This window comes from Nelumbo nucifera, chromosome 8 (genome assembly GCF_055504915.1).
Source record: "Nelumbo nucifera cultivar China Antique chromosome 8, China Antique-T2T, whole genome shotgun sequence".
Lineage (NCBI taxonomy): Eukaryota > Viridiplantae > Streptophyta > Magnoliopsida > Proteales > Nelumbonaceae > Nelumbo > Nelumbo nucifera.
Window position 1 is genome coordinate 14,950,615 of NC_142656.1, and position 72,089 is coordinate 15,022,703.

At 36.9% G+C, this 72,089-nt stretch overlaps 5 protein-coding genes across 14 annotated transcripts in view; 3 read left to right on the top strand and 2 right to left on the bottom strand.

The window, feature by feature from the left end:
- The first annotated feature begins 7,602 nt into the window (after positions 1-7,602).
- LOC104592449 (uncharacterized) lies at positions 7,603-9,198 on the top strand. Its single transcript, XM_010251824.3, has 3 exons — positions 7,603-8,340; positions 8,438-8,610; positions 8,735-9,198. Exons 1-3 carry the CDS (start codon positions 7,726-7,728, stop codon positions 8,853-8,855), a joined length of 909 nt encoding a protein of 302 aa, XP_010250126.1. The 5' UTR covers positions 7,603-7,725; the 3' UTR covers positions 8,856-9,198.
- A 6,857-nt stretch (positions 9,199-16,055) lies between these two features.
- LOC104592447 (protein WVD2-like 5) lies at positions 16,056-22,824 on the bottom strand. The gene is made up of 9 exons (XM_010251823.3): positions 22,481-22,824; positions 20,749-21,195; positions 20,341-20,661; positions 20,141-20,199; positions 19,889-19,966; positions 19,681-19,780; positions 19,495-19,566; positions 19,297-19,407; positions 16,056-16,794 (listed from the first exon to the last, which is right to left on the bottom strand). The coding sequence occupies exons 2-9, from the start codon at positions 21,148-21,150 to the stop codon at positions 16,393-16,395; spliced, it is 1,545 nt and encodes a 514-aa protein (XP_010250125.2). The 5' UTR covers positions 21,151-21,195; positions 22,481-22,824; the 3' UTR covers positions 16,056-16,392.
- A 15,579-nt stretch (positions 22,825-38,403) lies between these two features.
- Positions 38,404-41,934, top strand: LOC104592450 (F-box family protein). 7 transcript variants are annotated; one of them, XR_016079144.1, is made up of 4 exons: positions 38,404-39,485; positions 40,316-40,423; positions 40,607-41,617; positions 41,720-41,934. XR_016079144.1 is itself a non-coding variant. In XM_088892555.1 (2 exons), the coding sequence occupies exons 1-2, from the start codon at positions 38,702-38,704 to the stop codon at positions 40,326-40,328; spliced, it is 729 nt and encodes a 242-aa protein (XP_088748681.1). In that variant the 5' UTR covers positions 38,408-38,701; the 3' UTR covers positions 40,329-41,934. The 7 variants fall into 7 exon arrangements, 1 of the variants encoding a protein (XP_088748681.1); XR_016079145.1 differs by having other exon boundaries at positions 41,533-41,617; XR_016079140.1 differs by having other exon boundaries at positions 38,408-39,417; positions 40,316-40,770; positions 41,533-41,617.
- A 2,116-nt stretch (positions 41,935-44,050) lies between these two features.
- APX6 (ascorbate peroxidase 6) lies at positions 44,051-51,256 on the bottom strand. Of its 4 annotated transcripts, none has more exons than XM_010251831.3 (11): positions 50,785-51,253; positions 50,441-50,552; positions 49,950-50,065; positions 49,262-49,332; positions 48,541-48,583; positions 48,322-48,418; positions 47,986-48,069; positions 46,298-46,419; positions 45,615-45,681; positions 45,146-45,270; positions 44,051-44,725 (listed from the first exon to the last, which is right to left on the bottom strand). In XM_010251831.3, exons 1-10 carry the CDS (start codon positions 50,972-50,974, stop codon positions 45,168-45,170), a joined length of 1,005 nt encoding a protein of 334 aa, XP_010250133.1. In that variant the 5' UTR covers positions 50,975-51,253; the 3' UTR covers positions 44,051-44,725; positions 45,146-45,167. The 4 variants fall into 4 exon arrangements, with proteins under 4 accessions (XP_010250133.1, XP_010250134.1, XP_010250132.1 ...); XM_010251832.3 differs by having other exon boundaries at positions 44,051-44,381; positions 50,785-51,252; XM_010251830.3 differs by having other exon boundaries at positions 44,051-44,728; positions 50,785-51,252.
- A 19,656-nt stretch (positions 51,257-70,912) lies between these two features.
- The window catches only part of LOC104592452 (equilibrative nucleotide transporter 8-like), a 3,119-nt gene continuing 1,942 nt past the window's right edge, over positions 70,913-72,089 (top strand). Inside the window, exon 1 of the mRNA XM_010251834.3 lies at positions 70,913-71,589. Within this exon, the coding sequence (XP_010250136.1) occupies positions 71,091-71,589 (499 nt within the window). The 5' untranslated portion in view covers positions 70,913-71,090. The remainder of the gene's footprint in view (positions 71,590-72,089) is intronic.

The window sequence follows — 72,089 nt, forward strand, 5'->3', positions numbered from 1 at the left end:
CTCGACTCGCGAGCCTCACGACCCGAATTTTTTATAATAATATTATATATAAAATGCTCGATTACTAAACGAACTTGTAAATTGGGCTTGAGACTGAGCTTCGAGCCGAGCTTGGCTCGTGGCCACCCCTACATATGACATCTTTAACATGATCAATTAAAACTTTGATGTAGCTTGCCATAAAAATTTCAAAATGCACTTTAAATAGGTCTTCTCTTCTCTTCTATTGATTAAACCATTAGAAAAGGGGGGACACATATTAGCTCCAGGCCTCCACCTCTTGATTTTTATATAAACTTCCAAAATTTTAAATCCTAAGCCCTAAAATCTAAACCCCTATTTTTTTTAATCCTAATCTTAAACCTTAAATTTCAATTGAAAAATGCATTTGGTTGGATACAATTCTCCGACCAGGTAAGAACGAATAATTCTTCGATAAGGGGCAAACTGTGTTGATGGTTTAAACGTTTAATACCAAAATTTCAAAACTGCCAAAAATTACACTACCAAAACTGCTCTTTTTAAATTGAATCAATAAAACTTAGGTGACCAAAGAAAAAAAAAAATCAAGAAAGAAAGCACTACAACAAACAGGGGCAGCACACCTCCAATATTAGTTCTCTACGAATACAAAAAAAAAAAAAAACATTTGACCATATACAATCGGTTATAGGAAAACTCTAGTCAAAGGTGCAAACATGATTAGAAAGCAATTAAAAATGTCAAGTTTAAATTCAAATTGTGAATAATAGTGCTTTTAAAATACAAAGAGGGGGGGGGGGGGGATAATAATGCTCTTGAGTTTTGAGTTTCCCTTTGAACCTATGAATAAGTAAGTTTGGACAGGAGTTGGTGAGTATGTATAAAGTATTATGGGATGAAAACCATTCTCAATTGAATTCGATGACATTAAGTGTTATCAGTAAAAATTGAAATCTAAAAATACCTCCAAGATTTAAAGTATTTTTATGGAGAATATGTCATAGTCTTGTGTGTCTTAAACAACATCTGTTTGAAAAATGTTTGATTCAGGATAATCTTTATGTTTTCTGTCAAGAAGGTGAGGTGTCCATTATTCATTTGTTCTGTTATTGTCCTTTTGCAAGAGATATTTTGTTTGCTCGTCTTTGGAATTTAAATATTTCATTCTCTAATTTTGAATTTCCTTATATTTGTTTTAAATTCTGGTGTAGATAAATCTAAAATCTTGAAAATTTTGTCTTGATTGGTTGTTTTTATTATTATTATTATTATTATTATTATTATTATTATTATTATTATTATTATTATTATTATTATTATTATCTGGAAAGCAAGAAATAATCATGTTTTCAACAATAATTGCAGTCTATTCTATAATTGGGTTTTGAAATGTATTAACAATGTAATTCAGTTTCGAGAGGGGAGCTTGGATTTTGTTATACCACTATACAAGTAGATTGGATTAGTCAAGGGTGTATGGTGCTTCTTTGTGATGGGATGTTACTAATTAGGATGGTTGTGGCTCTTATGGTATATTTGCTTTTTCTATTTCTAGACAATTCTGTTTCTTTGCAAGAGCTAAAAAGCCTGATTATTGGCAAAAGAGCAAGGTTGGATGAGATCATATTTGCGCTTCACATGCACACATCTCAGCATCCACCGGAAACATCTCCTGAAATTGTTAGTGTGAGATGTTCTGTTGATGTTTCTAATATATGGTTGAGATATGCAGGGGATCATTTATGCCTGGCTCGGCCCGGAAATTTTGGGCTTGGGCCTGGGTTTTGTGTTCAGGCCCAGCCCCAGGCTCAATCAGGCCTGCAAATTTTAGGGCTGGGCTAGGCTGGGCTTAATACTTTAAGTCCAGCTCAGGCCCGGCCCGGCCCACATATATTTAAACTTACACATTTTGTGTATAATGTATACATATGTATAAAATATGTAAAATAAGTTATTTTACATTATATTATATAATATATATATAAATATTATAGCGTGATATGTATAATTTATATTATATGTAATATTTTATATTATATAATATATAAAATAAGTTTATATGTACATCATGTCATTTAATATACAATATTATAGATATGTAATGTTTTATATATATGGAAGACATTAGCCTAGAATTAGGCCCGACCCGGCCCGGGCCCATGTAGACCTGGGCTAAGGCTTATGTTTCAAACCCGAAACCCCAAGTTGGCCTGAGCCCAAGCCTAAACTGTAGCCCTTATCATAAGTGCAAAGCACGGCCCATGATCACCCCTTATCATATGCTGTAGGGCGCAGATGTGAATTCGTTTTGGACTTGCTGAACAGGGAAAGTTGTGCAATCCCTTGGTTTTTGGAAAACTGAGTTGATTTTATTTCACTCTTTAAATTCCTTTCTTATTGTTGAATTTGTTTATAAACCTCGTGCCTTCGTCAAGACTACTCATTTTTTAGCTCAGTGGGCCAAAACCTCTGGAGACTTTGCTTTCATTGATCCCAATTTCCTTGTGTTGTAATTAGACCTGTTCATGGGCCGGGTAGCCCGACGGCCCGGCCCGCACCCCGGCCGGGCTTGGTCATATAATTAGGCCCGCGGGCCTGACCTCGGGCTTAACACAGTAAGCCCGACTGTGTTTCAGGCTAGGCTCGGGATTTGTCAAAAAAGCCTGGCCCGAGCCCGGCCCGACCCGACTCAGTATTATATATTTTATAAAATATATAATATGTATTTTATACATTATATAAAATATATAAATAATATAATATTTATTAAAATATATATTTATAATTTAATATATATATATATATTATTCTTTTCTTTATAATTTCAATCTCTCTCTCTTTATTCAGCTACTTCAACATTAATAATAATAATAATATAGGCTAAATTTCGGGCCCGGGCCCAGGCTCGGGCTTCGGGCTTTTTATGAGGGCCGGGCTCGGGCTCGGGCCTTAAAAAAATTTGTTAATACACAGTAAAAGCCCGGCCCAAGCCCGGCCCGGCCCGGCCCATGAACAGGTCTAGTTGTAATCACTTCTTTTGTTTAACGATTTGGTCTTTTTTTGTCCACAAAAAAAAAGAAAAAGAAAAAAACAAAGGTCTTGGGTTACGAAAAATAGTCATAAATTGTTTGTTAATTAATAACCATATTATCTATGTATTTGTTAGGCTCAGTTTGGAAAGAGTACAAATACAAATATATCTAAAATGCTAAACCTTGAATTTTGTATTATTTATTTTATATATATTTACACTGTACAGATTTGTATTCGTACTCCTTCCAAACTGAACCTTAATTAATAACCATATTATCCATGTATAGTAGCTAGTTACATGCATGCTACTAGTTGGTGCCTTGTGAAATTCTGCCCAACTGATTTTACAACCCGACCAAACCGGTTAGTTGGTGCCCAACTGATTTTACAATTGATTTTTCAATTGATTTTTCAATTCAGTTCAATGGCAAGGTGCTGCTTTTGTGGTTAAACCAGTTGACTAAATCCTATAAATAGGGGTGGCTACGAGTAAAGTTTTTCATGAGTTATTTGAGTTCGGTTTGGTTTCAATCGAGTTTTGAGTCAAGTTTGAGTCCGATTTACATGTTTGTTTATTAATTGAATCGAGTTCGAATAGCTACATCACAATAATAATAATGATAATAAGAATAATAATAATAATAATGATAATGATAACAACAACAACAACAACAACAACAATAATAATAATAATAATAATAATAATAATAATAATAATAATAATAATAATAATAATAATAATAAAGTATTAAAAAATAATATATATAATATTTTATTTTTATATATGATAATAACTACTTATTATAACTCTTAATTTTTTAAATACCAAATAAAAAATATTTTTATATATAATTTTTTTTAATTTTTATAAAACATTTTTTTTTTCAAATTGAGCTCGAGTTCAAGCCTTGTACTACCTTGGTGAGCCGAGCTCGAATAGCTAGCTATTCAGCTATTTGGCTCAGCTCGGCTCGAATCCACCCCTACCTATAAATAATTGGATAGTAACAAATGGTGTGTTTCATGACTAGTTTATGAGTGGGACCTGATGCGGCGTCACTCCATCTGCTAGCCAAGAGGTGTGTGGCTTGTGAAAACCAAATCAGATCAGATGATCAGACTGGTTGACTTGGGAATCAGTTAGGCAATTGGTTCTGTTTCATCCTAAAATCTTTTTTGGGCCAAAAATTGTTTGACTTGGTCAGCTCAGTGATCCATTGATCTGAGTGGTTGAACCGTTGACCCATCAACCCAAACAATAGTTTTGGCTGTTTTTTATTTTAATTACTTTTTTTTTAATCAGAACGGGCCATCCGTTTGAACAGGATGATTGGACCATCTGATTCAGGAACTGATGGTCAAAATGGTTCAGTATCTGGTCTGGTTTTAAAGCCTTGGCCCTTAGCAAGGGTAGGTTGGAGAAATCACTGGTCATGGAAAAGAATGGAAAAAAAAGAAACCCTAATTCAGGAAGGTTCAACCATTGTCTGAGACGAACAGCAAAATTAAAGGACTCATGGCTGTATCAGGCTGGATACGTGTTCATCCATGTTGTTGTGATCTCACATTGTGGGGTGGTGGGAAAGAGAAAAAGGACATGAACGAGGGATTTGTAGCTTTGTAATGTCAAAGTAAGTATTTGTTTTTGTTGTTGTTGTTGGCATGTATTTCACAAATGAGAATTGACACAGGGCGTAGTCGCTTTATGCACTATTGTTGTAGGGCCTTGATGGGCCAATTCCTCCATGCAAGGCCATAAAGAAGCCCACGTAAGGGGAGAAGGTCAAATCTAATTTTCTTGTGGCTTTTGATATTCATGGGCTGGTCAGCTTCATAGGGATGGAGATGCGTTGGATACTTCTTCAGTTCAATCCTATTGCTTTTTCATCGCTTGAATTTGTTGTCCTACAAGCTACACCTACCAAAGCCAAATTCCTATATTGCTGGTGCATTCCTCAAATCACATTCCTATGGTAGTATTTTTTTCTTATCAGAAATTGGGCATTGATGAGAGGTAATAACTGATTAAAGTCGAAAGCTGTGTTTGGCTTTTCTGAGAATTAGCTAGTAAGGAAAGGACAAAATTATAATCGTGGGAAAGTGCTTAAGAATTTCTACACAAATTTTCCTTTCACACTTATTTCCTTATAAGAAGCCAAACACAGCATAGAGATATCAACTAAGTTGGATGTGATACAAAATGGAACGTTATGAACTTTCCTAGATAATTATTATAAGTAAAAATAAAAACTCAGTGAATTAAAGTAAAATCATAAGCAAAAGAGAATTATAGTTTGCATTCTTCTCATTTACAGTCTCATGCATTTATACTAATACAAATGAAATTGCATTGCAACAAGCTTTATAACAAATATGTAATTGTTAGAAATAATTTAAGCACCGATTATGTATATAGTTACATAGCTCACTGTATGCATCTAATTAGGCATATGACAAGCATGCTTCCAAGACTGACTTGCCATAATTAAATGTGGGTGAGAAGGATGAATCCACAAAATGGAGAAATTAAAATCAACTTCCTTCTTACCCACACTTGATTTTTATCTTTTTTCCCCATCTTCTTCACTTGCTCCTCTTATCATTTTGAAGTGCAATTCTTGCTATTTCAATTATGATAGGAGGGAGGGATGTTTGATGAATAGTTTGTTTATTTATTTCTATATTCTATTTTTAGATTTTCTATAAGATCATTGTCAAATTTTCCATTAGATGATCCTTGTCATTTTAGTGACTCTTATCCACCATTCTTTCTACAGATCTATCCTCTTCCATTGGCTTAATTTGGGATTAGCGGGTCAAGACTTAGGCATATTTGAGTTGCAAGATCACATATTACAGAAAAAACAATTAGCCATTAACCTATAATTGATTAAATTAGAGAGAGAGAGAGAGAGAGAATCTGATTATTTTGTGGACAGAGCATAACTGGCCGGGCCCCCACTGAATGAATGCTGTCTTCAAACCCACATCGATCATAAAATTCACCAATATTTGGTGGTTTTATTTTATAGAAAATTTCTGATTAATACCCTATATTTGGGTTTAATGTTATTTTGATTTCTAAATTTTAAAATACGATGATTCAGTATTCAAACTTTTAAAATATGATAATATCCAATACTTATTGTTAACTAACTGTTAATCAATTGTTAATTAAATAACACCGACCCTGATAATATCCAATTTCTATATGTGGCACGTGAACCGGGGCAAATTGCATTTTAACTCTGTGTCGTGTCGTCGTGGAATGATTGATGAATTGAGAAACCCATCAAATTTAAGCTTTTGTCCATTTTAAGGGAAAATAACAACTCAATTATGCTTTTTAATGTGTCTTTGTGTGAGTGAGCCTGATGAAATATGTGAGGTCGGCCTGAGAGCGTATCTGAACTTTGTTTATAAGGTTAGAATGTAAATGTAAAGGGAGAAATACGGACAGGCACAGTGCAGATTTGTATAAACAGTTTTGTCGCCTGCTCACGTGCAGATCTAATAAATTGTAGAGAGCCCCGTAACGCAATTGGACACGTACTCACGTAGTTGGCTATGTTATAACGACGCGCCTTCATCACACACAGACATTCATCATAATGGCATTAACGTCTCCCAAGTCCCAACTAAGCTGCCACGTCTTCAGTTTCTATTAAAACAAAAAAAAAACGTGATTAAATCATAAGTGGGCCTTAGAAAAGATTCTCTCCACATAGAAAATTGGGCTGGATTCAGCTCAGTTTTTATAGGACTTGTTTGGTAAGTATTTTTGAAAATATTTTTTAGTAGTTTTGACGGTCAAAAGACTTATTGATCTTTTGCATGAAAATTTGAGCAGCGTGAAGTTAATTAGTTTGATAAATATACGTCTTTGCGTATCTTCTCGTGTGATAATAAAATACAAAAATTTTATATATAATTTTTCGAAATCAGCCCAAAATAAAATTTTCATGTCTTTTCAATACTTCATCTTTTGACAATTTGAACTTTCACAATCAAACAAAAATAAATTGAAAATCGATCTATCCAATTCATAAACAGCTGAAAAATCACACGAAAAAACACGCCAAACGAGCCCGTGGTCTTCAAGACAACCTCCTTTGAATTGGGGTTGCCCTGACCCAAGCCGGTTTCTCTTTTGAGGGGTTGAGGCCCCTTGAAGGAGATAGACTTAAGACAGAGACAGCGAATGCGTAGCGGTAGTATCGTAAAATTCACAAAACATGAGGGTAGTTATGGAATTTAGCACAAAAACCGCGGAAAAAAATCTCATTTGTCGTTTCCTAATTCCTCTCAGAACCGCCATTATTTATAATTAATCAGATACAGCAGCGATTTCATCTCCACGTGGCCGGAACGAATACACTGAGTACTGACCGTCGATGCTTCACTACCAGACAAACAATATGGCCGAAATGGGCCCACGTTACATGATACAGTTCTCCACGTGGATTCACCTGAAAGGACGATGGCCTCCATTCAGACGCCAAATCCCAGATATTTCCTCCGTCCACCTCGTGATTCCAATCAACGGCCAAGATTTGAATCTCCTCTCTCTATAAAAGGGGCCTTTTCTCATCTCTTCTCTCCGATGAGTGATGACTGCTTTCTCTTAGCTCGATCCATCATCTCTAGCCCTCTCGTCAGGGTTTCCGTTTTCCAATAATTCTTTTCACCATCTCTTGAAAAGAACTGCAAATGCTTCTTCGAAGCTCATCAACACCGATCTTGAATTCATGGCTTCCACATTCCAAGGATTCGTCACCGGAACCCGATTTTTGTCTTCATATCCCGAGGACTCGATCTATTTCGGTAACGGCTTCGTCGGCTTCGGTGTCTCCTGGCGACGAATCAATGAACAAGATGCCGAGAACTCTGTCGGAGACCGATCTCCGGGAGCTTGCAGTGTTGAAAAAGAAGCCATTCGGAGGGAACCTTAATGGGCTAACTTCGATTTCGGTGGAAGAAGAGGATGAACAGGAGATGGGATTCAACCCGAGTGCTTCGTCTTTGGAGCGGATGCTTTCCACCTCTGGGTTGGGGGAAGCGATGGATGAGGAGTGCGCCATTGAGGCGAACGGTTATGGTTTGGCAACTCTTGTGGGTGGTGGAGTTGGAAGTGATGGTGGCCTGAAATGTGGTGGTGGTGGTGGTGGTGGTGGAGGGTGGAATGGCGGACACGGTGATGGGGGTTCTGGGTTTTCGGATTCGAATCATGGGAATGATCACATTGATGCTTACTATCAGAAGATGATCGAAGCCAATCCCGGGAACTCTCTTCTTCTTGGGAATTATGCAAAGTTCTTGAAAGAGGTAATTAATGGCATCTGCAATTTCTATATAGTTGCCAATTTTTCTCTCTTTTGTAAAGAAAAATTATTTTGACGTTTTTTCTTTTAATTGGACACAGGTTCGAGGTGATCTCGCCAAAGCCGAAGAGTACTGTGGGAGAGCAATTCTGGCAAACCCATCAGACCAAAATGTTCTGTCGCTCTATGCAGAATTGATGTGGGAGGCCAACAGAGACGCTAATCGCGCTGAGAGATACTTCGATCAAGCTGTTAAAGCAGCCCCTGACGACTGGTAAGAATAGCCAACCTATTTCAAGCTTACCCAGTTGAATTCGTCCAAAATCAAGGTTTTTTTTTTTTTCTGATATTGATTGAATTGGGTTTTCATTCATCTCGAACTCGGTTTCTGTGTGCAGTTATGTTCTAGCTTCTTATGCTCGGTTTCTATGGGACGCCGACGAAGTAGAGGAAGAGGAAGAAAGTGAGGGAGATGCAGTAGGGAACAACAGAAGTACAGTAACACCAAATTTCTCTTAAGTTCCTCCTCGTCCACCCTTGACTGTTGATTCTAATTAAGACTTAAAGAGAACTCGTTATATTAGTATCTGCTCTCTTTCTCTCTGTCTCTCTACACCTTGTATAAAAAAGAATCTGGAGCAGTAGGTGAGAGATGTTAGGTTAGGCCGCCAAAAATGATCTGACTATACTTTTTCTTTGTTTTCATTTGATGATTTGATCCCTCTTTCTTTTTCTTTGTTTCTAGAGAACGACATAGTTGAGGAGATATTGATTATTGGTGGGTTCATCATTCATTTTTGTATGTGAGGATGTGAATATAAAGAAATGAATAAGTTAAAGTGGTTAATCTTTCATGGCTTAATTTCATCTGTCAAGCATAAAGTGGTTACATCATGGGGTAAGATTGTTTATTAATCAAAACAAACCCCTGGGAATTATCCTTTAATCTCGTTTGCCCGATTGAAGTGTTGAGAGAACAAACTGGTGAAGGTGAAATATTGAAGATGATCCTATTATATTGAGGAGGTAAGGTAATACCCTTCCTCTATTGCTGATGACACTCATCAGTAGTAACTTAGGACATGGCAAGAGCTTGTATGGTAGGTAATATGATGCATACAAACAAGTTATAGCCCGATCTTCCCTTTGCCCTGTCGTCTTCTTCATGAAACCAAGAGGCTCCCTTGTGAAGGTCTCTGAGAAAGAAACCTTAGGCTCAAGTACAAAGACAAATATGTACCGTAGAGGTTATTCTTGCATGTACATATTTGTATCTGTACTCCTTCCAAACTGAGCCTTGGTTTACCACCTCCTTTGGGTTTGGGTGATTTGGGGGCACATCCCATGTGAAGAAAAACAAAAAGAACCCACAGCTGAGCAGGAAGAACATCTTTATCTATTGGGAAATTCCCGATTAGTATTTTCCCCAACTTTAAAAATGTGTCAATTCCCTGAACTTTAAAAATGTGTAAATTCAGTGTTTATTGTTAATCAGCACTTAACTAGCCAAGTTATAAGTGGCATTTGAAAAAAGACATAAAAATATTGTTTGACTGTCATTCTAATTTTCTTTATCAATCATCTAAAGTCTCATGGACATTTTGGATCTCTAACTTTTTTTGTAGATGATTGATAAAAAAATTATTAAATGACACATTATTAATTTTTTTTTTTTTTTTTTGTGATTAGATGATTGATAAAATAAAATTAAATGATATTCGAAAAATATTTGTGTCTTTTTCAAAAACATCTTAGATCGGGAATTTTCCCTTATCTAATTTTAACACCACTTTAAAGTTTAAATAGATAAAATGGGTTGTGAGTTGTGACGTGTGCGGCCCAAATCACCACTTTAATTAGCTTGTCTGAGCATTATTAGTATTAAAACATGTGTACAACGTGCTGTTTGTACGAGATCGGATTCAGTGCCATTTTCAAAACCCCCGTCTCGGCATGGCACGGAATTTGGTTTCAGCCCGCTTGCTATAATGACTGGCCCGTGTTAGGCACGGCCTGAGTCGTGCTGCTGGTCCGCAGGCGGTCCAGCTCACTTGACTGTGATTTGCATTTTTCTCTGAACATTTTAAAAAGTTTGAGAGCGTTAGCCCTTACTGTGATTTGCTTTTGATTGACAAACTTGGCGATGGCCGGCTCTCTATAGAAAAATCTTTTCAAATTTTGGACAAAATTTCAAGCTATAAATTGTTGGAAAAAATAATGTAAATAAGGTAAAATATAACTTATTGGTAAACGCTTTCTAAATTAAATATCGACAATGTTGCAGAATTGTAAAGATGAAATAGAGAATTGTAGAGAAGGAAGGGCTGAGTCGTGCACTTGGTCATTCTCCTTAAAATTGCATTCACTCCTTATGGTGCAGTTAGGTAATTGTAAATCGATCGTCAAGATAAAACAGCTCACAGGACACTGGTAAATGTGCACTCGCTTACTATACCTCCGTGAATCACTTAGAAATGATGTTCAGGAAAGAAAAAGAAATAGAACAGAGAACTATGAACTTGTTGTTATATAATACTCGGCAATGTTGCAGAATTGTAAAGATGAACTAGAGAATTGCAGAGAAGGGAGGGTTGAGTCGTGCACTTGGTCATTCTCCTTAAAATTGCATTCGCTCCTTATGGTGCAGTTAGGTAATTGTAAATCGATCGCCAAGATAAAACAGCCCACATGACACTGGTAAACGTGTACTCGCTTACTAGACCTCCATGAACCACTTAGAAATGATGTTTAGGAAAGAAAAAGAAACAGAACAGAGAACTGTGAACTTGTTGTTATATAATACTTGGTCGTACACCACTCTATTTATAGTGTGTTTTTAGTCACCAAAATGGACATAGATGTGTCCTTTTAGAGAGAAGTATCTCTCCATAACAATGCAACAAGGCACCTATTCACAAAGACACAAAATGAACAGGTAGAAGAAAACAAAAAACGTTTCAAACAAACTTTGAAATTCAAAAGTAAAAAAAAAAGCGGGTTAAACTGGTCAAAGGCAAAATGATTAGGTGTAGCGTGCGTATACACACACTCACCCACGCCTCGACCCAATCCAGATTGGCTCGACATGCGCGTGTGTGAAAAACACCCCAACACCCCTCACATACATCTAGAGATATATATTGCTCTCCTCCTATGGGTCCCTAACCATAGGGAGAGCAATCCTAGTAATATACTCAAAGCCAACTCTTCTCTCAAGCAATGTGGGACAAGAATCTCCTACATGCAATGGAAGGGAAGAGAGAGAATACAAAACCAAGCAAAGGAGGGAGAGAGGAGATTCTTGAAATTTTGAATCTCCCTCCAACATAAATATCATAACATTCTCAGATATAGAACTCAGATAGTTTTCGAAGTGGGATTCGAGGACTAAATACAATAAATAAAAATCCTCTGTTAGCAAAATCAATCAAACTTTCAAGCTTTCTAGCACTACAAATACAAACCCAAGAACTAGAAAAAAATCCATCCAAAAACTGTTTTAACTCTCTGCTTACTTTGACTCCTACAAAGAAAGCGAAATGAAAACCTGTCTGATTCCCTACATTCACTCTATTCCATCTAACCAGTTGAGCTCTTAGACCATGCATGCATATGGTATGTTCTATTTATACTTCTTCTAGAAGAACGTTGGTTTTTTTTGGAAGGATAATCCGTACTCTCCCGTATAATTCACTGCACAGCAAATGCATGTGAACTTTAATGTTGCAGTTCTCGATGCTATTTTTATTGCTCATCTTGTAAGTTAAGTTCTCAAAGTATGCCTTCTTCAATCTTCCTTTGAAAATTAGAGTATGTTTGGTTCATAGTTGGATTTGGAATCGTAATTTGTTTGTTTTATTTCCATAGTTGTTTGATTTGGACATGAATTAGAATAAAAATTGGAATCAGCTGGAATGAAATTTCATTTCCAAGGGAGGGGGATGGAATGACCATTCTCTCAAATGGAGAAATGTCATTCCACCAGGAATGGGAATAGAATTTGATTTTGCCCAACCAAACAGTTGGAATCTAAATAACCCATTTCAATTCCGATTCTAGGCTCCTATCCTTGTAAACCAAATGGCCCATTAGTGCTTCCAATTAACCAAATTGCAAAGACTTTCAAATAAATCCTTTTCCTCTTTATGTTATTGTTTTCTGCTTCGAGGATTTTATACAATAAAACAAGCAATTTTTGTGCATATTTACAAGATGACCCAATGCTGATTCATGTACTTAAAGCTTGTCTTTATTCTTAGGTGCAAGTGTGCAACAATGAGTAGATTTTGAATAAGCTCATCTTTCTTTTATTCGTGTGTTTTGTTGTTTTAAAATGGAAAATTTCACTTTAGTACCTTGAACTTTGGGGGTAGTGTCAACTTAGTACCCGTACTTTTAAATGTGTCACTATAGTACCTAAACTTTCAAAAAGTATCAATTTGGTCCCTACCGTTAACCGACTGTCAGTTATTTGTTGAAAATTCCAAAACTATCCTTCAAAAGAAGATATTGTTCATTGTCTTCTACCTTGAGACTGAATCGGTTAACTTAAAAGAAAAAGAGAGAGAAAGCATGAAATATTATTGAGAGAAACAATAACTGAAAGCAAAGAAATCACTAGACAAGAATGTGTTTCAGATCTAAGGCTATGCTTGGTTTGAGGAAAATGTAGGGAAAGGTAGGGAAACCTATACAAACCTTGTATTGGTTTTCCCATCTTTTCCTACCTTTTCCTTCAAACCAAACATAGCCTAAAGGTAGAAGACAATGACTTCATTAGTCTAGAATCTCAAACACCTCAACCGGTTTAGTCTCAAGGTAGAAGATAATGAACAGTGTCTTCCTTTGAAGGGTAGTTTTGATATTTTCAACGAATAACTGACGGTCGGTTAATGACAGGAACCAACTTAACACTTTTTTGAAAGTTAGGCACTGCTGTAACACGTTTAAAAGTTTAGATACTAACTTGAACTATACCCCCAAAGTCCGGGGTACTAGAGTGCAATTTTTCTTTTAAGAAAATATATAAAAAAAAAAGAAAAAAGAAACTCCTTTACATAAGCTACAAGCTAAATGATAACTTGTGGCATCACATGAGAGAAGAGACCCACTTGAATAGACAACAGCTGGTGGCATTTGATTGGGTCTACAGTGCTGATCACTGCTGTTAGTCAACAACAGATCTAGATTTCCTTCCAGCCTAATTAGAGAAGTCTAAGCGGCCCAGGAAAGTTGAGGCTTCAGATGACCTGCCAACAAAATACGTTCCAACACTGTACTAACATCTGACACTGTACATCTCATGCATGATGGATCCCACTTTTATGATGGGTCCTAGTTTCATGGTGAGATGTGTGGTGTCAGATCAAGTTGGTAGGGTGTTGGAACTTATGTTATTGGCACGATATTCCAACTCGACCCAAGAAACTTTCATGTTGTAAAGGAAGGAGCGCTAATTCAATGAGATAAAAGGGGCCCATTTGGCACATCTTTCCGTTCAATTTGTTGGCTATTTACAAGTTTGGTAGACCATGATTCGGTCTTTTCTTGTTTGGTTTACGGTAGATCTAGCCGCCAAAAGATGACACATCGAAAAGATGCAAAAAGTCCAAAACATGCGATTTTTGGGAAGCTCCAAATGGAGCTTTTGCATTTTTTTTCATTCGTCTTCGTGTGGAAAGATATTAATACAAAAGCTCAATGCATCTTTTGACTGTCAGAGCGATCAGAAGATCTTCCCAAAAAGACTGCCAAAGGGCCCCTAGGTAAGGATATGAAGATCTATCAATCTTCCCTAATTACCAACCAAGGGCTGGCTTGTTAGTGTGTTAGCTGGTTTGTTCCCTAATTGACCTTTTAAAGATCATGTATCTCTTTTTAAAAATGATATGAGAAGGGCTTTTGTACCAGTAGCCCAACTTGACCCTAGCATTAAAAAGGAAAAGGAGTAGCCCAACTTGCTAAGACAGACTTCTCCGTGAATTGAAGTGGATCTGAAGAGAGGCAGCGCCTATTGCTCCCTACCAGGTTCTTTATCTTGATTATTTTCCTAGAAGGATGCCACTTTGGTGGAATAATTTGTTTACCTTTTGGTCCTGTTCACTTTTAGTAAGTTATTTTAACGGAGTAAGTATTTGGAAACACTTGTATATTACATTTATTCATGTTCTTTTATTTTTCAAGTAAATAAGATAATGTTCATTTTAGTTTTAAAAATCCATTATTAAAAGGGATATTTTTGTCCCATCCAAGTGTTGATAACTTTTCCCCATGTGGGAAAATTATTTATCCACCTGGAAGATGGGTATCACCAAAAAAGAAAAAAATAAATTTTCCCTGATCCTCACATAAATCTAAAAAAAGAGAACATAAATTTTTTGGTCAATAGAATTTTGATTCCCATTGGATAGAATTTAGGCCCCATTTTGGGATGGATTCTGCATTTGGGGCAAAGTACATTAACTGAGCCGCTTTGGTTAAGCACCCTGCACCCGTGTTTTTTGGATAAGCTACCTCAGAGTAGCTTCATGTTGCAGCCACGATTCTGGTCTTTGGAACATCCTTGTTGGCTTTCCATGTTTTCAACAAAGACGGCTTTTGAGGTTTGTGTGTGTGACCCAGCTTAGAATACTAGAAGCATCCCAGGTCCCAGCTCCCGAAAGCCCTCCCAAATGGACACTTATCTCCTTTTATAGTTAAAAATTCAGTGTTAACAAGTTCATTTCAACTGCAAAAGATACAAGTCCTTAAAGTAAGGAATGCCAAATGCAACCTTGTTAAAATGAGTCTATGAACACTGAATTTTTAATTATAAAAAGGCCCATGCAGCATTCAAACAAGGCATAAATGGGTTGGGCCAAAAGGACAAAGGAAAGAATGCAGCTAAGGCCTCATAAAACGCTCCTTGAGTAAACCGTGGTATTTTGCGTATCATTCACTGGCTTAAATTTGAGGCTACACAAGGATTTTTAATTTTCTTTCTTTTCGGTTACTTGGTTATGCCATGAAATTATTGATGATATTAAGGATGTTTTTAATATTATGAACCAAGTTAGTTTTGTTCGTACAAGTAGATTAGAGAGTGAAACTGCTCAGTGTACTAAAAACTTTGGTTCTTAACTTTTAGGTTGCTGCATGAGTCTCCTCTAGGGTTACATAATTTTGATGATCCTTAATATAGTTCACTTATCTTTCAAAAAAAAAAAAAGCTTTTTAATCTGATCATCAGTCATCACATTAGTATACAATGTAAAAATTGAATACACGACCAAGACTCCAGCAGGGTAACCAATAAATTCACAGACTATAAACAATGCTTAGTGATTGGGCAGATAGGTTCCTCTGATGGTAACTGCTTTAAGTGCTTTTTGGGTTGGAAAACCAACAAAACAGCAAACCTCAGGATGGCTGTAAACTACCCAAATAAAAGAGGGAGTCAAAATATCTTGCCAAACTCTTTATGGGCTTTTTGAGAAATGAATTTGCTGTTCTTAACTAAACCCGCTACAATCACAAGGGTTAGCTCAGATACAAGTGATCCTCTTGATATGCTCTTTTCCTCGATTTTCTTCCTGAAGGTGAGTTTATTACCAAGAAAAGAAATATGTCATCAGCTCACCACTGGCTGGTTATAATTGTGTAAGAGGTAGCACCAAGGCAAGAGGTAGTATTCTTTATTCTTTTTCACTTGTGCAATGGAATATACTCGCTACCAATTCAGGCGAAGACCAAGTGTAATTTAGCATTTAATACTCAGCAACCAAAAATATATTCAAATTAAAATTGAAAATGGTAAGAAGAAAACCCCTATAAATAATAATACAATGCTGCAAGTAGAGTGCAAGTCCTATTCAACTGGACCAGCAATCACAAAAGCAACCATGTAAAGAACCAAGCAACCTTAAAGCGGACTATGAACAAGAGCACAATACAACCATAATACGAAATCCTTCACTCTATTGATAATGAATTCCAGATTTCCAGTCTTATTCATACCTTCCTTAATTTAGGCAAAGATAGTATTGATGTTCCAGAGTATGCAGGTGCATATCGATTTTTACTGCTGCTCTGAAGCAATTGGTTCACCAATGGGCTCCTGCTTTGAGGGTGATGTATGTTCTTCAGCAATAGGCTCGTTATTTGGACTGGACACACTTTCATTTGGGACAGCAACTGCAACAGACTCCTTTTCTGTGGCATCATCTGTTACACTGGTTAACGTAGACTCTTGCGAGGGCAGTTTAGGAAGAGACTTTCTCAGAGGCTTCTTGGTTTGTACAGGAGATTTTCCCTTCACAAAGCCATTTTGGGAGCTTTTCGAATCAAGACTCAGCCTGCCAGTTCTACTGCTGTGACTGCTATTTCCTTCAGAACCTTCCACAGGTAAGCTCTTATTTTTTTCCACAGGTAAGCTCTTATGCCTACCTAGCTTTGGCGATTTGGGTCTTGTTGGTGGTATCTGCACAATCAGGTAAGTTAGATTTTCAAACACAGCTGGAGAAGAGTTCTAAAACTGGCCTCCAAAATAGAACTCGATTACAAATTTGACTCTTATCTATTTCCATCCATAAATCATCTTGAGAAAGTGGCCCATTTCCATGTGAGCATTTTATTCAAGAGAATTCTAGCATCAAGTTTGCATCCTACATATCAGCAATACAAATACTACCTGCATGCAGGAACCATAACATATGACTTGGTATATTAACAGGATAAATTCCAAACCACACCCAAACTCATAAAAAACGACACTTTCTTCTGCACATTAGAACATATATTATCCAAAAAATGCAGTTATTCTTGTCATATGATGGAGTTAACACTTAACAGTGATACCATTCATAACAAATGGTAGCCAGTGGTGGACCTCTGTTGTATGGCAAGTCATAGTTGGACATGGTATCAGATACAGAATTTAAACTCAAAAGTGAAGTATCCAACACGATATTAGGTGCATATTAACAGCCAAAACTCCAGTGACTCATCACAAGTTCATAGAGCTATGTCGTTACTCATTGGTAAACCCACAGCATTGACAGGCCCACAATTGAGCTCTCAGATCTAGAAAAAGTAAGCCCAACTCACATTTGCCTCAGTTTTTGACCTTTGTCCAGTAATTTTGCATGCTAAATTATATTTTACATAATATTCAGCATGGTGTTGTTGGACCAAAAACAATAAACTTGTTTCTCTCAGTAGTTTTTGAACTTCTTTCTCCATTGAATTTTGCATATTTGACATACTCGTGGTGTTTCTTCAACCAAGGATCCTAAAACCATGTTTTGCCAACAATTTAGCTGTATTGGATTTACAGATTGAAACATAATCACTTCTACATATGCAACTAAATTTTGGACAATACGAAGAAATACTTGTCTGAGCTTAAATTATTAATTTATTATAGCATGACATAGAACTTTCTAAAGAGATAAACTTGGTAAGTTGGTTTTCCTCTATTTCTGCCATCCTCTTCAACATTTCCAGGCAGGGATATTCCACATCAAGTCATGAACATCTTGAACTTTATATGTTATTACCAATACCTATGCTCTATGTTATATTTTTATCCACTGAATTTGGCGGATCAACCCTCCCCCAGGAGAAACTATATCATTTAAATTTCAAAACTTCCTCAACTTCTTTCTATTTAGTATTGTGTTCAATGCAGAAAATCCAGGATAAGGATTACATTCCATGGTGTCCAGTTGCAAAATACAACTGGGGGTATAAAGTCCTCACAAATAGGCAACCTCATATTCCTCTTGTACATAGTTCATTGTTTCTTCTAAATAAAATCTGTTATTCATCAAAAAAAGGGCAATCTCATGCCTCGCAATAAAACATCCAACCGAGTGCTAACCATGCAAGGGAAACTAAAGAATTAATACCCATTTTCTCTTCCAGTGCCTCTTCTCTTATTGTATGGTGCCACTTCATGAGGTAATTTGGCATGCTGTGAGTGTCCAGGGAACAGAAACAAAAAGGTAATGCCTGGCTATCAAGAACATAAAATTTAGCATGCTTTGGGTGTTTCCAGGCAACATAACCAATGAAGTCCATGCCTGGTCATTTTATGGTCTTACTTATAAAGAACATGTTTCATGAAAGTTATTATCTTCTACAATATGTTGGACAGTATGGAAAGAAGAAACTGATGGAGGAGGGGTCATATTTTCATATTTTCAGAACATTACTTTTGGTCATCTAAACTTAAATGATTTCTGAGGATTATAGTACTAAAGCTTTGTTTTATAGGAATTGGATAATGATGGGACTTTTGATGTGTAGATTTCTTTACAAAACTGGTTCTCATTGTTGAACAGCTATACTTATAAACTTTTATTAGAGAATTTTCCCTTTAGAATATTAATACAATATACAGTACTTTTCTTATCAAAGATAAGAAAATATGTAGCAAATCCCTCTCAATGACACAACTTACTTCTTGTGTGAAAAGCATCTCAGAAAAGCTTGCTTTCCATGTATAGACAAACGGATAGTACACGAAAGGTAAACAAGAGAAGAATGGGTTAGCAGAATGAAGATTAGGATCAAACTGGTTACAGTAACGGCATTAACAATTTTTTCATAAAGTGGTTGAAAAAAACTTAATAAAACATTCAAGAATTTTGGACCATTGAAAGTCTAAAACAATCAAGAGAATAAAATTTTAAACCAGTAAATACTGAGGATTAGGTCCATGTCCAGTCCACCCCTCCCAAGAACCAGATAGCTGGGACCAACATTGAGTAATTGCCCATTAATTAAAAAAGGGTAATGGCCCTTTTACCAACACATTAACATTTTTTTAAATTGTAGGCAAACAGATATTGTTATTAGGGTTAACTCATATGTGAGCATTTCATAATTGAAGATCATATGGTTTTATAATCTGAATCTTACTCAGATTTCAATCTGGTTCTACTTGACAGTATTCTTGGTAATGGGGAGAAAAGGCTACCTTCTTCAACTCCACCTTGGGAGGTGCAGGTTCCTCGTAGAAACTTGGCATTGGTGTCGCTTTAAAGGTCAAGCTCTTCCTGAGCAACTTAATCTCTGCTTCTTGAGTTTCCTATAGAAGATGTGGCTGTAATTTCATTAAAAAGAAAAGATTTTAATTGTAAGTCAGTAACAGGCTCAATTCATAGGCTCATGTCACCTTGGATTTGGCCTGTAATGTTGATCTCTCTACTTCCTTTGCATGGATCTTTTCCTCAAGCTTTGAGAAGAACTACCCAAGAAATGATAGAAAATTAAAATCAATCTTAGTTAATGAAGTACAGCTTCTGCTGGAGATGAGCACATTTTTTCACCAAAGCTTTGAGGTAAAAAAAAAAAAACTAACCTCTTTTCTTTTCTCAGCTCGTTCATCACACCTAAAACTAAAGCCATAGGAAGGTAAACTTCCCACTCTTCGGGTTTTTGGACCTCCTGCTTTGGGGCTTCTACAATTTAGTAATTTAATTAAGAAAAAAAAACAGCATTAAATAGAAATAATGCCAGGGAATACTTGGATCTTGAAAAGTGAAGAAGAATACAATTAGCAAGGATACAGAGAAGTGGAAATTGCGTTCTCTTCAACTTTAGTGGATACTCCTTCCTTCAGTGTTTTCAGATGCTTGCCTTGCTCCCTGTAACAAGAGAGCATATCTTAGCATTTTGCATACATTGAAGAGAGACTATGTGGAGTTTCACTGGGTCATCCAACATCCTCTCTCAAAAAGGATTAATGTTGAACCAAGTTAGATAAAAATAGGAAAACAAGGCCTGCTATTCCAGGCAGCAAGTAAAAGCTAAAATCTTACTTCGGGCCTTCAGACTGTGAAACATTCATGTTGGGAGCTGAAACAGATTTTCCATGTTGCTGTTGAAAGCAGAAGAAAAGTGATGATCATGATCATTAATGGCATAAATGGCACTTACTGGATAAGAGCAAATGAATCTAACTTTGAAGAGAGTATGTACTTGGGCTATAGATATAGGGACAAAGACTATAAGAATTTACCTGGGATTTCTGGGCAGTACTTGTTGCAGAAGATTTTGTTGGCCTGCTTGATTCAGAACTTGCATTTCCTTCAACAGATTGCCTATCATTAATTGACTTCCAGTTGGTTGCAGGTGCAACAGACTGCTTTGACCTCACAGTTGAGGTAACTGAACCATTTAGAGCAGAAGATGTTGCCTCCACATGTTTTCCATCTTTGGTCTTTTGCACCGAGGTTGCCACACCAACTTTAGTGCTAGAGGGCTTCTCATTCTTGCTCTTCCTTTGACCTTTCTGTGGTTTGTGATGGTCTGTCTGCTCTTTGTCTTCTCCACTTAATTCCTAGAAAGCAACAGGGACTGATGTTGATCTAAAATCAAACAAATAAAGGCATATTTACCCAATCAAATAGATACTAATGCAGCAGACCTTATCTATGACCAAACCGTTGCTGTCCACATGGATTACTGATCTGTCTTGAACATCCTCTGTAGTGGAACTTAAAGACAAGCTTTCTTCTAACTGGGGCACAATTTCTGAACTTTCATCTGGAGATGCAGTATCTATTGATCTGTCTTGAACATCCTCTGTAGCAGAACTTAAAGCCAAGCTCTCTTCCAACTGGGGCACAATTTCTGAACTTTCATCTGAAGATGCAGTATCTATTGATCTGTCTTGAACATTCTCTGTAGCAGAACTTAAAGCCAAGCTCTCTTCTAACTGGGGCACAATTTCTGAACTTTCACCTGGAGATGCAGTCTTTACATCACAATTGATTGTCCCGTTAACTTGGCAAGGAAGCTGCTCAAGAACACCATTTTCATGGCTCATATTGCTCCCACCACTGATTATAATATTATCAGCATCTATTTCTCACTGAAAATGCAGAAAAAAAAAATCAGAAGTGAAACTATGTTAATTTATTTAGTTCTGATCTCCCAATCATATGTCTAGAGAACATATGCATGTAACGTAGATAATAATTATCAGAAAAAGGCTATCACCCCCCACCCCATGTATCTGCCTATATGAAAAAGAAATGTAGCAGCTAGTCTACCTGAACAAGTAAGAAATAAACCTGCATGCCTTCCCTGTTCTAAACATGTCCAGAGAGGGCATTTCTGGAAATTAGAACCTATGCAGTTTGGAAAGTAGACCTAAATTACCAGCACTTGTGTGGAAAAGTGTCCTTTTAGGAATTGTTTCTCCTACCTGTGCATTAGTCTGCATGCGCATATGAAAATGTCTGATAGCTACAACAAAGTGGAAGAACCACAAGCAGAAACCAAGGATACGAGCCCTAGTCAACCTAAAAATCTAGATGTCATTCATCTTTCAAAAGGTGGGGAGTGCGTTTGCATTAGAGAATAATATTGCAGATGGCACATAGAAGCATAAGCTTAAACTGCTAACTGACTCATTATTTCGGTGCCAGACAGAAAAAGAAAAAGGATTTTTTCTGTCTATCACTATTAGAAGAGCTTCTCGCCGTACTGATCAGTTTTAAAGGTGAGAACCTATTAGCTTTTTAAAGTACTACTCGATCCAACACCACAAAATCAGCCTAAAAGGACGCAAATAAAAGTCTCCATTTAGAATCGTAAACTCGAAAATGCATTTCTCATTTGCTTACGCCTTACAGACCACCCAATATGTGCATAGATCGTTCCACCATTATTTCTAGAATCTTAAGAGAGAGATCATTTTCAGAAAGAAATTTACGGGATAATTTAAAAAAAAAAAGAAAAAAGAGAGATTTAAAATGATTAGATGGGAACACTTAAACCATTTGTAATCCGTTTAAACAGTAACGAGCAAAAAATGCCCTTCAAGGTATCAGGCACATCTGAAGCGTTAAGATCTCCCAGGTTGAAGAAAAGAATCCAGTCAGCAAAATGTGTTGGTGTGCGTGCAATAAAAGCAAGTAAGAGAAATCTACTGAACTTGATCCTCGCCTCAGAAAAAAAAAAGATCCTTTTCTTGCTTCTTAGAAGACAAAGGAAATGACAAAATACAAGAAAATCTCCAAACCAAATTGAGAAACAAAACATCAACTAAGATCAAAACGAGAGTGTCGATCTCCGAGATATCATCCATTTCAGGAAAGGAAATGTAGCAGATTATAAGAAAAACACAGAGATTTCGATCTCATTTTCCTCACCTACGTACAACATTCCAACAACAAAACGCCATTAAGGCTCGCTTGGATTGGGAAGAAAGAAATCTCCAAAAGTTGAATCAGAGAGGCTTGGGATGGAACGGAAAGATCTGAGAAATTCGCTACTCTGCTAAAGTGGGTAATAGCGGAAAGAAGGAGACGATGCTTTAAGTCCGATCAGCAGCGCCATGAATGTACGGATTCGAACCGAAAAGCAGATTTGTTTTTTATAAATATAAATTCCTTTTCTTCTCTCTCTCTCCTTCTTCTTCTACTTTTGAACAAGAGGGACCTCTCTCAGAAACTCAAAGTTCCTTTGCCAACGCGTTTCATTCGATCGAGACGACAGTGAGAGAAATACGGTTGGACAGTTAAATAGGTAAAAAATACGTGCGGTTCTAATAAGTAATTTTTTTTTCTTTTATAATTTCCTGACACCCTTCCACGAGGGCAAATGATAAGATGAATCCAGTAGTAGCATATGTTAACCCCTGGATTCACTTGGGAAGTGTTTGTGGTGAATGGTGATAAAATAGAGGATGAAATATAAGAAGGGATTATAGGTGATAAATGCAATTTTTGGATCCTTATATCAACAAAAATAAAAATTTTAATATAATTTTTAGAATAGAATAATTTTTTAAAAAATATATCAAGAAATCGCAAAAACATTGTTTATTTTCTCCCTCCTCCTAACCACCCTTAAATTCTCTTGGGTTCACCACAGAAGCAGAGAGGATGCACATGGTGGCTCTAGCCAAGCTCAACCTTCTCGTCGGAGCCCATGGCACTGGCACTACTATGGTCACTGCTCAGCTGCTTTGGCCCTTCATTCTCAAGCTCCCTTTCAGTAGATACATGGGCAGAGGCTATACCGATCTAGTCACCACTTTCACCTTCTTCTTCTTCCGATTGTGGCTCATAGTTTTCGGAGAAGATCATGATACAGGCAATGGTCGGAGATGGGAGCGAGCTCTTCGATTGTTCTATCGGAGGGCGACTGCAACACGCACCGTCCAACCTGATGAAGAAAGCCTCCATGCTCTCTCCATGTTTTCTCTCTAGAGTTTTGGCATCTCTAGTTGTTTCCCTCTCTCGATCTCTGATCTCCTTCGTCGTCGATATTTACTTATATGGTCTCCCATCTCCTTCTCAGTTCTCTCATTGATATTTGTAAAGCAAAAATAGTGTTTATGGGCGGAGGCAGAGGCGAAGGTGGGCGGCGGATTGGCGTTGTCGGAGATAGGCGGAAGTGGGTGGCGGATTGGCGTTGCCGGAGGTGTTCATCTTCTTTCTTTTTCTCTCTCTCCCTCCACATAGCACCGAAGGCGGAAGTGATTTGGAGGAAGAAAATGAATAGTTTTGCCTTTCTTAACATATTTTTTAAAAAATTATCCTATTTTAAAAATTATATTAATTTTTTTTTTTATTAATATTAGGGCCCAAAAATTATCTTTATCAACTATAATCCCTACCATCACAGAGTGTCGTTTCCTCTTAAAACACGTTTGATAAGCACTATTGACACAACCTCACAATGAGTCCCAACCGCACATCAAGAACATCTCTCATATTTTGTGTGTTGTTATTAATAAAGAGATATTATATAGAGAGAGCTATGAGGTAACAAAGCAAATCCTGATTTGAACGCTGTCAGAGGTGTTTGACAACTTGATTGATTTTCACTTTAAAATAAAAAATGGATTATATTTTTTTGTTGACGTGGCAGTTTTTGGTTTTCAAAAAATAAAATCATTCATGCTGTCAAACACCTTCTAGGCCTGCCACATGGTAAGCCAAGTAAATGCTACAGCATTTGAAATGTAATAGATTTGAGCAGTTGGTTCGTCGCGAGGCATGACCATTGTAATCTCAAATGGTTCAATCAAATGTTTTACTTGAAAGGCAGATATGGAGCTGATGTGCGGCATGTGCCCCATACAGAATTGCAACACCTATTCACACCAAACATCCACTTAAATTTAAGGCTTCTGAGTTCATATTGGAGCTAGGGCTACAAATGGTATCTAGTTGTTTGAGTTCAATTGAATTTGAATTCGATACGATTACGTGATCGGATTACAATATCAAATGGTTCAACCAAATGCCTTTTGTTTGGTACAATACAATTTGTCTTGCATTGTCGTCGTATTTTGAAATGATCGATACAAATTTGTGTTTTACTTGATAGCTGAGATATGCATATGGGTCGCGCTCTGTGGAGCGTCAATGTAAACTCGGTCGATATTAGGCTGTTAAGTGTCAACCCAAAGGATGGACAACTTCTAAACTGGCTTCATGTTCAATGCCCACTATTTTATTTCTTATCTCTAGTGAGTCTAGTCTATCCAATCCATGTATGTCCTCTTCATATATTAATTTGTAAATAACTGATTAGGAAAGATTTGCTTCTCTTGTCATTGCTACAGAGGATTGGGATTCAACATTTCAACCATCTACATTGTCTTATTTGAAATACTTGGCTGAACCATCTTTGTCATGGCTACAGAAATTTGCCCAAGACGGTGTTACTGACCCACACTGGGGAGCTATTGAGCTAAAAATATTGTCTCACGTCAGTCCATGAAACAGGAAATACACGGATCCCTTCATGACTTGAAATTGCCACGTATCGAATGGCTAGTGGTGCAACTCATGTTTGTTGGGTCTAGTTGCCACCTACCCAATCCCAATCAACTCTAACAGATCAATATTTAAGTTTAACTCGAGTACTCAACCTAATGTAAACAGATTTGAAGGTGGTCACCCTTCCATTTAGAGTAAAGTTTGGGAATTTACACAAAAAACTCAATATATATAAATGCAGAATTCGTATATTCAGAGTTTTTGATAATTAATACTCCTTTTTATTTAATTTTTACAGTTTGATAATAACTTGGATGGCCTTGGGTTGGGTTTTTGTCAAATTTTTACCAGACCTGACTCAAAGTCCAAACTAGAAGCAATGTAAAATATTAACTCGGGCCAACCTAAATTGCACTCTTAATTCATAAATGGATATATTTGGATGGATCTTTACTCTTTAGCAAGGGTGTTAATTGACCAATTTTGGGTTCAACCCATCTAAATCAAAATCAATTTGGATGGACTAAGGGACCAATAAAACACTTTGATTTGGACTAGTCCAGACTTACTGGTCCAAAGTATTTATTGAATTGGATTGGACCTAGTCAATTCACATATTGGATTGGGTGGGATTGAACCAATATCCACTCCATTGACAGAACATAAGATAGAACACAGGTGTCAATGGAACAGGTTTGAATTGGAACCAATCTATATTAAAGACAATTTGAACATATTAGACAGTCCAGAAATTGAATTGAACCAGTCCAAAATGATTCAGAACATTCATCTGATTGGATTGAATCTAGTCCATTTGTAATGGACTCATTCTGGACCAGATTGGATTGGACCAAATCCAGTCCAATTGACACCCTTACGGTATTAGTGATTAAACCTACTAAAAAGGCCCTAACTCATACTGGACCAGATTTGATTGGTTACAGCCTTTTCAGGTATCATGTATCCCACCCCACCTCTCTCTTCAAGAACATATTCAAAAATAAATAAATAAAGACTCTTACTACATTTTCTTCTTCATTACAGGCTACCTGCAAGAGTTGTGGAGAGGGAGGGGTGTTCTTTCCAAGAAACCATGAACATGCTTCATAGTTGTCCTGTAAAAAGCGAAACCTGAATTCTAAATCTGCGACAAAGAGAAAGATACAAGTAGAAGATGGTCAGAAACAAAGAAAAGTATATCTTAGCTTCCTTCTTCTACAGGATTGAGAAAGAGATGGAGATATTTTTGGACTATTCTGGTTTACACATGCTTTTCAAAATTGGACTGGATTGGACGGTTAGAACCGGAAAAATTGGGAATCGATCATCTAATTGATTCTGTTTTTCTCAAAACCGTTGATTTTGGTCAGCAACGTTTTTCAAAATTTTTTATTTTTTATTTATTTTTGCCAACCTTTCAATCAAATGGTCAGACTATTCGACCCGATAACGAGACCCCTGACCAGGTCGATTTTAAAAACCATGGGTTTAGATGATTTTTTTTTTATCTCCCTTCTTTTTAGTTCAAACAGAGAGATTTTTCGGCTTAAAAGGAAAAAAATAAAAACAAAGAGATTTATCATACTATTAATATTTACTGAGTCACATGGGACTCACGTGTTCTAGGTCACTTGTCAGAGTTTCCGTGGTTGGAATGAATCGTTCCTACTACTTAAGTAACACAGGATTTGTCGATTTGAGCCCTTTTAATGACCTACCCAAATAAAATAAAGGAAGGAGTCTAATCTTTTATTACATTACAAACAATTCTATATTAACAATTTTTGTCATAATAAACCCTTATTTCTTTGTCTTTTTCACCAAGGATATGCTCGATCTGGATCCATTGTGTTCTGCTATAGCCTCCATAGTGTCTCCAATAAAACAACCTCTTTTATTTCCCCTCGTGTTTTCAGGTTCCTTCATATGAAGACCAGCGGAGACTGGAGCGCATCAAATCTCTTATCGTAGAGCAAGTTAAGGAGCCACAGAAATGGTTGGAGTTGAGTGGAAAAGGGCTATAGACCAGGCGGCCAAGCTCAGGTGGGAGGGGTAACCAACTGCAATGTTAAAATGATTGAAATCAATGCTAGAGAGGAAGGGTGTTAATGGACCGGGTTTGGATTGGACCTATCCAAATCAAAATCAATTTGGACAGATTGGATGGACAACAAAGCATATTGAATTGGACTAGTCCAGATTTAATGGTTTAAAGTGTTTATTGGATTAGATTTGACCTTGTCCATTCATAATAAATTTATATTGGATTGGGTTGGATTGAACCAATATCTGAGCTATTAATAGAAGATAAGAATATAGGTGTCAATGAATGAGATTTGAATTAGGACCAATTTAAATTAAAACAAATTTGAACAGATTAGATGGTCCAAATATTAAATTGGACTGGTCCAAAATATCATCGGATTGGATTGGGTATGGTCCATTTGTAATGGACTCAACTCACATTGATTGACACCCAGTAGAGAGTAAAGATCAAAATATCAATATATCCAATACCCTGAAGTGGGTATCAATGTGTATTAATATGGGTGATATTTCTTTTTCTTTTTTTTTTTATTTTGTAGGTATTAAAGGGATGATGTTAAAGCCCCAGAAGTTTTAAAACCCCCAAATTCTGTATTGATATATCCATATGTATCATATCTATATATTGATCCTTTCTAGGAAGTAGAGACTATTTTTTTTGAGCATTCTGCTGTGTTTTTTGTTTATTTATACAGGCAAACCACACACGGGAGATGGCTTTTATTTGTACTTAACACAAGTCTTCATTTAAATATTACTTCTTGCAGAGCATGAGTATACATCAATACCACTTATCTCTTGATGGAGAAGCAACTCAAGCAAGCATAGCTTCTACTCATGAGTTTAACTGTGCAAGGCATAGAGGCAATGGCAACCGAGTTTGCTATGTGAGATGATTAGAGGTGCAAATGGATCAGATCTGATCCAATTTGAAGTCTGATTAGATATTCTTGGATCCAGATAACTCCATTTTAGATTTTTGGATCAGGTTATATTGGATAATAGGATCTGATCAGAAATTGGATTGAATTCAGATCATCCTCTATCTGATTCGAAAAGATCCTTCAATCGATATATATATATATGTGTGTGTGTGTTATTTATTTATTTATTTATAAATATATTATTTAGATTGTATTTTTATAAATTTGTTATATTATTTATTTTTTATAAAAAATCATGTATATATAATGAAAATAATTGAAAAGATACTTGTAGTTTTTATTTATTTAAATTGTTATATTTTATTTTTAATAATTTATTAATTAAAAAAAACAATTAGATCGGATCAGATCCAAAAATCCATCCTCCTCATCAGATTCGAATTCAGATTTATATTTACCAAATCCGATCGGATTGGATCTACAATTAACAATGTTGAATCGGATTTACCCTAATTTGAATTCGGTCCGCTCTATTTACATCCCTAGACGTGACCGAAACTATAAATGACCCAACTCATCAAGGGGACCCTTTCTATCTGTCTATCTATTGTTCATCAATGTTGATGGAATCGGACCATGGAAGGGAAGGGATATAGCCCTATTACATATTATAGTTAGGCGTATATGGAAAGAAAATACGTTATTTTCATTAATTTTCTTAAAATTAATAACTAAACAAACTAGTGAATTACCTTAACCGCCCAACTACCACCACTAAAGCAACTAAAATGACTATTGAAAGGTATAGTTTAACGACGTGGGACGGGAAAACTGAGTTGACGAGACGAATGGGAGCCAGGAACCCGAGTCTTACGCGGTCCGGTCGGTAACACAGAAGGTTGGGTCTGGGCGACTGGGGACCCGCTGATAGCAGTTTCCAAAACAATCCTGCTCTGGGCAGGCCCTTGTGGTGTACGTGTGGTGGCCTGCGGCTGCCCCGGCTATCACCACTCACCAGATTGGTAGAGAGGCATGGCCTGACCAGTGGCCTCGCTTGGATCGCCCTATCAGGCCCACACAAAGAGTGAGCCCCCCGAGATCGTTGTGGAGAAGAGAAAGACTGAAGAGTGCAAACTGCAAAGCCGTGTGGTCGCACCATGCTGATTGAAGGCTTGAAGCTCTATAACTATCATTGGCTCGCTCTGTTTGGTCCCAACTGGTAAGAAATTAAACTGTGAGGTCCGGTCCAATTTATCCAAAAGCCAGCCTGGCATTTAAACCAAGGGTGACTAGAATTGCCAAGTGGTATGTTAGGATGGTTTGAAATTTTAAGCAGCACGTGTCATCTTAGGGTGGCGTAATATATGGGTGAGTTGATCCATGCAGCCCCAGCAAATGGTAACCGGGCAATAATCTCACATGATATGGGTGGGTTGTAATTATTCATCAATGTTTAGATGGAACTAGAATTAGAATGATGTATTCTCATAGCCTGTTTGATTCAAATAAGAATTAGAATCAGTTGGAATGAGATTTTATTGTCAAAAGAGAAAGAATCGGAGAAGCAACGACTATTCCCTCAATCCACCAGAAATAAAAATAGGATAATGACTTCTAATTTCAAACCTTTATTTCCATGAACCAAACGGGTCCTACACACTATCCGAGGAGCAGGCAAATAGTGCCTACCCCTGGGTCCATTTCATGTGGGTCAGTTTTCTCAGTAAACAACAGAACAGTAGCAAGTTCAGAACTCAGAGCTTATGTTGAATTAGTTGATCAGTGGATGTCGGTATTGTTGTGTGCTGGTGTAATCTATAGGACAGTCTTTCAACATAGCACGTGTCTGTCATGGATTCATTTGGGCGACACACTCACGACGCTGGGTCAACAATATCCCCCAACACGAGGCGTGTCCTTAGCTCATTAATAATCTAATGCAACTCTTGGCTCTTGGGTATATAACATGTTTGCTTGCTCCCATCAAATTAGGTAGAGGCCTTAGGCCATGAATTGAACTGGATGTTTGGATAAGTTTCAGTATTTATACTTTTAAACCCCCAACTTTAGGCTTTGTGCTTGGCAACTTAAAAGTGTTTTCGTTTTAGATTGTTCTGTTTATAAAAACAACTTTTTATCAAACGGTGAAAGTACTTTTTTTTTAACTCAATTTTATTTCTCACAGCCCAAAACCAAAAGCAAAAGCTTATCCAAACAATCTGCTAGAAGCACAGCCCTCAGACAGAAGGAATTCTCCTTCAAACACGTGGCTATGCCTCCCATTAAGAAAGAGACTAAATATAAAAATACATCTACTGTGGCATGGATTCCACACTAACTTTTAATTTAATGTTGTTTTATTCTTCATTTAAATTAAAAGGGTAAATTACAGAAACACCCCTTATACTATGGAGTTTGTGGTAAAGACCTTCCTGTATTTTGTTTTGCAACAAAGACCCTCCTATATTGTGACCGTAAGCCCCTCTGTTAGTTTTTGGTTGAAATCTACAGTTGTAATATTTTTTAATCTGAGAAAAATACTGTTCATCTTCCCCGACCTCACAATATACGAACAGTAACGCGATAATCCACATTTCTCTCTCTCACTTTTCTCTCCCCCGATCTCTCTTCTTTCTCTACAAGGAGTGTTTCAAAACCCAAATATATCAGATTTTATAGAGTCCTGTTTTTCCTTTCATTTGCTCTTTTTTTCCCCTTACTTCATCTTGTTTTCCTTTTACTTTTCGTGGATTTGGGAGGTAGACTGTCGTGTACGTGAGGGGCAGCAGTGATTTGGATTTTGGGAGAGTATCACACACTCTCATAGACTGGTTTCTTTTCTTTTTAATCCATGGTGCTGCTGATGTCGTTCCCTGGATGAGTTATGCTGTTGTATCAGATTACTTGTCAGGAATTCAGCACTGCTGTATCTGTGAAAGCTGGAACACATTATCGTTGCAGAAATCGCTCAACTTTCGCCGCTTGATGTCTCTCTCCGCTGTTTTTATAGTAGGAGTGGCGATGGAGATGGTGGAACTGGTCTTCTCGCTTTCCGAGCTCGAGTCGTACTGGTCGAGTACGTTGACTGGCGTGTCCGAGCTCGAAACCATATCAAATACCGACTCGTAGCCATCAATCACTATGTCTTGCATCGAACAGGTTCTCCTGTAACCAAGAGAAAATAACAAAATGGATTTTAAGAGGGGTTATAAAGAATACATCTCATTTGTCCTTTTTTTCAAAGGAGATGAATAAAATGGGAAAGCGCTTACTTTATTTACGTATACACAAGAGGAAATCTCTTTTTTAAAGCAAGGGAATTGCAAGTGAAAGAACTAATTGCCGCTGGTGCAACTATCGATGGCTTGAACTCTAAAAGTTTGATCCCTGTATAAGCAACAGGAGAGATTGTAATGATCCAATCGAGAATTACTCTGACGTACAATTACGAAAGAAATATTTCTACATGCAATAACGTTATTTCGATTTACCGTTTTGAGCTTTAAAGATGAACAGTGTTTTTTCTTCCAACGAAAAACTAATGAAAAGACAGGGGTCATTGTAATTTACCCAAATTAAAAAGCCAACTCATATCATATCCCTTGCTATCAAATAAAAATTTAATTTAACTTTTTAATTCAAATGCTTTTAAAGTATTATCACATTGCCATTGATCTCATTCTTCCAAACAAAATGGGGGATTTAATCACAAATCAAACTTGATTTAGTCTCTCATATCAAGTGAACTCTTCAAACCACGACCACGAGTTCTAGGGGTGTCAATTGGACCGGCCTAATATGAGTTTATTATAAATGGATCAGGTGCAATCCATTTCGATGAATATTTTGGATCAGTCCAATCCCATATCTGGACCGTCCAATCTGTTCAAATTGGTTTTAATTTAGATTTGTTACAATCTAAACCTGGTTCATTGACACCTATATTCTTATTTTCTATCAATGGATCAGATATTGTTTTAATTTGACCCAATCCAATATAAATCTATCATATTCAATACTATAAATATTTTGGACTATTAATTAAATTTAGATTGGTCCAATTCAATGTCTTATTGGTCTGTTCAATCTGTTCAAATTGATTTTGATTTGGACTAGGTCCAACCCAAAACTGGTCCAATTCAATGTCTTATTGGTCTGTTCAATCTGTTCAAATTGATTTTGATTTGGACTAGGTCCAACCCAAAACTGGTCCAATTCAATGTCTTATGGGATAACTCATGTACACTTGAATAGAGTGGTTGTAAGTTACAAGTACCCTACCCAATACCATGTGCTGATTGTAGATAGGGCCTCAAGTCCGGCAGCCCGATTTGAAGAACTTCAACTACATTGTGCTTAGGTTATGGTTAGGGTTCGTTGAAGATTTGACAAATTCTCAAACCAACTCAATCCAATTTGTGATCCTAATCGTAGAGATCAGAACTCTGAATACAATGATCTATTTGCCTTTGTAGAAAGGCAGCTTAGCAATTTTGAGAAACCATATGTAATGCTACTGTGCCCAAGTTGTTGGATATGTGGTCTCCTTCTGCAACTAAATCTTCGTATTTACTCTGTCAAATTGTCATAGAGGATCCAGGCTCAAAAATTAAAGCCGGGTCACACATCTAGACAGAATGGTACTAATCATGTCCTACATGGTTTTCATATGAGACATCATAAGGTAGACTTTGGATTTTGTTCTCACAAAATTGGTCCTCACACCATTCTCCTATACTTGCAACCATGCATTGAAAACATCTTTGTATTCTGTATATTTTTGTTCAGGAAAGATGTTCCCTATCCACAGCTGAAAGGGTTGTGAGGATGGTGTGAGAATCAAATTTGTAAGGACAAAAGCTAAATCCCATAAGATAATGACTAATGGGCCGGGTCTCAAAAGGTATGAGGCTATGATGATGATGATGATTTATTATGCATTTATTTACTTTTTTGGTATTACAAATTAAACATTTAAGGGGGCTTAACGGGTGGAGAGCAAGGTGTATGTGAGGTCCACTGAATTTACTATTAAGAATTTGCAGTTAAGCAGGTTTGATCCCATGCCTCCGTATTTGTAGGGATATGATGTGATTAACCAACTCAACTAATGGGTTACCAACATTATGAATTTATCTTTTCAAGAAAAAAAGTAGCTTATCCTTGTTTAATTCTCATATCAAAATTGAAATTTGTTGACAAATGGCAATTGCCAGTTCGGAATGGGGCACCCTTTCCTAGTTGGGGATGGGGAATTTCTCAATTTTCCCCACCCCAAATAAATTACTTAAAATATATCAAAGGTATATATTTTAGATATAAGATTATGAGAATTTGGGGGTATTTTAAAATTTTGATTATGGGACCTTAAGATTTTTTTTTTAGAATTTGGGGGAAATTCAAGTGTATTTTAAAATTAATATTATACTTAAGAATATTTTAATGATTTATCAAGTTCAAGGCAAGTTTAGAAAATTATATGCCAATCTATCCCCGATTTTCCATCCCCCCCTTGTACCCATTTAATATCAGGAAAACCCAGTCCATTTACACAGGGGGCAAGTCAAATTTGGATTAGTTGAATGCATTAGCTGCTGTGGAACCAATGATGAGGTTCCATGCTAGTAATAAATTCATAGGCCCTACTGTAAAGATGCGGGTCCATGTATTTAAATACTGATATGATACTTCATCATTGGTTCCACAGCCCGCTGAATAGCTAAAGTGCTCGGCTAAACCCAGGCAGGCCCCCCTGTTTTTTTTTTTTTTTTCTTTTATAAATAGGACAAACCAAACAAGACGCAGGAGAGATATACCAGCCAAATCGAGAAGAGAGATATATATAGCGTAGCTCCTAGGGGGCATGAGAACTTCATGTTTTTGCTGCCCTTGCCTAACTAACCAGTCAGATGTGCAAGGTTTGGCTGAACATGGCTGTTCAGCAGGCTGTGGAACCAATGATAAGGTTCCACGCCAGTATTTAAATACATGGGGACTGCACTTTTTATAGTGAGGCCCATAAAGCATGGAACCTCATCATTGGTTCCACAGACCCCTGAACAGCCATCGCGTTCAACTAACCCAAATTTCAGTCAGCTACTTTCTGTAAGAGTGAACATACTTGAGTCCAAGGGGGATGCTTTCAGCAATGGCTCGGCAGTCCTCAAGCTAGAAGTATGCACCTCCATGACGAACTGAACTTTTGTTGAAGAGCTTTAACTACAACCAGAGAGTCACCTTTGATGATAATGTGGGCATGATAGAATCGTTGTGCGAGTTTATGGACTTCCAACGCAGCCCATACTTCATCAACTACTATGATTGAAATCTGTCCAATGTGCCCCATTTTTGCTAATAGAATTTTACCTGTAATGTCTCTTACCATACAACCAAAAGCAGAGGTACCCTCCTCCACACGAGGAGTGTCAAAATTCATTTTGATAGCATCTATTTGGAGGAGGATCCCATTTTATCCAGGCTAAAGCTTTCTGAGCTTTTGGAAGATCAGATGGCTACTGGCTTCAATAAATTCCTTCAAACTTTCTTTTGCTCTTTTTACCACCTCCGAGGTGGTGAGCTCTTATTTTGAAAATTTCTAGCCATAGAGTGAAACTAATCCTCTCCAAATCCAAAGAATCCATAGAATCCTTTTTAAACTCCATTATGCTTTCCACCAGTTTTTGAAATCCCATTTCAGATCCATGGTGGTGAGAGCTAAGTTGGGTTCACTCAAATTCCACACTTGTTTTACCATATTGGTGATCTCATCCTCAGGTTCTCCTTAGAAAGGGCAATCTGATGGGGGTTTGCATACCTCTTTTGGTGAGGTTCATTTTGTTTGGAAGTTTATCTAACAATAGAAGCCACACAAATACTTCAATTTTTTCTGGGCATTGCATGTTCCAAGCTTTACTAATAAAATGCACAACTTCTTGGTCTTGACATACTGGTTTGATTAGAGACTTGTTGGCATCCTGGTTGCTCTTGTTTGAGTCTCCCCAAATCCTTTTTATCTTCTCTTTCCACCATAGGCAAATGGATGGTTCTATTTTATTAAGGGTTAAATACTTAAAACTATCCCTACGATTTAACAAATAGACAATAACTTAAACTACTGTTTTTCTTCAAATTTTTAAAATGTAACATTGTGAAGAAAACTGACATTGTGCCATTTAAATTTGACAAAGTGCAGTATTACAGATTACGATAATAGGCTTTTGCTCCTGCCGACAAATCTATGGCTCGACCTCAACTCATTTTAGCAACTTCCCACAAGTACCTTGTTTGGAGAATTAACAAGCAGTTGAAGGAAGCCAATTAGACTGGAGAACAGAAATGACTGAGAAGATTTCAGGGTCTCGATCTATAAAAATCGGGTTTGAATCATCAGCCTCTTGAGCTGCTAGGGTTGCAAATAATAGAATTGGAACCACCAGCTTGGGTTGTTGAAACAATGGGTTGATTTTATGATTGAGGGTTGATTTTCAGAAAAAAAAAAGAAATTATTTTCCAATTCCTAATTGCTGGTTCGATGATCTAATATGTTTCATTTTGGGAATTGGTCGAGTAATTACTGTTCAGACAAGAAGCCAGCTGCTGTAAACATTCCTCCTCTCGCCCTATTCCCTTGAGGCTGATTCATCCTTTCGAGATCTTCGCACTTCATTCGGTGGACCCTTCGGTCCACCATTCACAGCACTAACAAAGTGTTTTTCTTATTTTATTTGTTTTGTTTCAAAGCTAACAAGCACAACCAGAGGAGATTATGCCATTTTTCTAGGAAAATATGATAGAATGGAGAATAACTTAAATGATAAACTGTTAGGCAATGAATCCCACCTGAACTATTAACTGTTACAGCAATTAAACTGTATTTAATTGAACAATGGAGAGTTATGGTGGATAGTACTGGGTTTCTCTTTTCTTTTTATCATTGAAGAGGGGTGAGTGGTTTCCTCGAGTGAGACCAGAAACCAACGTTAGAATTGTAGTTGGGAGAAGATTTAACATAGACGGAGCAGAATTGTTAGAAATCAAAAGTCAGAGCAAACCTTGTATAGGTTTTCCTACATTTTCCTTCAAACCAAATACAAAGTAAGTGATTATACAAATAGTTGCTAAACCAAAACGGTAGTTAAGCCCTTTTATTAACTAGATGTTGGGGAATAAATAATAATCTTAGAATACCAGAGAACTTATTAAGATATAATGTTTTACGGGGAAAAGGAATCCGCGTTCTGTGCACCCATGGGTGCACTGAACGGGTGCATCCTCTAATGAGAGATGAACACGTTATCTCATCCATCTTAACTGCAAATTAACAGAAATTTTTTCCATTACTGGTCATTCAGCTGGTTGAACTGGCCATTTTTTACTCTCCTTCCCATTTTTGACTCTCCTCCACTAAACCCAAGCATCCATCGTAGACTCACTGCACACTGGCATCGTAAACGCATAAGCCACCGGCAACAGAAAAAAATCCATTGTCCCCCCGCTCTCCCTCCCCTCCATTATCCCGTTTGATAAGAGACGTTGCCCCAGAGATTCGGTTACATTTCCTGCCCTAGCGATTCGGTCCCGACGATTTACTTGACAAAGATGTGCCATTACTTCTGGAGCCCCATCACGACGGCCTGACCTTCAGCGATGACGACCACAACAACGGTGTCATTAAGATTAATGGTGAGGCCAATCGATGCTATAGCAAAGACAGAGTTGTATTGGATTATAACAAGAAACTGAAGTATGCTAATGGACACCAAATGGAAGGTTTACAAAGGGTTGTATGTGGAATCGATAGCGTATAATCCAAGCCTGGGGCCAGTTCAGGCGGCGCTGGTGGTGTATGTGGCAGCTAGAGGTGGTGGCGGTGGCAATGGCGGGTACGAGAAGATCATGATAGGGGCATTGGCAGAGAAGAAAGGAGCAATGGTGAGATAGGAAGGCACGACACGGCTGTTGCTGCAATCAGTATCACCACCATGTGATTTTGTAGTACTCCACTGTAATTCAACTCCCTCCCTCAAAATATAAAACGCCTGTTAATATGTTTTTGATTGATTTGAAGATGTCATTAGCATTATTGATTTAGAGAGGTGAAATCATTTTGGACTAATTATATTCAAATGCTTCTTCAATTCGTTGTACCAAAGAAATTAATCTCTTCACTCAAGCTACGTCTCCTCGATCTGATTGCTTAGGCTCTTCCTAAACTTTATTTCTCTGTCTCTCTCCAACTTCTCCTTATGCATTATTTCTAATAAATATAGAGAATGTGTCGAATTGGAACAGCTCCCGACAAAAACTTGACAGAGTCTTTCAGAAGAATGGACGAGTATTAGAAGGGATAATGGAGGGGAGGGTGAGTCGGGGAATGGTGGATTTTTTCCTGTTGTCGGTGGCTTATGCATTCATGACACCAATGTGCAGTGAGTCGTCGATGGATGCTTGGATTCGATGGAGGAGAGTAAAAAATGAGAAGAAGAATAAAAAATGGGCAGCTCAACCAATCGAATGATTGGTAACAAAGAAAGTTTCCATTAATTCGCAATTAAGACGAATGAAATAACATGTTTACCCATGAGTGAACAGAATGCGATCTTGAGGAAAAGTTCCATCCCTAATAGGGTAATAGCATATAAGGGTAACTTTTGGGGTTTAATATCAATAAAAGTAATGTATTTAAAAAAAATTCAAAAATAGGTTAACTTTTTAAAAATAATATCAATAAAGGGCAAAAACAATGTTCATCTTCTTCTTCTTACCATTTGTTCACTAGAGTCGCCGTCCGCCACCACCCGCCACCGCCATCCGCTGTCACCCATCGCCGCCTCCATCCACCTCCGTCCATCTCTGCCTCCGCCTCTGGCAACGTTGCCGGAGGTGACCGGAGGCAGAGGTGGCCGGAAGTGGCGGTGTTGGACAGAGAAACCACTAGCATCGTTGCTGTCGCCGCCACTGCCACCTCCGGCAATGTTATCAAAAGCAAAGGCAGAGGCGGCGGGCGGTGGCTCTGATGAACAAAGGGCAAGAAGAAGAAGATGAACAATATTTTTATCCTTTATTAATATTATTTTTAAAAAGTTAATCTATTTTTGAATCTTTTTTAATTATATTGCTTTTATTGATATTAAACCACAAAGGTTGCCCCTATATGATAGAAACCCAGAAAACAACGTGTTATTTATCAAAATTTACGAATGAATTTTAATTCATCAAAGCTATACCATGTCTTTTTGCATCATAAAATCTTGCATTTGAATAAGTTTTAAGGTTTTGCTTTTAAAGCCCTAAAGCACATAATCCCGAAGTGACTGGATCTGCTCCTCACAATTGGGCGCCTCACACACCGTGCATTGAGAACAATGATAACAAATAAGTATGGGAAATATTTCCGATGTGCGTGTGAGGCGCCTATGAAGCGCCAGGTGTGAGGAGCAGATCTGGTCTCATATATGAAATGAACTCTCGTATTTTCACCAAACATAACGTGTCGTAAAGCGAGATGCCGCTGAGCTTCAGCTCTCCCAAACGGTTGGCTGAAGTTTGGCTTTAGCGTTGGATAATCGAAGAAACCGACATCCACTCCGTCTCGAAGTTTCACCCAGATCTGGGTCTCAAATTCTAATACTGGGATTCGATTTTAGGGTTTTATAATAGTTCTTCCTTTCACAATTCGGTTGACATACCATTTTTTTGGCGAGAAACCATGTCGGTTTTGCCAGACGAGATGTGGAGAAGAATCTTGGAGATGGGCATGACTAAGTCGTATTTCGGTTACAGGGGCCTCTGCTGCATCTCAATCACTTGCAGACGCCTCAACAGATTAGCCAATGAAGACTCCTTATGGTCCACTTTGCTAACCCTAGATTTTCGCTCCAGAAATTATAATGATCCTTCATCACTTGAACCTCCCACATCTTCTCTTAAAGAGCTTTACAGGACCAGGTTTGAGAGAGACAAAGCACGTATGCTGGCAGCCCATCGCCGTGCGGTTCTTAGAGTAGAAAGCCAAATTGCTGTTTGTTCCGCAAATCTTCGAGATATCCGGAATCGATCTTTACAAGAGAATGAAAAGATGAAAGCAACACTGGCAGAATTGAAAAATCTGGAGAAGGCAAGGCAAGCTGCAGTAGCCTTGAATGTGTGGCAGCCACATATCATCCGTGGTTGGCAAAAACAGATAGTTGGGCAAACTTCTGTGCCTGTTGATTCTCGTATCACTGCTCTAGAAATGGAAGTAAAACTATGTAGGCAACAGATCAAGGTGTATGATAAGGCTTATAGAGTTGAGAATCAGAGGCTTGATGCAGCAAAGGAACAGCTGCAATTATTGAAGTATCACCCTTTACGAGATTATACAGTTCCGGAGACCCGGGTAGATGAAAGCAGCAGCAAGCGGAAGAAGCTTAAGCATTGCAGCAAGTATAAGCTCTGAACCTGTTTGACTTGGTTGTTCCTTTTCTGGTTCTTGGGTTCCATCTTACTCTTAGGTTGATGCTTTTACCTTTTTATGCTTTGTGTTGCATGCGAGTTCATGTTCTTGTACTTCTCCCTAGGGCTGTAATTGGGTTGCATCTTACTACTAGGGCTGTAATTGGGTTGCATCTTACTCTTAGGGCTGTAATTGGGTTGGATTTGGATTGAATCCAGCTACATTCTATTCTGATCCGGTTTAAAAAAAGTTTTTTTGAATTTTGACTTTAAGAATCCTGTTGCTACGATCATTAGTTTAGGTTCTTTTTTTTTTAAATTTTTCTAAGTATTTAGTTTAGTTTTTTTTTTAAATGTTTTAAATTCAGGTTTGGGGTTAGGGTAGGAAAATTGGATTTGGGTCCCCAAGTTCTATTACTTAGGATTGGCATTCAGCACATACGTTCCTCATCCAACCTGAATTAGGTTGAACTATTGAGATCTTCAACGAGCCTAATTCAACTAGAAACCATTAATAAAAAAAAATTCTTAACTAACTGTTTATTTCTAAACCATGGATGTATAAAAGATGTTGAAACACTTCCCCTATCTTAAACAACAAATTTGATAGGGAAAACTGCTCAGTGACAGTTACGAACAAATGAACAATGCAAAAAGAGGTACAGTTGGTTAATTGGTGAATGCATTTGCTTTAATATGACAAATCTAGTTTTGATGCAGATTTAAGTACCATACATAGCTAAAGAGTTTTAACTGGATCCTATGCTAAATCCAGGCCAACCCAAGTTGCACTCCTATGAATGCTACATGTGTAGACCTTTTTTTTTTTTTTTTAATTTCTTTTGCTCATTGCAATAGTAACCTCTCTGCTATTTCATTTTGTTTTCAGGTTAACATATTAAAGTATTTTACCGTCCTCACAGTGAAGTGAACTGCATTTACCAAATCCAAGCTGAAGTCTTTGATATTCAATTCTTGAACATTGGTGGTGGTTTAGGTAACCCAAAAGATCTAGCTGTTTTTTTTTTCCCAGAATAAGTCATTTTTTATTGCAAACTTTTAGCTTAAAAGATTAAATTTAAGGGCTATTATCAATTCAACATGTTGGATATGCATGGACAAGGGGATTAAAACAGAGCTAATCATGAAGTTCTCTTATCTGATGGATGATCTTGATCAGTTGTAGGATCCCCTCCATGTCACAGAACATAGGGAAGCTCCCTACTTGACCAATAAAATCATCTTTTTGAACAGACCTGCGGAGGTCCTGTGATTCTTACAGATATTGTATTTTGGTTTGTCATACTCCCATTCTTGTCAATCCAGCATTTTGGCCTAAACCTGGTGAGATTCTTCTCCTTTCAACTATTTTAAGAAACACTGTTAGTATTTACACTGAACTAAGTGTTTTTTCTTTTTTTTTTTCTGTTGTACATTATAGCATATATAAACCAATATAGATTGATCATCTGTTTTTCCACCCTTTCGAATACAAATATGTATGCCATTTCGGCAGAAATTAAAAGAGGTCTTAAGCATTTACAACATATTCTACATTTAATTTACTATATTATTTATTATTGAACATTCATAAATAAACAATTCTTAATGAAGGATCATTTTTTATAAAGGAAATTGATTGCTCATTGGGGTAAACTAGTCAACTAACTAGCTTCAACCATATGATTTTTCTCTCTCCTCTTGCTTTTATTTTTCCCTTTTCAATCGAGTTTGGTTGTGTTTTGGTTAAACAAAGGCATCCTTCTCAATTTGTATTTCTTTCAAGTCAATAAGAGAACTTGGGATCTAAACAAACTGCTACATAATCTTGGACTCCCAGGTACAATGGTTGGATTGGTAACACCTTACAGTATATATGAATATGGGCTTTATTTTAGAAAATCCCAATTTTGTACCATGACTCTCATGAAACACAAGCTTGGAAAGATCCTCTTTCCTCCCGTCTTTTCTTTGCCCTGCTTGTGGAAATTATATCTGCATTGGTGGTTTTTGCTTTATTTTCTTTTTCTGAATTTGACAGTTTTTAGCTATCTCATCTTTCTTTCTTGTACTATGCTTTACCTAATGTTGGTGACTTTTTCACAGTTAATGGGGTGCATGCATTGCATACAAGGCTGTTGGTAAGTCATAATCCTTTTCTTGAACTGTCGATCCCACGGGCACCTATTTGGTAAGTTACCAGACAATATTCCTCAGCCATCATCTAGATTTTTCTTAACTTCAGCCTTAATAGATTGAGAGTTAGCTAATGGTGAGGATATCCGTCTGGCAGGTACTTTGGCTTGGCTGTGGTTCACATCCCAATGTCCCATGTTACGGTGTTAATTTGCTTCTTGATTTCTTACTGTTATTTGAAAAATGGTTGTACCTGATTGCGATTCGTCTGAGTGAAAATGCTTGGTGTACATAATAGAGGAGGGAGAGTTTATACAGCAATCAACTCTTATATTGAATGAATCAAAAGGATGTTTGTTATTTTATTATTTATGTTTTGGCCTCATAGAAATGTGATTGAGTTGATACATTATATTATATGATTGTGATCCGAATGTTTTAATGGATCAACTTTGGATTTCAATGATATTCGGTTCCACCCGATCAACACACAGTCCTGGATCAGAACTCAGAAGTGTGAAGTGATCTTGGCAGGGGGGGGTTTCCTCTTGGTCAATCGTTCCAATCAAATGATCTTTTCAATAAAAAATATATAGATTTTTTTTTAATAAATGCATATTTTTATACTTCATAAAAATATATAACAATTTGATTAGTTAAACATAGATAATCTACCAATTGACAGTCTTCTCGCCTGGGCCTCCTCGGCCAGTAGCCTAGTAAACTTTAAACAGGGTTCCAAAAACTTTTGTTTCTTTCCTGGGAGCGCCCAAGTCGGCATTCTTTCTGCATAAACAGCTTTATTACTTGTTAGCCTTAACCGGTGTTTTCTAACCCGTGGTTGATCCGGTTGGTCAAATCGATCAAAACGTCACCCGATCATAATTCCAGATCTGTTTTTTTTTTTTTTTTTCTCTTTTAAATCTAGGTTGACCAAAAATTGTTGACCTGAGCAGTTGAATCATTGACATGTTTCACCTGATTAAGTATATATAAATTTTTGGAGATCACAACTTTGAAATTCAGTTGCTTGATTGGATTATCTTTATATTGATTGTGGATAACTTTTGGAGACCTATGCATTCCCAAGATGTCTTACCATGCTATTTTTGCCAAAAAAAAACTTGTCTTAAATCTCAATTTTTAGCATTTTTATAAAAAAAATTAAAAACAAATAAAAATATATATCGTACATACATATAATTACATGCTGAATTGTTGATGTGCCACAGTTTGATCCATCCAACCCAGATGGTCGAACCAGCAACCTGTGACCCTTTAATTTGAAAAATTCTCATTATATATATAAAGAGAGATTTTAAGGATCATTCTCATCTCTCTCTCTATTTATTTATTCTGTTGACGGATGAGCTAAAGATTGTTCTTCCTCACGTAAATTACTTTAAAAATGCTTGCTTGTTCCCAACTCTTTCCACCTTCTGCGTGTTTATTTATAAAAATTCAAAAGCCCAGCCTTGGGATTGGTTCCAGGCTGTAGACATAGAGCAATCGCTGCTAGATGCGATCTGGAGTCCTCATAACTCCTTTTTTTTTTCCGAAAAGTATCTTAACTTACCATTTGGTAGGTACCAAGAAGAGGACTCATAATTGATGGGTCCCTTCCAATAGGGGATTTACATAAAAAAAAAGCATAATCAAATGTCTTTAGATTGTCTGATTCACGCTTCATTTTCATATCTTTCAGAGAGTACAATCAGAATTTTTCACCACCATCCACCTATTTCAGTTAAAAATAAACAATTTGTATATAAATTCAAGCTGCTTTTTGGCCCAGATAATCTTCAAGGTGGAATCCATTGAATAATGGAACCCTGATCCTTTGTCAATTTTCAAGCTCTCTCTCTCTCTCAGAAATGCTAGCGATACTGGTTTGAGTCAAGGGACAGACCTTCAGAACAAAACAAAGAAAAGAGAATCGCTTGGCAACACATTCTAAATGGGCCTTACCAAACACAGGGTGAAAAGAGATTGCACGTTCTTCATTCTGTGTACAAGGGATAGATGAACGACACAAACCTCCCCAGTCCTTGACTCCTTGTTTCACAGAAGAAGATACCGACAAGGACCCTCTTTGACTGTAGTGATGCTGGAAAGAAGCAAAATTATCTATTGGCAGTAATACATACTCTCTGCTCTTCCTTGCATGTGTCAGACAGATTCTCACGTGGGAAAGCTCCCAACCTTGCCCATCTCCGGACCACAAGGATTATGACAGAGTCAAGATGCAAATCGATTAATCCAGTTTTGCAAAGCTACAGTCCAAACTGGACATACTGATTTTATGCATTTTTTCTCCTAATACAAGAATAAGATTAGGCAGATAATTGCTAAAATATTGCAGTCCACACGGACCACACCCATCAACTCAACTTGTCCAATCTAACCATACCTATCATATCAAATGGTCCAAATTATGGACCATTAACTTGATCAGTCCTGGCCAGAAACTTGCATCAAGTGAATGATCTTCATCAATAATTCACAGGAATACTCATAATTCAGTGGCAGTGGTCCAGTAAAACCACAATCAATTCCATTGGTTTGACAGTTAGGATACCGACTAGTGTAGTAAATAAAAAGTATGCCAATAAAAGCATTTCTAGATTTTCCTATTCTTTACATTCAAATGGTAAATCTGATCAAGAAGAAAGAATGCTTACTTCTATACTGCACTTGTAGCAAATTCTTAAACATTTTTTCCATCTTGCACCAAAGATCACCAGTTTAGTATAGTGGTTCTTGAAATCTTCAAAGGATCCTTTTTTTTTTTTCAATCCTTTGCATATGTTGCAAACCACCTGCACACAAGGAGTATATCCATCTTAAGCACACACCAAAGGAGAGATTTATCAGGCCCAAAGTTCTGCTGATGAATAGCAGAATATTCATGGGAAACTATAAAATCAGCCTAACTGCCTATGAAGATTTGCCTATTAAGTGTAGGTCATGTGCCATCCATTTTCAGGTTTTCCATAAAGCTTACTGGCAGTACCCAGGCGTGATAGACCATGGTCATAATTCGTAATCCACATATTGAGACATCATATCTGGTTAGAATACAGGAAAGAGAGAACAAAGAACCATAACTTCAACAGCCTCAGCCAGTGCATGATCTATTGGTTGCTCAATCTTGACATTCCAGCTGCTGTGAATTGCAGATGATCATGAGGACATAATAGACAAAACAAAAGAAACAAAGAAACTCTGACTTCGATAAATTGCCGAGGAACTAAAGACTATGTTGCAAACTAAAAAAGAATGCATCGACCAGAATCAAAATATGACTAATCTCAACGAGTCTTTGAGTTGGTGTCACACAAAAATAATGTGCATAAATGAGGAATTAATGAAGAAACTATTCTCCCTGCCTTTTGCCAGACACAAAATTGCAAGGGCTTGTAAGAACGTACCATTATACCAACATAAAACTCATGGTAATGTTCTTACCCATGTAATAAAATGGACCACCTTTTTGGCCCTCATACCAATGGTCAATTGAAACCATGACCAAGTGCATTAATTTTACAGCTAGGAAATCTGACCAAGAAAAAATAATGATTACCTTTACTACTTGTAACAAATTCTTAAACACTTTTCCATCTTGCTCCAGAATTCACTAGTTTAACATAGGCATTCTTGAAATCCTCAAAGAACCTTTTCTGATCATTTGCATATATGGTGATCCACCTGTGCATGCAAGGAGTGCACGTGTGTTATCTACATGAAAGGAGAGAACGTAACATGTCCCAAGTTAAGCTGATGAAAAAGGAGAAATTCATAGTGAATTTTTCTCTGTATGTGCAGGGGTAAGGCTACATACATCTGTCCCTCCCCAGACCCTGCATTGGTGGGAGCCTCATGCACTGGGCTGCCCCTTTTTAGCACCAAACATATTTTCCCTGGTTAGTCTGGGTCATCTGCCATCCTTTTCAAGTTGGCATTGAGGTTATTTCCAGCACACAGGAGGGGTTGTCCATAATAGTAACTCATAATCCACATGGTAAGGCATGACTTAAATACGAGATATAAACCTTAAGCATTCATCATCCTCAGCTAGTGCATGATCTGATGGTAGCCCAATCATACTTGACATGCCAGCTGCACATGGAAACGGTTAAACAAATAAACCACAAGTTGTAAAAATTGCTTAAGTACAAAAAATTATGTTGGTAACCAAAAAATGAAAAAAGGAAAGAAATACAAGAAAAGAAAGATTTTAAATTTCAAGAACAGGACCTAGTCTCCACAACTGAATTTCTTAAAATCTTATGCATTAGCAAGGGACTAGTGAAGAGATTTTCTCATCCATGACTTTGTTGTACACAAAAGCAAAAGAGATTTAAGAACCTACCTTTCTAAAGGTAAAAACCTGAAATTTCCCTGAGATGTTCTACTCATTGGATCAATGAACCACGTTTTCATGGTCGTACTAATGGTTTTCTAGTGATAAAAAATAATGTGATAGACAGTAAGATAGTGTAATCAAGATCACCCAATCATCTTGGTCTCTTTGCAACACCTCACCAATCAACTAAAGCACAACAGAGACCTAGCATGCATGAAATGCCTTATTTATTTAGCTTCAAAATTTAGTTGGAATATCAATGAACAATAAGAAACTTTATGACTTAGATAATTATATAGTTTATTTGAATCTGAAAACTTTTCAAGTACCAAGGACAAGTGTTTGGATAAAAAAACATCACATTCTCACCTGAAGACAGCCATGGCTTCTCCAGAAGTATTTTGTAGTATGAATTGTCAAAAACAGTTGGACTTCCAAAACCTTTACCTCCAAGAGTATGTGCCCCAGACAAGGCAACAAGTTCTTGTGTGCTGCCAAGAAAGAATAAGAAGATTACATACACTACTAAAGAAAACATCCATGAGAACTCGAGAGAGGAAATAAATATATACACAAAAGCAGTGCAACAAGTTCTTGTTGCTACCAAGAAAGAATCAGATGATGGTACACACTTATATGAAAGAAGACATATGAGAATCTCAAGAAAGGAAGCATGTATCTACACAAACATGCTCCAGTTCTGTTTTACTTGACCCTTTGACATCATTTCCAGAAGGTTTTTGGAATTTCTGCCAAGGAAAAATTATATTTCTTCATCATTTCCAAGTCTTTACCTGAACTGTTTCGCCAAACTTGTTATTCTGTTTAAAATGCATCCTTGAGAAATGCACTTCTACACTAGAAACAATTTTCCTGCAACTATAATATGTTTTACACAACTTCTATCCATCATCTGGTTCCAGCCTCTAGGAAAGGTCCATATTTTGCTTCTAAAATGATTTCCAACTATTTCTAAATATAGGCTTACATTCTGCTTCAAGTTGCCCAAAACAAATTTCAAGTTTTTGACAGTGTAAACTGTAAACTTGGGTTGCAGTAAACATGTTTTGATAACTATCTAGGCAAGAGATAATAAGCATTGCTTATCGCAGCCCCATTTGGTTGCATGTATGGATGCTTTCCTAAAACTTGCCATTTCAGTGTCTGGTTGCATGTAAATTGTCCATGGAAAATAAGCATTCTCCAAAATGTGAAAAGCAGATATAGGAAAATCGCATTCCTTTTAGTTTTCCAATAAGACATTTTCCAAACAAAATGTTGGTCCTCAGGAAACTTGATTCAAAAGTCACGTTGATACATTTCTCAGCTTGTTTATCAATTTAAACTAAGTACCAGGAAAATGATTCATTTTCTTATTGAATATCGTTTTCAAAGGAAAACATTCATTTTTTTCTTGTTTTATGTGCATCCAAATACAGCTTACAAATCAGGAAGATGAGTTGATCTTTGCCTGGTCAACAACTAATTACTTAGTATGACATACTTGATTCATGCATTTCGGTTTCCAGGTTTATATTATCTTTTCCTGGACTATGTAATGTGACAGATATTTTCTGTAACCATTCCGTTGTTGCCAAATTTCCACTTCTAACTATTGTGTTAATGTTACACAGTGGATCGACTCATAATATGAGTATTATGTTTTCTCACAGGAGAGGTGAAATTTTTTCAATATCTAAAGAAGGAATAGGGTTTTTCTACTAGTTTTGTCTTTGCTAAGAGGAGCCGAGCAGTCCCATTTGGTGAAATATGCATGATCCTCCAATACTATAGGATCATCTCATCATTTTTATACTTGAGATATTATGCCATAGAAGTCTACTCTGAGAAATTAAAAGGTGAAGGACCACATTGTCGGAGAATCAATTTAGCAGTCCAGTCAAGGTTATATTAGAAGGATAAAGCAAAATAACTTGCCAAACTTGTTTTGTGCCACAATAATGAAAAAGGCAACTGTAAAGACTGGTAATTGAATCTCATAAAGTATTTATGCAAAAGAGAAAATATGACAGATGCCACCAAAATAATGAACTCACCAGAAGCCTTTTCTTAGAAAACATTGTTTCAGACCAGGAGCATCTAGAGTTTCAAGAGGAAGCTTCCCTTCTGGATCAGGCACCCTATCAATTCAAACAATTCTTTTCAAATGCCTAAAAGATTGGATAAACAATAACTGTGCTGGGAAACTTTAACTTGAAAGTTTAGGTCAAGTTTCTCTTGCTACTCAATTTGATTTGTATAAAATTTTGGGGTACATACGAGCTACTTGTCTAACCATCCTAAAACAAATTGAGTAGATGAAGTCAGGTCTCCAGTTTAAATCCTAAAGTGAAGTCAATACTGTGATATAAGATACAAAACCTGCTCCATACATTGAATCCATCCTTCCTAGCTGAACTGGAATGATGGGACCTCCACATACTGAAACTGCTTCAGCACCACTAACAGCAATCATGTCCGCCCAAGATACTAATAAGGGAAAATCCAACTATTGCGTTAGCAAGCCATATTAGCATGCATTACATGTATAAATCAATTAAGTTATTAGCAAGTTATAAATCGTGTAAATTATCAGTTTAGATCATAATAACCTGGTTTTATTTTGTCCAATTCACTCTTAGCCTTCTCTACAATCTAAACAACATGCACCCACTGAGAGGTTAGCTGATTGGATATCATATAAATATTGATCAATCTGGATGTAAGTAGGAGTAAATTTAGAATTAGTCAACTTTATGGTTAACCATAAGCAAAGTAGTGACCTGTTTACCACAGACTGATGCAAGCAAACACAAGTGGTTGAAAGGGGGGGGCGGGGGTGGGTGGGGTAAGTTGTTGACTACCATTTAGGCATCGTTCATGTCTTGGTAAATGCACTTATCCAGGCAAGTGTTTCTTGGGAAACACTTTTCTGGATAAGAGCACTTACCAGTGTTCTTTTATTCCCTAGGTAAAGGTGTGCAATGACCAATGTATCCAAAAAAGTGACATTATTGAAGGGATAATGTTGTCCCATCACACATTAGCGATTTTTGGCATGCATGGGTAAGTAATTTACCCAAGTTTGAGGGGGGTATTACTTCCCCAGGTAAATGAGCCATTTGGTAATCGTTATTTTCTGCGGGAGGCACTAATACCAGAAAAAGGATGTGGGTTTATTTCTTTTCCGTGGGGCCTACCAACTTGCCCACCCCTACTTTCTGGAAAATGAACGAGGCCTTAAGCAAATCCAAATCTATGGAATTTCTGAAATGAAAAGCATCAAGCCTAAAGTACTCTTGGATGGCTTAGAGAGAGAGAGAGAGAGCATGCCTTCAAGGATTTTTTAAGACCAGCATTTTCAAATCTGTCAAGTTCATAAATTATGGAACCATTCATGCCACCTGCAAGAAGAATATTTCTGAACTGTGATTATATTAAAAAGGAGCATACGAATTAACCAGATGGTCCACTTATTTTTAATAAGCTCAGGTCTCATCAGCATAAAAGAATAGTTTTACTACATGATATATTAACGGGGGAGATAATAATACCAGGCCAATTTTAGTTTCAGCAAGCTCAGCTGTTGTTAATCTTTCATAATCGAACTAGAGCCTTAGATTTAATGGTTGAGATTTGAGAATGCTTTGGTAAGAGAACTACAGTGGGATGAATAAAAACATAACTGACAAATTTATGTATCAATATTAATACGCTAGCAGCCTAACTCCTTGGATACTTAGTATTATGATAAGAACAGGAAAGAAATGTCTTTGCCTTTACCTTTGACTCATACTTTTAGCTTGTTGTTTATCAAATACCTGAGCGAAATAATTGAAACCCCTAATCAAGCTAGTATATAGCATTTTGGTTTGCTGAACTACAGCACACACACATTGTTGGGGGGGGTGGGGGAAGGCATCCAATTCTCCTAGGAAGTAGCACCTCTGATAGGCGCTGAACAAACAACAGGGAAAAGAGAGAGAGAGCCTCTCCGATAGACTATTCTCTAAGGAAATACCTGAGTTCTCTTCCATATCAAAGGTTCCTGCATCATGAAAAGCCAGTCTAAGTACACCAGCAGCCCTTTCTGTTGACACTACCTTCCTCACCTCTTCTCGTATAAGTGCAAATTCACTGGCAACCACTCATCAACGTCCATTAAGAAACGGGACATTTCAGTTTGTGCAGAAACATCTAAAATCCAAGACATACAGAGTTCAACATGCAAAATCATGCAAAACTGGCTCATTAAAACAGAAACATTAATTGGAGGGCCCAGCTTGGGAATTGAAAATACTATTTTACTGATCATAATTTTTACACAGCGCATCCAACACATATATCTAAGATTATAATTAATAATTGGATCAAAGACCCAACTTGATAGCCAAGGATACACTAATCAGCATTAAGCAGAAATATACCATTCAATCCAATTCCAAAATAAAATCCATCTAAGTTCAACAAACACCTTCTTGAGGCAACTCTTAAGGGTGCAACTAAACTTACTCTGCGGCATGGGCTTCAAACCCATTTGTTGAGCTATGAAGTCGAAGAATAAATGGCAGCGTAGCTGTAAGAATAAGTCCTCTTCTACCGAAAGCACCAAAGTCACTTTCACCTGAAATTCGAACTAGTACAATGAATAAACAGACAGAGACGCAAAAGGGGTTTTCTAAGCTTCTTTGTAGTTCATCTTTGATGTTTAACCGTTTACCAATGTAGGAACTCCAAGCAAACCAGAACAGAAAAGATTCCACTGGTCAACAATCCTATACTCTTGAATTGGAAAAGATTGAACTTTAGGGAAAAGACATGAGAAGGACCTAGACTAGGAAAGGAAGATAACTTACTGGAATCATCGTTGCTGTTGTTGGTGGTGGTGATGGTGGTGGTTAGAGAGGAGGCTTTGTTGGCTCTGCCGCCAGATTTAATGGGAGATAGATTTCTTCCTCGAACGCCGGAGCGAACCTTGAATTCGTAGGAGGAAGAGAAAGAACCGACGGAGAATAGCAGCGAAGGATCGAAAGCGGTCGTCGTCATCTTCAACGGAAGGCTGAGGATACTTCTCCACTACCGAGTAGCGACTAGCGAGTACAGACTACAGACTAACAGAATGATTAATTAAAGGAGGATAAATACTCAATCTCGCTTGCAAGTTTCTAACATTTCCCCCCTGTAACTGTAATTGAATTTGGGGGGAGGTTTTAGAAATTTTGGTTTTCAATTCCAGGGAGGTTTCAGAATTTTTCAAAAATATCTTCTCTTGTTTCATGCAGCTATGAGCTATACAACGGCGGTTAGACGGGTAGACCGAGAAAAGATTGACCTTTTTTTTTACTCTTTCTTTTTTTTTTTTTTTTTCCTTTTTTCTGAGTGAAAGGAAGCAACTGTATATAACAGAGAACCAACAAAGTTCAGGGGTCTAATATCAAGTATCAAGTCTTGGTTTGCCAGGGATTGGAGGCTTTAATCAGCAAAAGGCAATGTTTATGTCTTAGTTGTTTCTTGCGCATGACACGTTATTAGGGGGTGATAATTTCAGCCCAGCCCGGAAATTCTGGGTTTGAGCCTGGGTTTTGTGTTCAGACCCTTCCATTCTAGGCTCGCATTAAGTTTGTAAATTTTAGGGCCGAGCCTAGGTCTAATATTTTAAGTTCATTCCGGTCCACATATATATATATATATATATATGTTATATTATATTATATTATATATTTTATAAATATTATAATATGACATGTATAATTTATATTTGTTGATATATAAATTTTGGGCCTAAGAACCCAATATAAAATTGAATAAAAAAGAACTATTGAGTTTACTAAAAATATAACAAAAAATTGGGCCTGATAAAGGTATTGGATGAGACCCAATGTGAAATTTAACTAGAAAATGGGCTTTCTAATGTATTCGTGGGGAGGTACCATTAAATCCAAACCCAAGTGTATATTGGGTAGGGTCCACTACAAACCAAACTGAGTAGAGGCAATGAGCATTTGCCACGTTGAAATAGGCCGCCATTCATGGCAATCAGAATTTTCAGAATATTTTTTTTCTCTCAAATCAATTAGAGAGGTTTTCTCTGGGGCTCAATTGATTGGCAATCATGCCTAATTAACAATTTGGTTAAAAGGAAAATTTGGTTAACTAATTGGAGGATTAGCTTAATTCAATTAATGGATTTATTTCCTTATGTGGTCCTAATTTCTTGCCAAGTGGCACCTTTACAAACCTCTTCCAATCAACCTTATTTATACAAAGATCACTGATGTGTTAATTGGAGATCTCAAATAGGGGTGCAAATAGGTCGAATTTGAATCGGATAAGGCAATATCCAAATTTGAATCTGATTAGAAAATCCGATATCCGAATTCGATTTGATATCCGACAGATATTGAAAATTAATATCCGAATTCGAATCCGATTAAATATTCGAATATTTAATTTGATTAATTAATTATTTTAGATAATTAATAAATATTTTATTGATATTAATATAAATATATAAATTATATAAAATATTTTATATATTATATATAAGAATTAAATAATCGATCAAATTCGAATATTTATCGAATGGAATCAGGTCATATCCGAATTCAAATCCGATTAACTATTCAGTATAAATAGGATATCCGAATTTGACTGATTAGATATTCGAATTGTCCAAATTCGATTGGATTATATCGAATATCAAATTCAAAATCGGATTTTTGAATACGGTTTACACGCCTAATATTCTCAAACCAACCAATTTTTCAAATTAATACAAATTTTAATTAAGAGAATCCCATCAAGTTGGATGTCTTTCGAATCAATCTTGTGGGGCCCTTCATTTAAATGGCAATCATTACCTATAATAGAATATTAGAATCAAAATTATTGTAAAATGAAGAAGAAAACCATAGCTGGTTCATCGTATTTGAATTCAAATCTTTGGGGCGGGTTTGAATTCAAACGTAGCCATCCATTATAAAATGGAGAGGGGAGCAAGGAGAGTCTCTCTTTGAATTTGTCTTCATTCCAAATTTAACATGGAATTTGTATCGATAATATACATGTTATATGTTATTTAATATAAAATATTATATTAAATGTAATGCTTTATATATGAAAGACATAGGCCCGAATCAGGCTCGGGCCCATGTATCGACCTAGGCTCGAGCCCATGTATAGACCTGGGCTCGGGCTTATGTTTCAGAACCCTGGGCTGGGCCAGGCCTAGGCCCAGGCCCAGGCTATAGCCCTTGTGCAAAGCCCATTCCGGTCCAGTCCATGATAACCCCTGCACGTTATCCCATTGAAGTTAGTATCCCATCCGTTGCGCCAAACATGATCAGTTTGCTGTTTAAAGCGTTTTAAATCCAAATTTGTTCGGCCTCTTGCATTCCTTACACTTCACACCTAGGACCGCAGCTTTTGACAGCTTCGGTCTCATCACAATGGAAATTACGAAGCTACCCTTCTATCTTTGGTAGCATGATTTTGATAACTCAAAAATTCCTAAAATTATTGGTTCTACTACCCTTTTGTTTAGCGACGGTGTAAAAGATGCAAATAGTTTTTTTTTTGGTATCACCAGAGATTCTTCTGTATCGGCGACAATGAATTGAACATCTCTTTGTCAACAAGATAGTGGCAATAACTTTTAATGAAGAATGGTGTAGGGTTCTCTCGCGATATATGTTTGTATAGGTTAGGGTTTAAGAGAAAATCAGAAAATGGATGAAAAATAAACAAAAGAAGGAACACCTTTTCTCTTTTTTGCTACTTTGAAAATTTCATTTCACACCTCTTGAATTTTGAAGAGGGCATTTTGATAGTTTAACAACTTTCATCAACTGATTTAACGGTTAGGGGTTTTTGTTGCAATATAAAAGTAATGGGGGCTATTTGTCACTGACCCCAAAAAAACAAATTGAGCCTAAAGAAGGAAATTACTTAAATGTTAAACCTCCTTATTTTCTGACCTGTTAAAATACTTCTCTTAATTTTTTGAATAAGAGAAAATTATATGGAACTATCCTTTACTTGTGATAGAGTTGTACAGTATTCAAGGTTCAAAATGTCAACACACCATGATATGGTGGAAGGGAGGGGTGTAGTGATACTTTGAACTTTACATTTCTTATCTTTTTAGTTTTGTATTAAAAAATTCAAGGTTAAGCCTATTTTTATGTGTTTTAATCGTTCAAAAGAAGATAGTTTCTTAAAAATACTTTTAAATATGTGTATTAGAGACTAAAAAATGCAATACGATACACTCCAAAATTTTGAACCTTTGCTTGTACTTTCAGATTCTCAACACTCAAGTTCAACCTTAGCATTCCACCAGATAAGTGATGAAAAGATTTAATCACGATGCCATATGCGTATTTAAACATTTCAAAATCTCAAAAACACCCTTGTAACCATTTTGCCCTCTCCTTCATTCAATTTCTAAAACCCTAGTTTTTAACCTTTCCTATCTTTTTTCTCGCACCTAAGCAAATAGAGCATTGAAGCAACATATGGAATATACTTGCTTGTGTTCATCAATCCTGAATTCTCAAATTCCTATGTACCTAGTGGACAAGTTAGTAATAACTCCTCGAGTTATTATTAAATAAATAATTAAATACATATAAATTATAGAAAATAAACTAGAAAAATCCTAAATAATCTAATGAAGTATAAAAAAGAAATGTTGAAACCAATACATGCCTGATGCAAACAAATCACAAATGGCCATTTGGATAAACTAACCCTTACTATAATGTTAATTAATAGACTTGGACTTATGTGTTGAAATATGAAAGTTAGGGGTGGCCACGAGCCGACCTTTTCACGAGCTATTTGACCTCAACTCTTAAGGCTCACGAGCCTAATCAAGCTTTTATATATGCATGTATATTATATATATATATTATACATATAGAAAATGATATATATAAAATAAAAATGTTATATATATATATATATATATATATAATAATAATAATAATAATAATTTTATTTTTTTGTGTGTAATAATAATAACTATTTTTTATAATCCTTAATTTTTATATGTCAAATAAAAAATAATTTTTTATATGTATAATTTTTTTTACTTTTATAAAACATTTGGCTCACAGTAAAACTTGAGCTTACAAGCATTTGACTCGCTTTAAATTCAAGCTCAAGTCTCTAATTCGAATTCAGAGCCTCATACTTTATCAGCAAACCGAACTTGAATGAATACATATTTGGTTTGGTTCAGCTCGGCTCGAATCCACCCATACTGAAAGTACAAGATAGCTCTTTGTCTAAAGTGAACATATGGACTCTTAAGTGTTATTACCCCCAAAGTACAGAGTAGTTTCCTGTAATTTTCCCTTGAAACAAATAAGCAAGCACAACCCTTCTCTTAACTCCTATAATGGAGATATTAGAATTATGTTTATGCTCTTGTTAGTATCTTATAAAAGCAAAAATTATATCTATGAACAGTCTGAAAGCACTGGAATCCAACTGAACAGTAGGAACCTCTCCCTATAAATTTAACATAACATACCCATGTGCAGTTGGATGTGGTGCTCTTTTACAAATATGCATAATGAATACGAACCATAGTTCACCTTTCAAATTGTTTGAGTATGGCATTTCTGCCAATTGGGGAGGTTTAAGTTCAAACCCAATTTAGCCTTCATTGCTGACTTGATGAAGTGAAATAATGAATCCACTCAGTAATTTGATAAATCCTCATCTTAATGAAGTTTCTCATGGGCAACAATAGAACAACCTGACTTGCAGTGCTACATGTCAATGCTTTCCATCAAGAAAATTAACACTAGTATATTAAAATATTTATTTGAGAATATGAAAGTTTTTGTGGAGGTCAAAAAACAGGGGAGATTTAAGTATTTGTCAGAAAAACAGAGTGAGGTATAAGTAAATTAAAAATAAATACGTGCCAGCTTCAATCATTTTATTTGCTTCAGTTAGATTCCAAACAAATGAGAAAAAAAACACAAAAGTTGAACTTCACCCAAACCTACCTAGAAATTATTCTTTAATGAACTATAGATAAGTCATGCCTTCTGGGTTGAATTATAGAATAGTTTTATGGTGTGCTTCAGCAAACAAATTACTAGTAGCTGTGGAGTTTGGGAAGCAAAGCATGCTGTTGGCGCTTATGTCTAGCACATTAATGCCTATCATTCAGGTCTTACGCACGCAAAGACAAAATTAACATTTTTCTTATGGAGTGGAATATGCCTCATTCGATTTCTTAGGTCCCGTATGGTTTGTGGGAATAGGGTCTGAAATTGGAATTGGAATGGATTCTAACTGTTTAGCTGGATGGAATTAGAATCTTATTCCCATTAATTCCTGGTGGAATGGCATTCTCCTATTTGAGGAATGGCCATTCACTCCCCCTCCCTTGGAAATGAAATCTCATTCTAGCTGAATCTAATTCCCATTCTAATTTTTGTCTGAACCAAACAGATTATGGGAATAGATCATTCTGATTCCGATTCCAACTGTGAACCAAATGGAGACTGTTCATCCTAAGAGCTTATGATGTTAGGTGAGATCCCTGAATAGTTTTTGGTTCTCTAACATGCCCCTCACATGAAAGTCTATTGAGATTGAAATATGGACAAACAGAGGCCTGCCCATACCTAGTGAAATTGGAGCAATGAGAATAGGACACTAGACCACTTAGTCAAACAAGTTGTGATACCATGAAAGCTAGACATTAGAGGTGGTATGTTTGCAAGCTTCTATCAATCTAGTCGGGGTGCAATTTCCAATGATTTGATTCACTTTGTTTAGCAAACTTTCAGAGAAAGTCCTTCCACCAAACACTACATTAAATCATACATTTCTGGCTCTCATTCTCAATAAAAAGAACCTTGAAAGACCAGTTGAGTTTGGGCCTATAGGTTTGTGTAATATCTTGTACAAGGTGGTGGTGAAGATTCTGGCCACTCGTTTGAAATAAGTCCTTCATAAGATAATTTTCCCTGACCAAAATGTCTTTGTCCTATGAAAACAAATAACAGAGAACATGGTGATCACTCAAGAGTTCTTACACACTATGTGAAAGAAGAAAGGGAGAGCTGGTTTGTTTATGCTAAAAATGGACATAGCAAAGGCCTATGACATATATTGGAATAGTCCTGTTTTCTTTAAGTATTGGAAGGTATGGATTTCTCCTTTGATTTCTATGATTTAAGTAAACTATGCATAGAAACCACTTCTATTGCAATGTATGGAAACCCAACAAAAATGTGACTGGCTTATTTTTTGAATGGTTTCGTACATCGGTACAATGATCATGCTCATTGTAGTCTAATCTTTGAGAAAATTGCTCCGGACCCAAGGAGAATATGAGTGCTTTCAACTATAATGATTCAGAAATACACAAACCAATTGGCCGGCCCAAAGGATACATCACAAAGTTGTGATTTGTTAGGTGAAGCTTCTCCATCTCATAATTGGCCAATACCTCCTACCTCCTGTTGATTTTTACAAAATTAGTTAATGTTGATGCTGCTTGTCGCCTTGACAAAGCTATAGTTGGATTGGTAATTCAGGATTCAGGTGGTCAATTTGTTTATGCATTATTGGGCAAAACGAATCCCCTAGATCCGTTCCCTAGTGCTAGTGGAGGCTGAAGCCTATGCATTTTGTGGACGGATTGAGGGAGGCAGTAAGTTTGGATATTCAAAATGTAATTGAGTAATTCTTGATGGTGATTGGCAGATACTTAGATGTGTCAATCGACTAGGTTTGAGTTGGATTCCATCCGAATCCAAATCAATTTGAATGGGTTGAACGGACCAATACGAAATATTTGAATTGGACCAGTCTAAACTTTTATTGAATTGGACTGGACCTGATCCATCTGAAATTATATTGGATTTGATCAGATTGAACTAGTATTGGGTCCATTGACAGTGATAGAAGATAAGAGTACAAGTGCCAATGGACCAGGTTTGATTTTGTTAAAGTCTAAACAAACAGATAGTTGTAGTTTGTCTAGACAGCTGTCAAGTTGTTAAGTTCCAGTTGTTAGATCGTTTTTAAACAATTAAAACTGTTAAAACTGCACTGCTTTGTAACCTCATTGCAGATAGAGGGACGTCACCTCATCGCAGCTTGCACTTTGTTTATAAATATTTCTTATCACAAATCAATAGAGTGAACTTTTTCCCTTCATTCTAAATCTTCCTTTTTTTACATGGTATCAGAGCTCCAGGCGGTAAGACCCTGGTTTCCCAGTTCTTGATCATCAGTCTTCCCTCCGTTCTCCTCTGTTCTTGTTTTTCTTGATCATCAGGCGATAAAACCAATGTTTCTGTCATTCTTGCTTTTCTTGGTCTCCTGATCTATGGCCAAAATGACTACAGAATTGAGCTTCGGTGGCAACATCAATTCATTCACAGATCTGTCATCACCATATTTTCTTCATCCATCAGATAATCCCGGTGCAATACTGGTTTCATTCTTGTTGAACAGAGAAAATTATCCAACTTGGAGATGGGTAATGATCAATGTTCTCAGTGCCAAGAATAAGATCGAATTCGTGAGCAGAACGATAAGTAAATCAGACCTCACCAGATTGACGGAATTGAGAGCTTGGTCGAAATGCAACTGCATGGTGGTTTCGTGGTTGTTTAATGTCTTGGCACGAGAATTACACCAAAGTGTTGCCTACATTGAAATGACACGAGAAATCTGGTTGGACCTGGAGCAGAGATTTTCTCAAGGGAATGCTCCATGGATTTTTCATTTGAAACACAAATTGGTTGTTCTGCACCAAGAAAACCTCTCGGTCGCATCATACTACACAAAGATGAAAGGGATTTGGGATGAACTCTCTGTCTATACCCCAGTCTGAGTTTGCGCCACCTATGGGGCAAATGATCTCATCACAAAAAAGGAAAAAGAAAAGGTTTATCAGTTCTTGATGGGCCTCGGAGGTCGTTTTAATATTGTACAATCAAACATTCTGAGCATGGAGCCATTACCACCAGTCACCAAAGTCTATGCATTGATTGCCCAAGAAGAGAACCATCAATTGTTCTCCAATTCTTGCCCTCCAACCTCCGAAGCTACTACTTTCTTTTCTTCTGGTTCAAAGAACCCATCCATAAGACAGAATGAACGGTCCAAGATTCGCTATGATCACTACAAGAAATAGGGTCACAGCAAGGATCAGTGTTATGAACTGCTCGGGTACCCTCCAAGATGGGAGAAAGGAAAATCACAAGCAAACAAAGCAAATAATGATCAGAGCACCAAACACTCTTTAAATCAGACATCCTCTGTTCCTGCTCCTAGGGCTGGTTGTGGCGCTTCCCCTGTTCTTGGATTATCTTTTGAACAATACCAGCAACTCATCACATTCTTGTGTGCGAGTAAACATGCAATCTCAGCCTCCAATTTTTCTAGTAAGTCTTTGGATCCCTATTCAATCTTGAACGCTGAATGTTGGCTGCTAGATAGTGGTGCCTCGGACCACATGAGTCCCGCTATAGATATTTCTGATCAAAGCCAATTCAGAATGGTTGGAAGGGAAATTCATCTACCTGATGGATGAAAGATGTTTTGTTCATTCCTGGTTTTAAGTGCAAATAATATCAATCAACAAGATCATTTCTCAATTGAACTGTGTGGCAATTTTTTTTCAACCTTTTGTGTATTACAGGACTTGATCTCCAAGAAAGTGATTGGGCTCGGCAAGATGCATGATGGTGTTTATCACTTTGTACCGGTTACACAATCGGCAGCCTTACACTCCGCATGTTCAAACCTTGATGCCTTTTTTAGCCTTTGGCACTCAAGATTGGGGCATGCGTCTAATGAACAACTGGCATTGATTCTTGCAATACAACTGTCGACACATATTGATGAACAGTGTTGTAACACTTGCTTAAAGGCTAAACAACCTCGTTTACAATTTCCTATTAGTACTATTAAGTCTAACAGTTGTTTTGAGATAATACATGTAGACATTTGGGGTGGTTATCAAAGTTCTTCCTTGTCAGGTGCTAGATACTTTCTCACAATTGTAGATGATCATTCTCGTTCTACTTGGGTCTATTTGATGAACTATAAATCTGATGCATACATGTATTTAGTCATGTTCTGCAACCATGTTTGAACACAATTCCAATCTCATGTGAAGTGTATATGAATGGATAATGGACAAGAATTTCCGTTCAGGGCCTATGCAATATTTCTTTAATGAGCATGGCGTTCTCCATCAGTATTCCTACATAGACACTCCCCAACACAATGGAGTGGCAGAACGGAAGTATCGTCACCTTCTAGAAGTTGCTCGAGGACTAAGATTTTAAGCCAATCTCCCTATACAATTATGGGGAGAATGCATTATCACAGCCGCCTACATCATCAATTACCTCCCTAGGCCAGTCTTGAAGGGTAAGACACCATATGAATTACTGTATCACCAAACACCCACATATGATCACTTTAGAACATTTGGCTGCCTTTGTTATGCCAACACACTGTGGCAAGGTAGAGACAAATTTGCTCCATGTGCTAAAAATGTGTGTTTCTTGGTTACCCTCATGGACAAAAGGGATATCGTGTATATAGTTTGGAAGAGAACAGATTGTTTGTCTCGTGAGACATTCGCTTCTTTGAAGATTAGTTGACATATCAGAATTTTGCCACTAGTGGCATACAAAACCTAGTCATACCATTGCCAGCATCGGATGATGCTACATCCGAATGGCTACAGTCCAGTGATCATTCACTTACAGACAATCATGATACAACTTAACCCACCATTGATCATCCATCTGAAATATCAATTATTGGCAGCATTTCCACCAATATTCCCTCTTGACCTAGGAGGGAGCGTCGACCTCCAGCACATTTATCGATTTATGATTGTCCAACAATTCATGCTTCAAAGGTTCATTTAGCCACTCCTGACCCACCTAAAGTCACCAACAGTATTCCCAACCTAGAACCCACCACATATCAACAAGCATGTAAATCTGATAACTGGAGAAAAACAATGGCAGCCGAGTTAGTAGCCCTTAAAGCCACTCAAACCTGAACATTGACTAACCTACACAGCAATAAGTCAACTGTGGGTTGTAGATGGGTCTTCAAGGTAAAGACAAATCCTGACGGCATCACCGAACGCTACAAGGCACGTCTAGTTGCAAAATGATACACCCAAATTGAAGGCGTAGACTACACAGAAACATATGCGGCGGTAGAAAAATTGGTGACTGCGAGATGCTTATTGGCCCTTGCTGCGGCCCACCATTGGCATCTACATCAAATGGATGTAAATAATGCCTTTCTACATAGACAGTTGCATAAAGAAGTGTGCATGGATCCACCACCTAGACTACCCCCACCAGGAGATAATCGGGTTTGCAAACTCAACAAATCCATTTATGGCCTTAAGCAGGCCTCCTGCAACTGGTTCGACACATTGGCCAATGCCTTGAAGAAATGGGGTTTCAGTCAATCTAAAGCTAACAACACTCTGTTCACCCTCCACAAATTCGGTCATTCCCTTATAGTATTAGCCTATGTTGATGATCTTGTGCTAGTTGGTGATGATCTCAATGATATTGATAGTCTCAATAAGTATCTCGGCAACTGTTTTCCTATTAAGGATCTTGGAGCCCTCCATTACTTACTTGGAGTTGAGGTCATCAGGACATGTGAAAGCATTTTTCTAAATCAACGAAAATATCTCAAAGGAATCCTTGAAGACATGGGCATGTCGGATTGTCGACTTAGTTCATTTCCTATGGAACAACATCACCATTTGCAGCCCAATACTGGCCCTCTAATTAAGGACCCAACACAATATCGATGCCTTGTGGGTAGGTTGTTGTATCTAACCATCACAAGACCTAAAATCAACTATTCGGTCAACACACTCAGTCAATTCATGTTTGATCCTTGACAACCACACCTTGATGCGGGAATGCACGTCTTGTAGTATCTCCGATTTTCTCCAGACCATGGGATATTCTTGTCATCTTCTAGCGATTTCACAATAAGAGCTTATTGTGATTCAGATTGGGCAGGATGCCCCACCACAAGGTGCTCGACCACATGCTACTTCACTACCTTGGGCTTCTCTCCTCTGTCGTGGTAGTCCAAACGACAATCCACTATCTTTCGCTCCTCAGTAGAAGTCGAATATTGATCCATGGCGGCCACAGCGAGTGAGCTGGTTTGGCTCAAACAGTTATTCTTGGATCTTGGACTTGACCATTCACAACCTATGCAACTTTTCTGTGATAACAAGGCAGAACTGCACATTGCGGCAAATCTAGCTTTTCATGAACGGATCAAGCACATCAAAATAGATTGTCACTTCATATGGGACCTCATTCAATCACAGTCCATTACTATAGCTCATATTTCTTTCAAGGGACAACCTACAGACATATTCACCAAAGCGCTTGGTCGCGATCAATTCCACTCCTGCTCCAACTTGAAGGGGGCGTGTTAAAGTCTAAACAAACAGACAGTTGTAGTTTGTTTAGACAACTGTCAAGTTGTTAAATCATTTTTAAACAATTAAAACTGTTAAAACTGCACTGCTTTGTTACCACATCGCAGATGGGACGTCACATCATCACAACTTGCACTTTGTCTATAAATATTTCTCATCACAAATCAATAGAGTGAACTTTTTCCCTTCATTCCGAATCTTCCTTTTTTCACAAAGTTGGATCCAATCTAAATGAAAGCCAATTTGAACAGATTGGATGGTCCATGCATTGAATTGGACCAGTCTAGAATGGTCCAAAGTACTCATCAAATTTGATTGGACTTGGTCCATCTATCATTGACTCATATTGGACCAATACTTTGGTCCATTGACAACCCTATTGGATCAATACCGGTGCATTCCCTATTTAAGAAAAGATAATCCTTATTGGCAGGTTTACAATATTATTGTCACCTACAGGGCACTCCTTCTGGAACTTTCACATTATGATGATCTATTTGTGCATAAGGGTGGGAATCCAATTGACCATTTTCTTTCCTAATTAGCTTTAAATGCTTCCTCCACTTCGGGGGCGTTTTTTTTTTTTTTTTTTTTTTTTGAAAATGGGGAAAGTTGGCCAATGGGATTTTGGTTCCCATTGACCAAGAACCCCATGTTCTTTTTTTTTTTCAGTTTTATGTGGGGAGTAGGGAAGGTTCATTTTCCTAGGTACCACTTACCCAGGAAAGTGATACCTATCTCCGAGATGGATAAATAACTTTTCCACATGGGGGGAAAGTTGCCAACACTTGAATGGGACAAAATACCCCTTTTAATAATGAATTTCTATGGCTAAAATGGACATTACTTTATTTAACTAGAAAATAAAAGAACATGAATAAATATACTTATTCGGGTAAGTGTTTCCTAAAAAAAATTTACCTAAATTGTTACATTTACCTAAATAAATAACTTGCCAAAAAGTAAACGGAGCCTTAGAATATGGAGTGGAATTTGGCACCACCGAGCTCTTTTGGACATCTAAGGATTGGTTGTAACCCCTGGTTCGGCCTAAAGGTCTTTATAAAAAAAAAAAAAAATTAAACTGTTAGATGAGATCCCTTAATGTCGTCACCTGCAAATTAACCTAATAGGGCCCAATTCACCAACTATTCTGGGCATTGTCAAACACGAAAATCATAGTAGCAAGTACTAAGTTACTAAAACATTTCTTGGTCATTATGGTTTTCATTTTGCCTTGTCTTACAGGCACTCATAACTTAGGTGACTTTTCTTTCTTGTGGGCCAGGACTCTTTACTTTCCATTCCAAGCTTTTGTGTTCATTTATATTTATTTATTTTTTTGAGTTTATCATTCTCTTAAAAAAATATTTGTATAATATTTTTTTTTATATTTCTATTTATTATATTTAAACCATACGTAAACGACTGATGAAGCAACACCGATAGGCTCCACAACACTGATCATCATGACTAGAAACTATATATCCTTATCTGATGACTAGTAAATATTTCTTTAATGGGAAGTAAGAACAGTTCTAAATTAGCATCTCTAAACTTGATGTCTTCTACTTTGTAGAAAGGAAGCTTAGTTTCTGTACAAACCTGTCCCTTCCTTGCATATGCTTGCATAGTTTTTTTTAGGCAAGTTAAGATTCATTAAAGCACAAAAACAGACTCTATACAGAGAAAAGAAAAAGATGAAAAACCTCTTCAGGACTAAGATATGTCAGAGCTGTGAGGAGGGTTCAAAAGAGAGTTTTTCTTGCTTGCTACGTGCTCTAATTGCCAGTGAGTGAGCCATTTTATTTTCAATTTGTCTAACATGCAGAGCTACACGAAACTATTAAAAATAAGAGATGCATAGTCTAATGCCACCGATTAATCCTTGTATACTCCAATATGCTGTAAAATATTCACCATCTGTGTTGAGTCAGAGAAGACAACAATAGAGGTGAATTTAAGACCATGGAGCTACTTTCTCACTCCTCTGTCGGCTCGGCATATGCTTGCATAGTTGAAGATGTATATTTTATCTCTTGATTTGCTACTAATTCCTATGATCAAGAGATTCTCTTGGATTTGTTATGCAAGCTAAAACTATATAATTGAAGATTTTAGCATGTCCTTAACCATAAGTTAAACTTTGGAGAAAGTTATATTTTATTCTCCATACCTCTATGTGTTACTTGTATATTTTCTTGTGCATTTTTTCTTGAATACTCTTAGTTGCTAGTGATGAAAGGTGTCTTGCAGGGGTGAGTATTATTTGGTTAAACTGAAAGATCGAACTAAAAATTCCAGTTTTGGTTTTCTCAATTTGGGTTATCAGTTATCTGAATAAACCAACCAAATTTCTATGTATCCTCATTGCCTGATTGCTCACCCAGTCACCCCGAAATAAGTGTTTATTTAAAAATAAAGGCAAATTTTAAGTCCAAATTTCCAGCTTTTTTAATGTCTATAAGATAAGCACTTATTCAATCTTTTTTCTTCCAAAATGATCCCTATTTGAATTTTATAAAAATGCTTTCATAAAAGTACTTTTATAAAAGTGTTTTCATAAAAGTATTTTAATAAAAGTACTTTCATAAGGGTATAGTTTGAAAGTTTGAAAGAAAATGAAGAACAGAATAGTCACAAATTGTTATTTAAGTACTTATTGGAGAAAAAAAACTACCAAATACCCAATATGAAAAAATTGGGTGCAAAATGCAAATGAGTGCTTATTCAAATTAGCACTTGTTTCTAAGCACTTATTTTTAACATAAGTACTCCCAAACATGGTCTAAGACAATGAAACCTTAAAAAACCTAATCTGGTGATATAAAGGCTGGCTTTTTTTCACTAGAGTTGTATTCAGTTGATTGAAAATAATGAATTGCACATATATATGATCTTCCATGGGTGTAGGCACAAACGGACACAAAATAACAAAACCACATTAAAGGGGAGTTCTCCAATATAAATTTGTTTGTTTTCATTTGTTTTTGAAAGCACCACATCAACCAAAAACAAAACATGTCCCTAAACACTATTTTTTTTTTGTGTTTAATTTTGTGATGTAGAAATTATATGATTTATGAAACATGATATTAAATAACGAGATGAAAACCCGTTATTGGTTTTAATTTTGAAAACAGAAAATACATATACAACCAAGAACATATTTTTTGTGTTTTTGTTTTAAGAAACAATATATTTTCAAACTAGATGATTTTGAATTGTTCTTACTATCACAAGAAAAACATTCATTTATATTTTCTTTTATGTTGTCACTCTTCTTTCCTTTCCTTTAATTTTTGGCATAAGTCATAGCAGCTAAATTTACATTGACTAGATTTTTATAGAACTGATTGAATTGTTATCTTCCTGAAACATGCATTTAGGGGGTATTCGACAATATGGTTGGTTTTATTTTTGAAAACAAAAATAATTATAACCACGTTAACAGAAAACAACTTAGAGGTTCACCTGATCTTTTTTATTTTCTGAACCCTAAACTTTACTTCCGGTAGTGGAGGGGTGGCCACTGTAATTTTTTATTAATTAATAAAGCAATAGAAATGTGCTTGTTCTAATATCTTAATTTGAGAAAGTGGTCTTTTGGACACAAGCAATATAAAACACCCTTCCCTTGAGAATTTCTATGTTTATGTTGAAATTCATGCACGGAGCTTTATTACCTACAATGACCTCATCTCATTATGCTTGGAGGGGTTTCCTTTTCTTCCAACTTAATTTTCAAGTGATGTTGCGCTGCTCTGGCAGCCATAGAATTGAAACTTTTTCAATCATTTATTTGGTGTTGGTGTGATGCATGGTGGGCAAGGTTTATATATATATAGAGAGTTAAAATCTGGTGGAACATTTGCAAAAATGAATCCCAAATTCATAGTTTAATTACTAGCATAGTACCCTCTGAGTTTTATGGAAGGAGAGATGCAAGCGCATTTATGAAGGTATCGGATCCTCTTCATAGGCCTTAATTAAGCAACATATCAAGGCAATTAATGGATCATTGATCTAAACTCTGTCATGGATACACCTACACTACTGCTAGTTCAAATTCTCTTTGCCCTTGAGGTTCTCAATGTCCCCTTCAAAGCTCAAGGCATGGTTTTTAAAAACAAACCAGTCAGGGGTCCAGTTATTGGTTCAAATGGTTTGATCGTTCAATTCGAACGGCCGGTCCATTTTGACAAAAAAATAAAAGAAATTTTAAAAAAATTAAAAAATTGGAAAACAGTCAAAACCGTTCAAATGGTTTGAACAGTTAACTGGTCGGTTCAACGGTTTACTGACCAAAATCAATGATTTTGGAGGAAAACATAACCTGTCAGATGACCGGTTCCCGGTTTTTCCAGTCCGACCATCCGGTCTGGTCCAGTTCGGTTTTGAAAACAGTGCTCCAAGGAGAAGACAAGTTGGATGGATTTCTTACAAGGTTCCTACAAATCAAGAATTTAAACTAAATATTGATTAATTGATGGTGCTAATCGTGGTAACCCAGGCGATCGATCGAGAGTTGTGGGGGTGGTATAGTACAATTATTAGAAAGCTAAATAAATTATCGTAACTGTGATCAATCCCCTTATATGTTATATTGGTATAGTACAATTATTAGAAAGCTAAATAAATTATTTTCATTATATGATCCACTAAGGTGGAGTTTAGGAGTGTTTATTTGAAAAGCAAGTGCTCAAGTACTTGGTCTTTTCATGTGTTTATTTTAAAAATAATCACTTATTTTATATTGAGCTGTTGATGAGCTTTTTATCCAAATAAGTGCTTATTTATTTAAAATGACGAATTTAACACTCACTTAAGAGTACTTGCCATGGAGACTATGAAGAAAACCCCAACATTCCACGGAAGAAGAATATGCTTACTTGCCATGGAGACTGTGAAGTGAGAAGGAGGGTGGAATAGGAAGAAAACCCTATCTTCTTCAAACAAGGGCATTCTTAGGATTTTGAAAGATACACGGGGACTTTTTTTGGAACTAAAACACTTAAAAATAAGCTCAAAATTTGGGCTTCTCGAATAAGCACTTAATCTCAAGAATAACCACTTATCCAGGCTTAGTTTTCAAACGCAAATAAATGCTTATTACTTGGTCCTGGCCCAAAATAAGTGCTTAGTTTTGATTCCACAAATCCATCCCCAACTTCCTCCTCCTCTCCCCTTTTGTTCTTAGCAATATTTTGATATTTTAGTAGTTACAAAATTAGTTTATATTCCTTAGAAAAGTTTTGTACCCAGAAATTGGTTCAAGCCAGGAAAGACTTTTGACTCTAGAAAAGTTAAAAGTAACATTTCTTTACAAAGTTTAACAAAGGGATGCGATTCCAACTCCAGAGATAAGGAGAAATCGATTAAAAAGTCTCCTTATAAGGCTGGTCTCAACTCTCAGGCATAGAATCTAATCAAAATGCCTTCACCAAGCTTTTTGGAAAGTAATCTGCATATAAAATCATATTCTCATTTTTTACTAGAGTGCACTAAATGAATGGACAAGAAGAAAGATTCTTATCTTGAAGGGAAGGATGGCATTGTGGCTCAAAACCTAGGTGAACCTTAGCTCTATAATTGGGGGCCAGAGGAGAATGTCCCCCACAAACTGACTTTGTTAACTTATTGAGCATATACATCAATGCTGTCAAACTTGGATGGGATAGACACAATAAACATTATTCTTCTTCTACCATGGTCAGATGCAACCACCTCTTAATTATATATATATATAGATAGATAGATAGATAGATAGAGAGAGAGAGAGAAAGAAAAAAAGCCTAAATCCTCAACCCCTAAACCCTATGTCTTAGAATTAACATATAAAATGGCATTTGGTTAAATGGTTAGATGCTATTAATGATACATGCATTCCTCGGACCTGGATCTCCTGAAAAGCAAAAACTCTGAAAATATGGCATCTGGCCGTGCATTTGGAATATATCCTCTATTTGTATATATATTAAATTCATTGAGAGATGTTCCCAATATGAGGTTAGATGCCTGAGCTTTCAGAATATTTGCAGAGTTTTAGCTTGCAAGGCATCCAGTCTAACGGGTTAACTTTTCTTTCAAACCAAACGTGGCCTAATTAGTTCAACTGTTCGATCCATTTAGACAAAAACTAAAAAGAATAAAATTAAAACAAATAGTTTCAGATCATCTTTTAAAAAGCTATTTTGTACCCACATACGACACATGCATTTGGATAGGTTTGACCAAATAAGCATTTTTTAAAATTCCAACGACCTAAAAAGAAAAAAAACATTTTTATTATTTTTAGGCCGCAGATTCCTAATTCTACAAATTTCTACATCGTAAACACTGTTCTTTTGACAAATCAAGGACTGAACAGTAGTAATAACGTGGGTGGTGGTGACTGGTGAGTCAGTTCAACGGGGAAGAATTGTAATCTGGTAAAGCAGTCAACGGAGAACGACGGCAGAATAGGTCGTACGGACACGTGTTGGGTTATTGTGGCCATTAGTGGATATAATAACTGAGATGGTTGGTTTGAAGATTCCCCAAGTGGCACAGAGAGAACAGAAGTGGACGAATCAAGTTGCAGTCTTCTTGTGACTCGCCTTCCACTCCACCTCTCCACCATTTCCCCCACTTACTCTCCTTCTCTTCAGCCCGAAAATTAAAAGACCCCTCTTTTGAAGTTTTGATCTCCATCCCAACGGTCGTACCAAAATCCAACTTTTTCCTCGCCCACCCAACTTCCCAAATCGTCCTCTTCATTCTGCAATATCTTACTAGCTATAGCTTATCTGCACTCAGTTTTTCCTATGGTTTGTTCATTGCTGGGTACAATTATGGTGAGGACTGAGGAGTGAGGAGTGGGGAGGAGCAAGGCCAAAAACAAGCCAACAAGAACCGAACAAACCATGCCATTGTCGTCAAAGCAAACGGTGAGTTGAGATGAGCACCAGAAGACCGATTTTAATACATATCCATTCTAATTAAGTAATAAGTGGGACTTGGGTTTTACGGTACTAGTACTCAAAAACGAACCTCTTCTAATTTAATTGGCTACGTTCTCCACTTCTCCCGCCCTGCTGACACTGGCAGGATGTGTGTTTTTTTCATGGATTTTAAAACCGAATCGGAAAAATCGGGAGGTTAAATCGTTGATTTTGGTCAGTGAATCGTTGAATCGGTCGATTAATCGTTCAAACGGTTTTGACCGTTTTTCAATTTTTTTAATTTTTTAAATTTTTTGTTAGAATAGGCCGATTGTTCGGGTCAACCTGGTAACCGGACCCCTGACCGTTTCGGTCATCGGGTTGGTTTTAAAAACCATGGCCTTTCCTAAATACTTGAAAATGGGTGTAGATGGCCGAGTCTATTCATAAGTTATTTCGGTTCGGCTCGCTAAATACTCGGATAATTAATCTAGTTCGAGTTTGAGTTCAATTTGAGTCAAGTATTTGGTATTTGTTTACGTTTTTTCATTCAACGTTTGTACTTCATTTATTTGTAAAAAACCAAAAAAATATGATAATTACAATCGTTTATGACAATTAGGCACCACTAGGCACCACATCAGCGTAACGGTGAAGAAACACCTAACCGTTTGTGGAAGCTTTAAAAAATAATTTCTCCAAACGGTAGATGTGCACAAAAACCAAAGTCCACTTTTGCCATTCTCGATATGTATGGAAAAGCAAGAGAGAGGAACTACTAAAGTGGCGTATATGAGGCAGCGTTTATTGAATAAATGCCCATGGAACCAAACACCCCGTTGGTTGAACCAAGTTAGAGCTTCTCAATAATCAGCTCAAATGTCTCGTGAGCCTAATCGAACTCATAATAAAATACTACTATTTTTTAATACATTTGTACTTATAATATAAATAAACATTAATTTTTTATATTAAATATTTAATATAAATAAATACATTTATAATTGATTTTCATAATACATTTTTATTTATTTACAACTTTTTAATATATTTTTATTTTTAATATACTTACTATTAATTTATTTATATTTTTTAATACTAATTTATTTATAATTGGCCTGAGTCCGAGTTTTGAGTTCTGTGTTTTTGAGTCAAACTCGAGCTCGAACAGTCTGATACTTGGCTCAAGTTGACTCGATTACACCCGTAGGAAAAACTTGCTGTTTGGGAAAAACGGCCCAGGTTGTTTTTGAGTTTCCTGAACATGAGGGCTGAGCAAGGCAGGTGAAGTTATCAGTTTATCATCACTATCCTCTTCATTTGCCAACTTTGGTTGCAATTGGAAGAAATATCAAGGACATTTTAGGAACCTAGCATTACCTTTATTTTTTAGAGAGAACCTAGAAATCCCAAACTATGAACCACCTGAAAGTTATAGTTTTGGGGGAGATTCCAGTCGGGAATACCAATAAGGTGAACCTTGCGTGGCAGTAGAATAAAGAAAGAGTACTGCTTCTGAGGCCACTCATACAGTGTTGTCCCCACAAGGAAGAATTTTTCTTTCTACAGTAGAGTGGAGACTGGAGGGAGACCCATCGATTCCAATCTCCAATCTATCAAAAATCAGTGACCCAAGTGCTAAACCATCATTAGTACGTGATGTTTGATTGCTCTGTGCCATTAACAATATCTCACTGGGTCTATAAATTAGTGAACTCTGTTAGAGAGCCCCCACCCATGTGAAATGGAAGGAGAGAAGGGTCTTCTCGATCACACTGAACCAAGAGACACCTACAACATTTCTTACATCATTCATTTCTTCCTTGGCGCTGGAAATTTGATTCCATGGAATGCTTTAATCACAGCTGTGGATTACTTTGGTTATCTTTATCCATCCAAGCATGTTGACAAGGTGTTCTCTGTGGTTTATATGGCTTCTTCACTGCCAGTTCTGGTCTTGATGATGAGTTGGGGGAGCTGGATCAAGAGGCCAAGTTTTAGATTGAGGATGAACTTGGGATTCTCTATGTTTGTTCTCTCTCTTATGCTGGTTCCTGTGATGGACAAGGCATGTTGCAATCACGGGCCACAGAAAAGGCCTCATGGAGCCTATGGTGCGACTGTTGCAACAGTAGCAGTCTGTGGTTTAGCCGATGGATTGATAGGAGGAAGCTTGATAGGATCCAGCGGAGAGCTGCCCAAACGGTATATGCAGGCAGTGTTTGCAGGAACCGCTTCTTCAGGTATGTAGAACCATAAGTTTTTCTGAGCTCCTTTCTCACTTGGTAGCAAGAAATGGAAGTTTTTGAAGCCTAAATAAGATTAACAGCTTTCTAATAAATTCACTGGGTCAGTAACTTGAAACCAAACTATTATGATACTTGATAAGTAAGAACACTCAAGATGACTCATTGAAGAAGTAACAGAGTAGAGCTTTGCATGAAGCTAAATGAACATCTCGGTTTTCTATTTATAACTTCTAAGCAACCAAAAATGCTTTACTGGAGTATTAGGTAATTTGGTTAAGTTACATAATAGGCATCAAACATATGACACAGAGCATTTTTGTCGAGGCTCTTCCTTTCTTTACCTTGAAGAAAAAGACTCAAACCGAGTTTCAAGATCAATCAAATATTCGGGTCACTGTCTCTGAGAATTGAGTTCCACAGCAGGAACGTTTAGGGAAACTCTTTTGTAGATTGTTGGTTGGGTCAAATGAGAGGTGGGACCTCTGCAGTCTGCA

Excerpts from the sequence above, each read along its gene's own strand:
- APX6 (XM_010251831.3), bottom strand. The coding sequence starts at position 50,974 with ATGACGACGACCGCTTTCGATCCTTCGCTGCTATTCTCCGTCGGTTCT. Across the intron at positions 50,066-50,440 it reads TTTGAAGCCCATGCCGCAGA|TGAATTTGCACTTATACGAG; the intron begins GTAAGTTTAGTT and ends AGTGGTTGCCAG. Across the intron at positions 45,682-46,297 it reads GAAGCCATGGCTGTCTTCAG|CTGGCATGTCAAGTATGATT; the intron begins GTGAGAATGTGA and ends TTCCATGTGCAG.
- LOC104592450 (XM_088892555.1), top strand. The coding sequence starts at position 38,702 with ATGTCGGTTTTGCCAGACGAGATGTGGAGAAGAATCTTGGAGATGGGC.
- LOC104592447 (XM_010251823.3), bottom strand. The coding sequence starts at position 21,150 with ATGAGCCATGAAAATGGTGTTCTTGAGCAGCTTCCTTGCCAAGTTAAC. Across the intron at positions 19,567-19,680 it reads GAGCTGAGAAAAGAAAAGAG|TTCTTCTCAAAGCTTGAGGA; the intron begins GTTAGTTTTTTT and ends TTTCTTGGGTAG. Across the intron at positions 19,408-19,494 it reads CATTACAGGCCAAATCCAAG|GAAACTCAAGAAGCAGAGAT; the intron begins GTGACATGAGCC and ends CATCTTCTATAG.
- LOC104592449 (XM_010251824.3), top strand. The coding sequence starts at position 7,726 with ATGCTTCTTCGAAGCTCATCAACACCGATCTTGAATTCATGGCTTCCA. Across the intron at positions 8,341-8,437 it reads ATGCAAAGTTCTTGAAAGAG|GTTCGAGGTGATCTCGCCAA; the intron begins GTAATTAATGGC and ends AATTGGACACAG. Across the intron at positions 8,611-8,734 it reads AAAGCAGCCCCTGACGACTG|TTATGTTCTAGCTTCTTATG; the intron begins GTAAGAATAGCC and ends TTCTGTGTGCAG.